At 44.3% G+C, this 72,089-nt stretch overlaps 2 protein-coding genes across 3 annotated transcripts in view; both read right to left on the bottom strand.

The window, feature by feature from the left end:
- Positions 1–22,452: 22,452 nt before the first annotated feature.
- Positions 22,453–57,429, bottom strand: LOC115026737 (adenylate cyclase type 5-like). Of its 2 annotated transcripts, XM_029459681.1 has the most exons (3): positions 55,391–57,429; positions 25,516–25,665; positions 22,453–25,281 (listed from the first exon to the last, which is right to left on the bottom strand). In XM_029459681.1, exons 1-3 carry the CDS (start codon positions 56,324–56,326, stop codon positions 25,156–25,158), a joined length of 1,212 nt encoding a protein of 403 aa, XP_029315541.1. In that variant the 5' UTR covers positions 56,327–57,429; the 3' UTR covers positions 22,453–25,155. The 2 variants fall into 2 exon arrangements, with proteins under 2 accessions (XP_029315541.1, XP_029315542.1); XM_029459682.1 differs by lacking the exons at positions 22,453–25,281; positions 25,516–25,665 and adding an exon at positions 53,500–53,916.
- Positions 57,430–63,763: 6,334 nt separating this feature from the next.
- The window catches only part of hacd2 (3-hydroxyacyl-CoA dehydratase 2), an 11,948-nt gene continuing 3,622 nt past the window's right edge, over positions 63,764–72,089 (bottom strand). Inside the window, exons 4-7 of the mRNA XM_029459469.1 lie at positions 70,642–70,730; positions 69,936–70,057; positions 68,347–68,525; positions 63,764–64,640 (exon numbers count right to left, since the gene is read on the bottom strand). Coding sequence (XP_029315329.1) covers positions 64,558–64,640; positions 68,347–68,525; positions 69,936–70,057; positions 70,642–70,730 — 473 coding nt within the window. The 3' untranslated portion in view covers positions 63,764–64,557. The remainder of the gene's footprint in view (positions 64,641–68,346; positions 68,526–69,935; positions 70,058–70,641; positions 70,731–72,089) is intronic.

Below are 72,089 nucleotides of genomic sequence, written 5' to 3' on the forward strand. Positions count from 1 at the left end.
AGAGAGAGAGAGGACAGAGAGAGAGCAGACAGACAGACAGACAGACAGACGAGAGAGAGAGAGAGATGAGAGAGAGAGGAGAGATGAGAGAGAGAGAGGAGACAGACAGAGAGAGAGACAGACAGAGAGAGGACAGAGAGAGAGAGAGAGAGAGAGAGAGAGAGAGAGAGAGAGAGAGAAGTTAGCATCAAACATGAAATAGGTGTCATCTTATAGGGGGATCTTATAGGGAATAGTGCTAAAATGATAAGTTAACAGAAAATGAATCAACAATTATGAAAATCAAATGTTTGATGGTTCCAATTTCTTAAATGTGAGAATCTTCTAGTTTCTAGTTGTGTTTTTGTTTCAGACAAAACAAGTAAAGATTTCACTCCAGCCCACCTGACGTGATTATTTATTATAATATTAGGCTTAGTTGCGGCTGTTGTGGTAAAAGGTGCAGTGCAGGAAGCTTCCCCTGCGCTGTGTTGGTGTCCCCTGCAGAGAGGCACAAAGTTGTCTGGGTCACATCAGGCGTGACATCCTGATCCAAGCTGACGTCGGGACACAGCTCTGTGTGCAGTACGAAGCTGAAACCTCGGCGCTGTGTGAAACCGGCCTTTACACATCAACGTCTCAAAGCAGCGGAGCAGAGGGGCAGAGGGGCCGCCTGGCGGGGCTTTTAATGCCACTTTCAAAGCTGCAGGAAAATAAGTATTTTCTCTTCAATCTGTGTGTGACCCCAAAGCGCGGACCTCTAAACGGATTTCACCACGTGGGAGGTTTATACTCAGCACAAAGGGATTTACCATATTCCCCGAGCAGTACACAGTGTCACAGCGGTTGGTGGGATTTCAGATTCCCTTAACCAATTTGAAAAGCTGTGTTACAAACAGTAGCTTTTAGCCGTTTCCACAAAGCTTTGAGAAATAACAAAGAAACGTCTGTGAAGTTATGAGTCCAATACTTTGCATGTCATTAAATGAATGTATGCAACATTGTGAAACCAAGAAATAAATGGTGGTCATGTGCAAAAACATTTGGCCACAGCTGATAACTGTATTCATTAGGGAAGCAGTCCTCACACATTTAAACCTGCCTTTTTTTTTAAACATTAAAGTAGGCTGTATACGGTGCAGGTTACGGCTGCGAGACGACATCAAAGTGTTGGACAAAGTCTGAGCGAACGGTAAAACAACTGTCCGACGTGCAGACATGGGGTGTCTCCAGGATTGACGGGCCCATATGGCTCTGTCATCTGCAAACATAACGATGTACGAGTGACAGAAGGCTGCAGCTACAGTACAGTATGGTGCTGCAGATTTAAGATACAACACACACACACACACACACACACACACACACACACACACACACACACACACACATATAGGAGGAAACTTGCATTACTGACATACAACTGAAAGACATACTGTAATTAAGGGTGCCAGTATTGACAGGAGACTTCAGTGAAATGAGAATTATCTGCCACCTGTTTGCTCCAGATGTTGAACATGAAGTGACACAAGGTTCTATAATTATGAATGAATCTTTAAAACCTGGTAAAAACAATAAATTAAAAATAATTAATTATTTATTTTATTTATTTATATATATATATATTATAGTATAGTATATTATAAAAGAAATAAAATAAATACTTAATTATATTTAATTTTGTTGTTTTTACAGGTTTTAAAGATTCATTCATTTAATTATAGAACCTGTGTCAAGTTAGTTTCAAATCTGGGAGCAAAAAGGTGGCAGTAATGTTCTCATTCACTGAAGTCTCCTGTTCAATATGGCACCCATTAATACAGTATGTCTGTCAGTGTATGTCCAGAATGCAAGTTTCTCTATAGGTGGGTGGGTGTGTGTGTGTGTGTGTGTGTTGTGTGTGTGTGTGTGTGTGTGTGTGTGTTGTATCTTAAATCTGCAGCACCATACTGTACTGTAGCTGCAGCCTTCTGTCACTCGTACATCGTTATGTTTGCAGATGACAGAGCCATATGGGCCCGTCAATCCTGGAGACACCCCATGTCTGCACGTCGGACAGTTGTTTTACCGTTCGCTCAGACTTTTGTCCAACACTTTGATGTCGTCTCGCAGCCGTAACCTGCACCGTATACAGCCTACTTTAATGTTTAAAAAAAAAGGCAGGTTTAAATGTGTGAGGACTGCTTCCCTAATGAATACAGTTATCAGCTGTGGCCAAATGTTTTTGCACATGACCACCATTTATTTCTTGGTTTCACAATGTTGCATACATTCATTTAATGACATGCAAAGTATTGGACTCATAACTTCACACAGACGTTCTTTGTTATTTCTCAAGATGTTGTGAAAAGGCTAAAAGCTATGTTGTAACACAGCTTTTCAAATTGGTTAAGGGAATGAAATCCCACCAAAACCGTCTTGTGACACTGTGTATGCTCGGGGAATAGGTAAATCCCTTCTGTGCTGTGAGTAAATAAACCTCCCACTGTAATGTGTGTGTGAATTGAAATCCGTTTAGAGGTCCGCGCTTTGGGGTCACACACAGATTGAAGAGAAAATACTTATTTTCCTGCAGCTTTGAAAGTGGCATTAAAAGCCCCGCCAGGCGGCCCCTCTGCCCCTCTGCTCCGCTGCTTTGAGACGTTGATGTGTAAAGGCCGGTTTCACACAGCGCCGAGGTTTCAGCTTCGTACTGCACACAGAGCTGTGTCCCGACGTCAGCTTGGATCAGGATGTCACGCCTGATGTGACCCAGACAACTTTGTGCCTCTCTGCAGGGGACACCAACACAGCGCAGGGGAAGCTTCCTGCACTGCACCTTTTACCACAACAGCCGCAACTAAGCCTAATATTATAATAAATAATCACGTCAGGTGGGCTGGAGTGAAAATCTTACGGTTTTGCTGAAACAAAAACCACAATAGAAATAGAAGATTCTCACATTTATAGAAATTGGAACCATACAAAACATGTGATTTTCATTAATTGTTGATTAATTTGTGCTTAACTTTCATTTTAGCAAGCATCCCTTAATCACCTCCTATAAGATGACACATAATTTCATGTTGTGATGATAAATTATATATACTATTACGAATAATCTCTATCGATCTCTGGATATATGAATGATGTATTCTTTAACCTATCTATAGATGCGATCTATCGATGTAGGATATTGTTCATGTATTTTTCTCTTTATTATATCGTATAGATAGGGATATATATGTTAGATATAGATGATCTTGATATGTATAATCTATATGATATGAAGCTAAGATATACTCTGCGATAATCGTGAGCTCTATTCTCTATGTGTTTCTGTCTCATGTCTTAGAGGAGGCGGAGAGATGAGGGAAGAGGTGTGGGGAGTGGAAGGAAAGAGAAGGAAGAGAGAGGAGAGGAGGGAGTAAGAGGGGGGAGGGAGAGAAGAGAGACGAGTGGAGAGAGAGAGAGAGGAGAGAGAGATAGCAGGAGTGAGAAACTGTATCCCTAGAGGAGAGGAGCGTAGAGGAGAGGGAGAGAGAGAGACGGTAGAGAGAGAGAAGAGAGAGAGAGAGAGGGAGAGAGAGTAGAGAGGGAGAGAGGAAGAGAGAGAGAGAGAGAGAGAGAGAGAGAGAGGGAAGGAGGACAGAGGGAAAGAGAGAGAAGAGAGAGCGAGGAGAGGAAGAGAGAGGAGAAGAGAGAGGAAGAGAGAGGGAAGAGAGAGGAAGAGAGAGAGAGAGGAAGAGAGAAGTAAAGAAGAGAGAAGAGGACGAGAAGTGAAGATCTCATAGTCTTCCTTCCCTCTCTTCCTATCTCTCTCTCTTCTCTTCTTATCTCTTCTCTCGCTTCTCTCTTCTCTCTCTCTCTTCTCTCTCTCTCTTCCTCTCTCCCTTCTCTCTCGTCTATCGTCCTATCTCTCTCTCTCTCTCTCGTCCTCTCTCGTCCTCTCTCGTCCTCTCTCGTCCTCTTCCTCTCTCTTCCTCGCTCGTCCTCTCAGCACTCAGTCCGTGGATTTCCTCTTTCTCCCGCCCAGGCGTGAGAGACTTCTCCCAGCTCACCCTTGACCTGACCAGGAATGAGCTTATTGTGGGTGCCAGGTAAGACGCAGTAAATCCACTCAGCTTTTCACCCCGCACCGCAAATTACTGAGAACGTGATACCCTTTCTGACTTACTCATGCACTGCGGTTTTCGGATAATGATGCTTCTTAAATGCTCAACTGAGGCCTTGCTGGACCAAGTCAAGCTCTGGATTTGCAGAAGGGATGAATTAGGAAGAAATACGTCATTCCACAGTGTGGGTGTGTGCGTGTAGGCTGACTTGAGTTCAACTTTTGCCTGATTTGACCTTGTTAAATATACACACATGCAGCCATAAGTTCATAAACTGAAAACAATGATTAAGGCTGATGGACAGTTACTGTATGTCCTTTAATCGGCTTTGCGATGAGTTGACAGCAGCTGGAATGGCGCGGTCTTTTCTCTGATACTTCATTTGCATTATTTAACACTTTTCTCTGGATAAAGTCTTGTCAGTTGTGCACACGCTCACAATCTCCTTTCCCTCTCTCATCAATCCAGAACTTCCTGTTCAGACTGGACCTCAGTAAACATGTCGCTGATACAGGTAGGAATGCTAAGATCTATTCTCTCTTTGTCTCTGTTGAGGATTCATGTTTTCTGGGGTTTGAAAGTTATTAAGTTTTGAGAATATGTCATTTCTGCATAATTAGATTTTAAACAAAAGTGAGAATACTTCATTGGAATAGGCCTACACTATATATAAATAAAAATAATAATAATAATAATAATAATAATAATAAAAATGATAATAGATTTTTAAATCATTTTAATTTGTGTAGAGTATATGCTTTAAAGATAGATGGCCATTTGTCCTAAGAAGTTACAGAATATTTCACTTATTTAATCTGCTTTCACAGCATTTCCTTTGGGGAAAATGGCGTCTAACAAGAGTACAATACACATGAGATGGGAACATTCAATAACAAATGAAAAACTATCAAATGAATGATGTGGTGCATCAGTTGAAGGTTTACACGTTGAGCACCCTGTTGTCTGTGATGCTTTACGGTCCGCTGTGCCGTGATGGTCATCTTCTATTTCTTCCAAACTGCTGTTAACTACGACTACAAATAAACAAAACACATTTCCACATCAATGATGGGGATATTATTTACAAGGTTTGACTTGCCTTCTGGAGAAAGAGAGTATATGCTGAGGAACAGAATCAACATAAATATTCTTTGTATTGTCTTCGTCGTTGCAGAGGATATAATAAAATGGAGTTGTGTGCACATCGACACTTGCATGAGTGTGTGTGTGGTGTGTGAAAGGCCTGTGGTGATGTGAGAGTTGTGCATTAAAGTAGCTGCGGCATTGCCGGGAGTGTTAGCTTTGGGGCGCAGGGTTGCTGTACAGTTGCATCAGGCATCACAAATGACAATCCCCGACTCGCTGTGGGACCCTGTAATCTAAAGCGGTGCATCACTGTCACCGAGTGAAGAAGAGCAGTCTCTATATCTCAGTACAGTTTCACTGCTTCAAATGACTGCAGGATATCTTCTCCTCAGTTTGCCAAAGTTTTCCACTGCTGCAAGGCAAATTTAATTATATTCTGCTAAAGTTATTCAATTTAATGTCATTTCTTTGAACTCTGTAAAGTATGTAAGTGAGCTGGAAAGGAATGTGAAGGATACTAACACAGTGCACACACTTTCAATACAGAAAGAAAGCTATGATGCATCTTTGGTCACTGAGTCCACTGCTGCTAAAGGAAGCTTGGACTTTAGAGCATGAGCTGCTGTAAAACATGAAAACTGTCATTTGAAACCAGAAGTCAGTCTGAAAGAATTACGGGAATTTAGTGCACTGAGAAAATGTGTCAGCCTAGAGTCAGCGTAGAGTCAGCGTAGAGTCAGCGTACAGTCAGCGTAGAGTCAGCGTAGAGTCAGCGTAGCGTCAGCGTACAGTCAGCGTAGAGTCAGCGTACAGTCAGCGTAGCGTCAGCGTAGCGTCAGCGTAGCGTCAGCCAGCGTAGCGTCAGCGTACGCAGTACGTCACGCAGTCAGCCTAGGTCAGCATAGAGTCAGGTACAGTCAGGTAGCGTCAGCGCAGCGTCAGTCGCAGTCAGAGTACAGTCAGCGTAGGTGCGTAGCGCAGCGTACAGTCAGCAGCGTCAGCCTAGCGCAGCGCACAGTCAGCGTAGCGTCAGCGTAGCGTCAGCCTAGGTCAGCGCACCGTCAGCGCAGGTAGCGTACCAGAGCGTAGCGGTCAGCGTAGAGTCAGCGTAGCGTCAGCGTACAGTCAGCGTAGCGTCAGCCTAGCGTCAGCCGTAGCGTAGCGTAGCGTCACGCAGTCTAGCTAGCTAGCGTCAGCAGCGTATAGCGTCAGCCGTCGCAGCGTCAGAGTACAGTCAGAGTAGCGTAGGTACAGTAAGCGTCGTAGCGGTCAGACGTACAGTCAGCCTAGCGTCAGCCTAGCGTCAGCAAGTCAGCGTACAGTCAGCGTACAGTCAGCGTAGCGTCAGCGCAGCGTCAGCGCAGCGTCAGCGTACAGTCAGCGTAGCGTCAGCCTAGCGTCAGCCTAGCGTCAGCGTAGCGTCAGCGTACAGTCAGCGTAGCGTCAGCGTACAGTCAGCGTAGCGTCAGCGCGCGAGGTCAGCGCAGCAGTCAGCGTACAGTAGTCGTAGCGTCAGCCTAGCGTCAGCCTAGCGTCAGCGTAGCGTCAGCGTACAGTCAGCGTAGCGTCAGCGTACAGTCAGCGTAGCGTCAGCCTAGCGTCAGCCTAGCGTCAGCCTAGCGTCAGCGTACAGTCAGCGTAGCGTCAGCGCAGCGTCACGCGCGAAGCCGTCAGAGTACAGTCAGCGAGCGTCAGCCGTAGCGTCAGCGTACAGTCAGCTAGCGTCAGGCTAGCGTCAGCGTTTACAGTCAGACGCCACAGGTCAGCGTTAGCGTCAGCCTAGCGTCAGCGTTACAGTCAGGTAGCGTCAGCGGCACCGTCCGCGCAGCGCAGCGTCAGTCAGCGTAGCAAACCGTCAGAGTACAGTAGCGTAGCGTCAAGGCCTAGCGTCAGCCGTACAGTCAGAGTAGGTCAGCGTAGCGTCAGCGTACAGTCAGTCTAGCGTCAGCCTAGCGTCAGCGTACAGTCAGCGTTAGCGTCAGCGTACAGTCAGCGTAGCGGTCAGCGCACCGTCAGCGCAAGCGTCAGCAGCACAGTCAGCGTAGCGTCAGCGTACAGTCAGCGTAGCGTCAGCCTAGCGTCAGCGTAGCGTCAGCGTACAGTCAGCGTAGCGTCAGCGTACAGTCAGCGTACAGTCAGCGTAGAGTCAGCGTAGCGTCAGCGTACAGTCAGCGTAGCGTCAGCGTACAGTCAGCGTAGCGTCAGCGTACAGTCAGCGTAGCGTCAGCGTAGCGTCAGCGTACAGTCAGCGTAGCGTCAGGTACTCGCGTAGAGTCAGCCAGCGTATAGCGTCAGCTGTACGTACGCGTAGACGTCAGCGTACAGTCAGCGACGTCAGCGTAGCGTCGATGCGTCAGCGTACGTCAGCGTAGCAGTCAGCGCAGCGTCAGCGCAAGCGTCAGCGTACAGTCAGCGTAGCGTCAGCGTAGCGTCAGCGTACAAGTCAGCATAGGCGTCAGCAGTACGGTCAGCGTTACAGTCAGCACCAGTCAGCGTAGCTACGTAGGTCAGCCTAGCGTTCACGCGTAGCCGGCGCGGTCAGCGCACGTCAGCGTACGTCACCGTAGCGTCAGCGTACAGTCAGCGTAGCAGGTCAGCGCTAGCGTCAGCGTCAGTCAGCGTAGCGTCAGCGTCGCGCAGCGTACAGTCAGCGAGACGTCAGCCAGCGTCAGCTAGCGTCAGCGTACAGTCAGCGTAGCGTCAGCGCAGCGTCAGCGTACAGTCAGCGTAGCGTCAGCGTAGCGTCAGCGTAGCGTCAGCGTACAGTCAGCGTAGCGTCAGCCTAGCGTCAGCCTAGCGTCAGCGTACAGTCAGCGTAGCGTCAGCGCAGCGTCAGCGCAGCGTCAGCGTACAGTCAGCGTACGTAGCCCAGCGTCAGCCTAGCGTCAGCGTAGCGTCAGCGTACAGTCAGCGTAGCGTCAGCGTACAGTCAGCGTAGCGTCAGCGTAGCGTCAGCGTAGCGTCAGCGTACAGTCAGCGTAGCGTCAGCGTAGCGTCAGCGTAGCGTCAGCGTACAGTCAGCGTAGCGTCAGCGTAGCGTCAGCGTACAGTCAGCGTAGCGTCAGCCTAGCGTCAGCGTACAGTCAGCGCACAGTCAGCGTAGCGTCAGCGTAGCGTCAGCGTACAGTAGCGTAGCGTCCAGACGCACACGTCAGCGCAGCGTAGCGTACAGTCAGCGTAGCTCAGCGTACAGTCAGCGTAGCGTCAGCTAGCAGTCAGCGTACAGTCAGGCGTAGCGTCAGCGTAGCGTCGGACGTACAGTCAGCGTGAGCTCAGCCTAAGCGTCAGCGTACAGGTCAGCCGTAGCGTCAGTCGTACAGTTCAGCGTAGCGTCAGCGCACCGTCAGCGCAGCGTCAGCGCACAGTCAGCGTAGCGTCAGCGTACAGTCAGCGTAGCGTCAGCCTAGCGTCAGCGTAGCAGTCAGCCTAGCGTCAGCGTAGCGTCAGCGTACAGTCAGCGTAGCGTCAGCGTACAGTCAGCGTACAGTCAGCGTGAGGAGTCAGCGTAGCGTCAGCGTTACAGTCCAGTCCGTAGGTCAGCGTACAGTCAGCGTAGCGTCAGCCTAGCGTCAGCCTAGCGTCAGCGTAGCGTCAGCGTACAGTCAGCGTAGCGTCAGCGTACAGTCAGCGTAGCGTCAGCGCAGCGTCAGCGCAGCGTCAGCGTACAGTCAGCGAGCGTTAGCGTACAGTCAGCGTAGCGTCAGCGCCAGGCAGCGTGCGTCAGCTAGCGTCAGCGTACAGTCAGCGTAGCGTCAGCGCAGCGTCAGCGTACAGTCAGCGTAGCGTCAGCGTACAGTCAGCGTAGCGTCAGCGCACAGTCAGCGTAGCGTCAGCGTACAGTCAGCGTAGCGTCAGCCTAGCGTCAGCGTACAGTCAGCGTAGCGTCAGCGCAGCGTCAGCGCAGCGTCAGCGTACAGTCAGCGTAGCGTCAGCGTAGCGTCAGCGTACAGTCAGCGTAGCGTCAGAGAGTCAGCCTAGCAGTCAGCCTAGCGTCAGCCGTAACAGTCAGCGTAGAGTCAGCGTAGCGTCAGCGTACAGTCAGCGTAGAGTCAGCGTAGCGTCAGCGTACAGTCAGCGTAGAGTCAGCGTAGCGTCGCTGTAAGTCAGCGTAGAGTCAGCGTAGTGCGTCAGCGTCAGTCAGCGTAGCGTCAGCGTACACGTTCAGCGTAGCGTCCAGCGTACAGCAGCGAGCGGGCCAGCGACACAGTCAGCGTAGCGTCAGCTACAGTCAGCGTAGCGTCAGCCTAGCGTCAGCGTCAAGTCAGGTACAGTCAGGTAGCGTCAGCGTACAGTTCAGCGTAGCGTGCAGCGTAGCCGTCAGCGTAGGTCAGCCTAGCGTCAGTAGGTAGCGTGCAGCGTAAGTCAGCGGAGCGTCAGCGTACTCAGTCAGGTACAGTCACGCAGTAGAGTCAGCGTACGTCAGCGTTACAGTCAGCCGTGAGACGTCAGCGTACAGGTCAGCGTAGCGTCAGCGTACAGTCAGCGTAGCGTCAGCGAGCGTCAGCGACAGTCAGCGTAGAGTCAGCGTCAGTGTTCAGGTACAGTCAGGCGTACGTCGCGTACAGTAGAGCGTCAGCGTCAGACGTAGCAGTCAGGTAGCGTCAGTAGGAGCGTGCGTACAGTCAGCGTAGCGTAAGCCGTAGCGTCCAGCGTTGTAGCGTCAGCGCACAGTCAGCGTAGCGTCAGCGCAGCGCCAGCGTAGCGTCAGCGTAGCGTCAGCGTACAGTCAGCGTAGCGTCAGCGTACAGTCAGCGTAGCGTCAGCCTAGCGTCAGCGTACAGTCAGCGTAGAGTCAGCGTAGCGTCAGCGTACAGTCAGCCTAGCGTCAGCGTAGCGTCAGCGTAGCGTCAGCGTACAGTCAGCGTAGCGTCAGCGTACAGTCAGCGTAGCGTCAGCGTACAGTCAGCGTAGCGTCAGCGTAGCGTCAGCCTAGCGTCAGCGTACAGTCAGCGTAGCGTCAGCGTAGCGTCAGCGTACAGTCAGCGTAGCGTCAGCGCACCGTCAGCGCAGCGTCAGCGCACAGTCAGCGTAGCGTCAGCGTACAGTCAGCGTAGCGTCAGCGCACAGTCAGCGTAGCGTCAGCGTACAGTCAGGTAGCGTGCAGCCCTAGCGTCAGCGTACAGTCAGCGTAGCGAGTCAGCGCAGCCGTCAGCGCAGCGCAGCGTACAGTCAGCGTAGCGTCAGCGGCACAGTCAGCGTAGCGTCAGCGCGCACAGTCAGGCTAGCGTCAGGTCGTAGGGCCAGCGTACAGTCAGCGTAGCGTAGCCAGCGTCAGCGTACGTCAGCGTACAGTCAGCGTAGCGTCAGCGTAGCGTCAGCGTCAGTCAGCGTAGCGTCAGCGTACCGTCAGCGTACAGTCAGCGTAGCGTCAGCGTACAGTAGCGAGAGCTAGCGTCAGCGTACAGTCAGCGTAGAGTCAGCGTACAGTCAGCGTAGCGTCAGCGTAGCGTCAGCGTACAGTCAGCGTAGCGTCAGCGTAGCGTCAGCGTAGCGTCAGCGTACAGTCAGCGTAGAGTCAGCGTAGCGTCAGCGTACAGTCAGCGTAGAGTCAGCGTAGCGTCAGCGTACAGTCAGCGTAGCGTCAGCGTACAGTCAGTGTAGCGTCAGCCTAGCGTCAGCGTACAGTCAGCGTAGCGTCAGCGCACAGTCAGCGTAGCGTCAGCGTACAGTCAGCGTAGCGTCAGCCTAGCGTCAGCGTAGCGTCAGCGTAGCGTCAGCGCAGCGTCAGCCTAGAGTCAGCGTAGCGTCAGTATAAATGCGTACCTTACCGGAGTGCAGATAAGTGGACTGTGCCCGGGTACAGTACGCAGTGTTCCACTTTGTGACTTGTGTACTTGCAAGTATCTTTAAATATTTACACTCGCAGCATTTTCAGCAAACTACAATCTTTGTAGCGTCGTGATGGAGCCTCATCACACGGTTGTGTAACATTGTTTTCTGTTTTCCAAATCTTTTTAAAGTAACCAAAAGTGGGTTAAGTATTAAATTTGCAGCATCGGTTACATTATTATTTCAAGGACAAAGACCTGCAGTATTATTTTTACACTACATTTCCCCTCGGAATGAGAGCACATCACCAGACTCGACTTTGTCTGACAAAGTCCTCTTTCACAGCCGCCACAGCTGAATGACACGATGTGTACAGCTGCCACCCGTGTGTCACTGCCGATATCAATGCACCCTTTGTCTGCGTGTCCTACTTGTCTACTTTTAGAGGAGAGAAGTTGACTTATGTGGGTTTTTATTTGTTTGCACCCTTGTCGTGTTGTTCTCTGCAGCTCTATGAAGCTGTTTTCTTTGTCCTGAAGAAGGCATCTGCCATCTTCACATCCATATGACGTGTAGGGAGCACACACACACACACACACACACACACACACTCAGACACAGACATACTACCTTCTCTAAATGTGTCTTTCTCCCTCATACACACACGCCTACACACACACACACCCTCAGCTTATTGTGAGCTATAGGGATAAATGAGGTAGTTCCTTTTCTCACTCTGGCCAGTGTGGAGGTGTCATCCATGATGCCAAGTTTGAAATCAATGAGCACATTATACAAACGTCCCAGTGAAGCAGGGAGGAGGGTCTGTGCCCCGGTGCTCATTTGCCAGTAAACGAAAGCTGTCCAAAGAGGACGGAGGAGGGCGGCATCTTAAAATACTCTCTTTCCTTTGTTGTATAACCGACTGGAAAACAAACCCAGTCCGAGCCTCTGATTCCACATCAAAGGCTCGTTTCTCTGATGCATTCGGTTCGGATATCAGTGGGATCACCTGGACATGAAACAAGTTCATAAAGACCGACGCTTCTCTGATACAAGCAAACTAATTTTGTTTTTTAAAGAAAGTTCTTCCAATAGAAGCTGAAACATGAATGCATCGATACTGTAAATCTGCAAGTAGTTTAACAACAACACAATTAAAGGAAAACAGAAGGAGCACTGTGTGAGCTGATGAAGTTTTACAGCCCAGAGGCAAAGTGCACGTCTGGGTTAGTTGTTTCTCTAACGGACAGTTCTCACATCATTAAAGCGTAATGAGTATAATAGTAAAGTCCTGCTTCTTATTGTTGTTCAGTCCGGTGCTTCACTGTAGGAGGAGGGACACACCTCCAGCATCTGTTACTGCGTCATGATTGTGGATGTAGAATTTATGGCTTCAGGCCAGGAATACATGCTGTAACATCAGACTAAGATGGCAGCTGTGTGTCATCAGTGAGTTCCAAATGATTCAGTGCTCTCGCTCATCCGAGGATTTGGTGTGATACAGCACTGAACACCTGGACTCCAAACTCTTTAGGAAAGAGAGCTATGTCGGCACCACATTGAGCATCACATACAATACTTCATGCTAAACGTAAAATACTGTGTGCTTTACTTCCAAAGTCAAAACACACAACTTTATTTAAAGAAGTTAACGGCCAGCAGCGACCGAAGGAGCCAAGTCGACCTGCAGAAAATGGACCCGCCTGTGGACGCAAAGCATGACTGGCTTTACCTTAAAATAAAGGTTTTGTCCATTGAGAGCGAGTGAAAGTCATACTGACGCGCTTTAGAAAGGACTCGCTGATGGATTGAAAAGCCCAAAACAGAGGGTGGCCACACATGGTCTGATCACAATGCTGGGCTCTCTGCACTCCCATTCATCCGGTGGACATGGTTGGCCTGGGCCTGCAACCACACACCGCTGTCCTTCAGTGTGAAGCTATTAGAGATTGTGTGTGTGTGGTGTGTGTATGTGGGGGGGGGGGGTTTGTGTCTTCCAATGGGCTATCCATGACAGCACCAAATTAGAGAGGCAGCCCAGACCAATCCGCTCTCACACTAAAGCCAAAACAAACATGTCTGGGTGCCATCAAAACAGATGAAGGGCTGTGAATTATATATATATATATATATACTATATATATATATATAATATATATATATATATATATATATATATCTAGGTATGGGTGTTTATGTGTGGATAGGCACGACTAGTTGTGAACATGCCAGCCTTTGCAGTCTTTCAGTTGGAGGGTTTGAGAGGCGGACCGTTGCCACAGGAGGGAGGGGCCAACCAAGGTGCTGATTCCAGAGCTTTTAATGGCCTTTCTGTTCAGGCACCTGGGAGAACACCTGCCACGGCCATTAGTGAGGCAGGCGAGCGGAAGAGGATTGACTGCGAAGGCAATCAGTGGGAGAAGTAGAGTGAGAAGGAGGAAGGAGAGGAAACAGAAAGGAGAGCTGGGGGATAAAGATAAAGGGTAGGCAGGAGCTCGGAGAACGAAAGATAAAAGGTACAAGGAAGCAGAGAGCAAGAGAAGCACACGTCAGATCACACATGCAGAGCTGAGAGGAGAGCATATGAGAGCCTTTTCCAACTACTCTAACCAGTACTTATGAATATAAATAGATAATCCTTCATGTATCTCTGACTTAAATGAAAAGATTGTTAATTGAATTGAGGAAACCTGACAGCACCAACCGGAAGTATGACAGCGCAGGAGGAAACAGCAGTCAGGATACAGACGGGCTGTGGTATTGTAAAGACCAGCTGAGGATTATGAGCCGTTTTACTGTCTGTAAACGTCCATCACAGTTACAGACGACCCGCTGGTTCAACTTTCACCTGCAGCCTGACTGTGACGTGGCGTTCTCCGTTGTTCCTTTTCAAAAAGGATTATTACGAATTCGGGGTGAAACTCACTTTGCTTTTATCTTCAAATTAAGTAATTTATCCGAGATTAATTGCTGTTTTGCGTTTTTTCCATTTCCTCAGATCTGATCTGTTGATGGACACAACCTTCAAAAAGCCAGCGTTGTAATCACAACAAGAATTATATATATAAGCACGACTACAATTAGACTGCAGTTATAATTAATGACAAAAATTAAGCGACGGGAGGATGGAAAGCAGCTCAGACTGTGAGAGCACTTTGATGAACGACAGTCGAGATACAAACACGGCAGCTCTCATAGCCTCTTCAACTATCAAATCAGGGAGAGATACCTGCGCTGACGGCACAGCTGTGTTACCATGGTTACAAATGTTGGTGCATGATTAGTTATACACATGGCTCACAAGGTGATCAATTATCGTCGACTTCCTGAACACGCTTTTACGGGGGGAATCAGCAGATTTATTCGTAGTTTGGCCTTAAAATGACCAAATCTGCTTCAGAATCCTGATAGAATCCTGTGTCCACTTGAAAAAGGACGGGACACACCTGTTCACAGCACCTGTTCACACCTGTTCACACTTGTTCACACTGGATTTTGAAATGGAATGCCTGGGGCGCTGGGTGGAGCACAGAGATACAAAGCAACGTAAATTGTTATTATATTGTCTATATACTAATATGTCTCTCTATATCGTCTCTCTATCGGTCTATCTCTCTATTGTTCTCATCTCTCTCTGTCTCTCTCTGTTCTCTCTCTGTCTATCTCTCTATGTCTCTATCTCTGTCTTTCTCTCGTCTGTCTCATTGGTCTAGTCTTCTGCTCCTCTCTCTCTTGTCTGTCTTCTGGTCTTGCTCTCTCTCTCTCTCTGTCTATATCTCTCGCTGTCTGTCTATCTCTCTCTATCTGTTGTCTTCTGTCTGTCTCTCTCTCTCTGTCTCTCTCTCTTCTCTGTTCGGTTGTTCTCTTGTCTCTCTCTCTCTCTTTCTGTCTGTCTCTCCTCTCTCTCTGTCTTCTCTCATCTCTCTCTCTATATCTGTATGATGTCTCTTCTCTCTATGTCTCTCTCTCTCTCTCTCTCTGTCTCTATCTGTTCTCTCTGTCTCTCTCTCTCGGAAGGAGACGAGGGGTCTTTGTATCCCAAACATCTGTCGTGCACCTCAACATTTAAAACAAGATTATAACACCTGGCTACTCCTTATTGTTAAGACCTGGATATACAGAGCAGAAGAGGCTTATCCTAGCAGAGATGTATACTGATAAAATATAGGAGATGAATGCGGCACAATCTCGTGTTATAAAACCAGATTCTGGACTTCAAAATGGCAGCGAGTCATCCCAATGGAAGTTGTTCCCCCAAAACCTTTGTTTACCATTTAAGACGTCTGTCAGCAGTCGTACCGTCGTCTTCTTACATCGCGGTGGTCTGTGGGGAGAAGGCAAAGCAAGCAGAATCTCTGCGCCGTATAAAGTACAGTGAGTCTACGTGCAAAGCGCCTTCCTGTGAGGCGCCGTGTTGTCCTATGAACGTAGACGGTAGCACAGGAAGAGAAGACGACTGTATTCAGAGAACTCAATCAGTAGTGTTCGGCGGCTGAAGAGGAAAAACCCTCGAGAGGACTGAACTTCATTTTATGGGAAGAATTGTGCTATTTATTTATTCGACTGTTATATAAACCATCTTAATAATCTTACTTGTCCAGAGGCAAAGGAGTGAGGCGGCGCAGAGGGCAGAACATTTCATACTCGCACAGATTTCAAGATCCAATAACATAACGTAGAATATTTCTTGCAGTGTAAAAGCTGGATTATGCTCTCTATTTTAGGACGATGCTATTTATAGTCAAATACAACATGTACAGATGGATTATAAATCCCCCGCTGACAGTGAAGCGGAGACCACTTCCCACAGCCTGACGTAACACCAGAGGTGGGTGATGAGAGAGGGGTATGAGAAAGAGACCCGGGGTCTTTAAGTCCCATTTAAATCGTGATGAGTCATTCGTCACGCAGCATTAAGTCCTGGAGATCTTTGCTTTGGTACAAGACAGCGACGGCAGAGGAAACCCTGAACTGAGAGGCTCAGGGGAGACGCTTTAGATGAACAGAGCTTGTTTGATGTCGTGTCTTTCTTTGAACCCACAAGAATTTTAAAAGGGAATCATTTTACCAACAGATAACAACACAGACGGGCTTTGAAATGAACATATGAGATTCATATTTCAGGTTAGAGGCAAAGTAATCTCTATAAAACAGGATTGCATATGAATGTGTAGACAGTGGGACGAGATGCTGGGAGTACTGATCATGTGTAAACAGGCCTCGGTTGGTAAACGGTCCACGCGAGCTGCACGTGTTAGAAGGTACGTCACTACAAACCCCTCAGCCGTGCAGTAACTCTGTGTGCAGGCGTATAATGTTCCTCTTTATCCTCACGTAGGCTTCATTGGCATTTTGCTATGCATGAAGCCATTATTGGGACACGACCACACAACCTATGCAACACATTTAACATAGAAAGTGTCCTCTGATGACAGGACACACACATGAAGGCATGAGTCTGTGGGGTGCAACATATAATATAGGGATTTAGATGCAACTAATGTACATTTGGTTTATATTAAGTTTATTTGATCCAAACTGGTCATTTACCATCTTATCAAGTTCTTTTACTGATTTCTTCTGTTGCAGCTGCTCATCTTACTCCTCCCTGCTCTCCTCCTCCCCTCCCTCTCTATCTGTATGCATTTATGTAAATGTATGTTACTAACTCATCATCTCCAGTTTCTGTGTCTCATGTGGCAGGTTGCCACTGATAAAGTTTACGTCAGGATCATGAATCGTGGCTGCGCCTGCTGCCCTGGTCCTTCTGGACACCGGGAAGCCTTTTTGACATTTTCCTGGATTCATCCAAACTTTCTATTTTTCAACACAACATCATTTCTGTCAAATGTTGTATTTGTACTATGTTGTTTATCCTGTACACACGACATCTATTGGTCGAAGTACAGAGGATCTAAGGACAGAGGGTCTAAGGACAGAGGGTCTAAGGACAGACGGTGTAAGTACAGAGGGTCTAAGGACAGAGGGTCTAAAGACAGAGGGTCTAAGGACAGAGGGTCTAAGGACAGAGGGAGTAAGGACAGAGGGTCTAAGGACAGAGGGTCTAAGGACAGAGGGTGTAAGGACAGAGAGTCTAAGGACAGAGGGTCTAAAGACAGAGGGTCTAAAAACAGAGGGATATAAGGATAGAGGGTCTAAAGACAGAGGGTCTAAGGACAGAGGGTCTAAGGACAGAGGGTGTAAGGACAGAGAGTCTAAGGACAGAGGGTCTAAAGACAGAGGGTCTAAAAACAGAGGGATATAAGGATAGAGGGTCTAAAGACAGAGGGTCTAAGGACAGAGGGTCTAAGGACAGAGGGTGTAAGGACAGAGAGTCTAAGGACAGAGGGTCTAAAGACAGAGGGTCTAAGGATAGAGGTCTAAGGACAGAGGGAGTAAGGACAGATGGTCTAAGGACAGAGGGTGTAAGGACAGAGGGTGTAAGGACAGAGGGTGTAAGGACAGAGGGTGTAAGGACAGAGGGTCTAAAGACAGAGGGTCTAAAGACAGAGGGTCTAAGGACAGAGGGTCTAAAGACAGAGGGTCTAAAGACAGAGGGTCTAAGGACAGAGGGTGTAAGGACAGAGGGTCTAAGGACAGAGGGTGTAAGGACAGAGGGTCTAAAGACAGAGGGTCTAAAGACAGAGGGTCTAAGGACAGAGGGTCTAAGGACAGAGAGTGTAAGGACAGAGGGTGTAAGGACAGAGGGTCTAAGGACAGAGGGTGTAAGGACAGAGGGTCTAAAGACAGAGGGTCTAAGGACAGAGGGAGTAAGGACAGAGGGTCTAAGGACAGAGGGTCTAAAGACAGAGGGTCTAAGGACAGAGGGTGTAAGGACAGAGGGTCTAAGGACAGAGGGTGTAAGGATAGAGGGTCTAAGGACAGAGAGAGTAAGGACAGAGGGTCTAAGGACAGAGGGTCTAAGGATAGAGGGTCTAAGGACAGAGGGGAGTAAGGACAGAGGGTCTAAGGACAGAGAGTCTAAGGACAGAGGGTCTAAAGACAGAGGGTCTAAAGACAGAGGGTCTAAGGACAGAGGGTCTAAGGACAGAGGGTCTAAGGACAGAGGGAGTAAGGACAGAGGGTCTAAGGACAGAGGGTCTAAGGACAGAGGGTGTAAGGACAGAGAGTCTAAGGACAGAGGGTCTAAAGACAGAGGGTCTAAAGACAGAGGGTCTAAGGATAGAGGGTCTAAAGACAGAGGGTCTAAGGACAGAGGGTCTAAGGACAGAGGGTGTAAGGACAGAGAGTCTAAGGACAGAGGGTCTAAAGACAGAGGGTCTAAGGATAGAGGGTCTAAGGACAGAGGGAGTAAGGACAGAGGGTCTAAGGACAGAGGGTCTAAAGACAGAGGGTCTAAGGACAGAGGGTCTAAGGACAGAGGGTGTAAGGACAGAGGGTCTAAGGACAGAGGGTCTAAAGACAGAGGGTCTAAAGACAGAGGGTCTAAGGACAGAGGGTCTAAAGACAGAGGGTCTAAAGACAGAGGGTCTAAGGACAGAGGGTCTAAGGACAGAGGGTCTAAGGACAGAGGGTCTAAAGACAGAGGGTCTAAAGACAGAGGGTCTAAGGACAGAGGGTCTAAGGACAGAGGGTCTAAAGACAGAGGGTCTAAGGACAGAGGGTGTAAGGACAGAGGGTCTAACGACAGAGGGTCTATATAAATACATTTGATTTGACTTGCAGACTTTTATTGTTTAAAGGGGATTTTCTGTTCACATTTTACGGCCCACTGATCCAGCCGCAGGGCGCTACAGCACTATGTAGAACCTTTATGGACTGCAAGTTATATAAAAAGTTACATAAACATGTAATATGTCGACAGACTAAACCTTTGTCTTTGGGGTCATTTTCTAAAAAGGGGCCGTTCTGTCATGAACATATTCTGGCAGAGACAACTACCTACCAAATATTTTATCAATTCATGAAAACTGTCAAAATTCTTATTATATAAATAAAGACATAATTACAAATTCATCGCAAGGGACTACTATAGTCTGTTTTAATTTAGGTGGACCATCGCAGAGTTAAAAGAGTTGGAAAATAGTTTAAATTAAATCTTTTAAACTGAAACTTATATTTGGTGGTGGTATTAAAAATTATGTGGAAGGGATTCATCCTCGCTCTCTAAATATTCAGGTAAACAGTATATACAAGTATATATATTTAGACTCTAGACTTTCTTTATTGGATATAGTTTGTGTTTAATATCATTTTTATGTCAAGAATCCTGTAACACAAAGTTGATCCAGCACATAGTTACAGGTAGTAACTACATAAACACAAAGCACGTCTTCATGAGAGGAAGACGAAGAGGGAAATCCCTTCTCCTGCTCAGAATCTGTTCTGGGTGACCCCCCGTGACCCCGAGAGTCTGTGTGTCTCACTCCATCAGCTCATATCACTTATCCTGTCCATCACTGTTCATTTCCTACTAAAGTACAACGCTTAACAGGCTAAATGTTCCTTTACTTAAACATCATAGTGGCAAACTGTGTGTTTCCGTCACCCCAGTGAGACGAGCGACCTCATCTTTAAACGCCAGCGTCATGTGATTAGTGAGTCGTATGTTTGCTGAATGCTCGTGTGTTCCCGTCTGCTCGCCAAGGACAGACTCTCAGGTCAAGCTTGGCTCCGACAGCATCAGCAGAACGGCCTTACGCAACACATAATTAACTGCATCGCACACTGAAACCATGTGTGTGTTTGTGTCCTTACTTCAATTAGAACACGAAGAACAAAGGTAAGGTCAGTTCCTCTGATTTATGCAATGTTCTTTCCATGTATTTCTCTTCAGGGTGCTGCTGGCCTACATAACAGCAGCAGCAGCTACAGTCACAGTGTTCTGTTGGAGAATATTTCCCAACCGCTCACAGGGCGACCCGGCAGCATCCAAACATCCGTCTCAAAGCCCTCTTGCATAATACCTTGGTCAGCACACGTTCTGGCCTCGTTGCTGAAGCCACAGGACATCATTTTACTCCAGAGGACAAACAAGAGTCTCAGGAAGACGTAGAGCAGAATTGTACTAGATGATGTTACTGGGCCAGAACCACGAGGAGATACATTAAGGGACAATGTGTTGAAAGTCGTACTGCCTTCACTGCTGCCCACTGGGCCCAAAACTACAATTATGTACAAAATCGCAATATTACTGCAAATATCGTGGTGCTGCTTACACATTATATTCTACACACCTAAGAGAACATCTTAGTTTTGTATAGATCCCCACAAACATCTCTATAAATCTTTTAATAAGAATAACGACGTTAAAATGATAATTCCCTTCGATATCGATCATAAATAATCACAATTAGATGTTTTTTCCAAATGGTTCAGCCCTGCATCGACTAACAATGGAGAATATTAAGAACTCTACACTGTAGTCCTCGTTGCTGCTAATTCCCATCATGCATTGTGAGGAGATGGAGACGATGGAGACGAGCTGCAGACTGAAATTAGGGTTTGAGACTCGAGTAGGACTTGACTGTCCGGAGACTCGACTTCCTCGACTCCCTGAAGACGACTAAAGACTTGAAAAGCAGAAACATTCAGAAACTACTTTATGTTTCATCAAAGGGTTTAATTAATGCGCCGTTTATGGGTCATCTGTGGAAAACTTCTCTCATGACTCCTGAGAAAAGAGGACAGATGGTGGAAACAGAGACTAATGCAGATCTACTGCAGCAACAACCTCCACCTCTCTCCCTCCCTCACCTCCCTCTCCACCTCCTTCCACCTCTCTCCACCTCCCTCCCTCTATCTACACCTCCCTCTCCCTCTACCTCCCTCTCCACCTCCCTCCCTCTCTCCCTCTCCCTCCACCTCCCTCTCTCTCCCATCCCTCTACCCCTCCACCTCCCTCTCCCCCCCCTCTCTCCCTCTCCCTCCACCTCCCTCTCTCCCATCCCTCTCCACCACCCACTCCACCTCCCCCCCTCTCTCCCTCTCCCTCCCTCCCTCCACCTCCCTCTCCACCTCCCCCTCCCATCCCTCTACCCCTCCACCTCCCTCCCTCTCCACCACACACTCCACCTCCCTCTCCCTCTCCACCTCCCCCTCCCTCTCCCTCTCCACCTCCCCCTCCCTCTCCCTCTCCACCTCCCTCTCCCTCTCCACCTCCCTCACCTCCACCTCCCTCTCCACCTCCCTCTCCCTCTCCACCTCCCTCTCCACCTCCCTCTCCCTCTCCCCCTCCCTCTGTTTCCGCTCCTCCTCTTTGGTTGTAGCAGTGGGAGCTGTCACTTCTCTTCCTGTTGTTACTCGGCCTCTGAGCAGAGCCCCAATTACCAAAAGCCACTGCCCGCTCCCCAGGCCCGGTCACACCTGGTTAGCTCCCCATTAACCACACATTTATGACCACAGACAGAATTCAGCCAAGCTTAGCAGATGTTGTTAATGTGCCGCCTTTGAGTCACAAAACAACCTGCAGCAGGAGCACAACATCACTTCACCTTCTGCTTTTATTTGCTCCAGTTGAGGGTAACGTCTTCACAGGTAAGAATGAGTAACAGGTTGCTGAAGTCATGACAACATCCACTGTGAACTAACCTGACCTGATTGGTGTTTGCCTCCTAATTGCAAAGAACATCCGAACGTCCGTGTGTGCACGCTCATTCATAAGTGCTCATGTGGCTCGCTGCACATTGGTTACGGGAAGAGTAACTTCTGTCACATGCCCTGGAAATTTCCAAATTTGTTCACCCTGACCAACACTGCAAAAACAAGCAGCACTCTTCAATGATAATTATCACATTAATAGTGATGAAAAGAGCTCTGTGTACAAGAGCCCCAAGTGTGTGACCTGATGTTCGAACCCCCGAGGGTTCAAAGGGACACATCAAAGAGATGAAGGGCTTCAATAGCACCTATTATGTGTCACGGTTCGGACTTCCACCTGACTGAGACAGCTACAGGCCAGAACACTCTCACTGCAGTTTGATATGTGGGCTGCTGCTCCACAGACACAGACACAGACAGAGAGACAGACACAGACAGAGAGACAGAGACACACAGACAGAGAGACAGAGATACAGACACAGAGATACAGACACAGACAGAGAGACACAGAGATAGAGACACAGACAGAGACACAGAGATACAGACACAGACAGACAGACACAGACAGAGACACAGAGATACAGACACAGACAGAGAGACAGAGACACACAGACATAGAGACAGAGACAGAGACACAGAGATAGAGATACAGACACAGACACAGAGATACAGACACAGACAGAGAGACAGAGACAGAGATACAGACACAGACACAGAGATACAGACACAGACAGAGAGACACAGACACAGAGATAGAGACACAGATAGAGACACAGACAGAGACACAGAGATACAGACACAGACAGAGACACAGAGATACAGACACAGACAGAGAGACAGAGACACACAGACAGAGACACAGACACAGAGATAGAGATACAGACACAGACACAGAGATACAGACACAGACAGACAGAGACACAGACACAGACAGAGACACACACAGACAGAGACAGAGAGACACACACACAGAGACAGAGAGACACACACACAGAGACACAGAGACACACACACAGAGACAGAGAGACACACACAGACAGAGAGACAAACAGACACAGACACACAGAGACACACGTCTGTTTCTCACCGTCACCCTGGTGCAGTGCTATGTTTCTCCACAGGGCGGTGCCATACCAAACCACAGCTGTTCAGTTATTACAGCAAAGCCACATCATGCACATCAAAGTATGTTAAACCAGTGCTACACCACCGTGTCACTGAAACTGTAAGGACCCTAAACAAAAGACAAGCACTGAATGAAACCCACTACACCTGCCGTCTCTGAGCATCAGCCTCAAAACTGTTCAAAGTCTCGATTAGAAAGACGTCAAAGTCATCAATCAGGAGCCAAAGACCATCTTTAAGCAGAGACGGGGAGCATGATGATCTCCTCCCCTTTATGACCTTCTGTTATCACAAGATGGACATTTCATACATACTGGGAATCACATCAGAACATCTGTGCGTCCATTCGTTCGACCTCCATCCCCGCCCCCCTGTATGAGAGGACGGCAGTCAGACCGGAAGCACCAGGCTGAGAAACGTACTTACTGAACAAAAATAGTTTTCATGCAGGTTTTTTTTAAGGAGTATATGGAAAACTACATTGATTTTATAAATACCTCCGTAATGTTTTCGGTTTCATTGTGTGTCTGTTTACAGAAAACTACAGGGTGTAACACGGACCAATGAAGATTAAACATTTTTTATTTAATTGTTATTATTTATTTATTGTATTTTTATTTATTTATTATTTTTATTTATTTATTTATTTATTATTATTGTATTGTATTTTATTATTTATTTAAAATCGGTACACTAATTATTTTCCACTTTTGTTAACATTGCCAGAGAGGGCATGGCCTGGCGGAGGTCTGCCAGAAAAGGAGGCCCGTCTACTTTATACATAATAATTGTTTCTCCATAGTAAAACCAGACACCACATAACAAATCTTGATAATTTTAGATACTGCAAATAAGTGAACATATAAACAGTAAACAGTTTGGATTTGCCCTTTAAACACCATGTGACACCAAGTGAACCATCTCCCTGACAACTGAGCAAACTCCACTAATGAAGGCCACGTGAGGCGGCTCTCGCTAATGGCATCTGCAAGATCAATAACGAACCTTCACTTACTCGATGCTGGAGAAGATATCGGCTGCATTGTAGGAGTGAAGTTACTACAAACAATGACATGTTTTACGTTTCAAGCTTTTACCTTCGGTCCCTGAAACTATCACCAGGAGGAGCTGAAAACAGCTGATCAGCAGCATCTAATGCATGACGCAGTGCTGGTTTGTAAAGGTCAACACTTATCGATGGGTGTTAACTGCTTCGGTTTTCTGAAAATGTTAAAGTGATAGTTCCTATTCTTCTGAAGTGGGGTTGTATGAGGTACATATCCACAGTCGGTGTCAGTGTTTGTGTTAGCCTTAACACTGAGACTTTGTAGCTTTAGATTCTTTTTGTATTGCCGCCGTCCACAGCGGTACATTACTCCTGTCTGCTTCTCCAAACTGGGGGCCATCTACTGTAGTAATACACCGACTGTGTATAAATACCTCATACAACTATCCCTTTAAGTACTTATGTCTCACAAATCACCAATGTTTAACCAACGCTAGCAACAGCTGGCACACATGAAGAAGAGCTTTCATACACATCCACCATCTCCTGATGATTTTAAAGTAAAGGTGAAATATATAAACATCTGTCGTGTGGGTAACTTTTTTTATTTTATTTTTATATCAACAAAATCTGTCTTTTTAGGGCGTAATAGGCTTTAAAGACATAAATCCATTGTTCACATTATTGTAATATTAATATATTTTTCTTTAAAAAGATACAATTTTATAATTTCATTAAAAATAAATTATTTATATATTGGGTTGTTTGAGTTTTGGTGTTTATTCTCATTTTTAATTGACAATATTTTCATTTAAATTACATTTCAGATGATGTTACACTCTTTGTGGTGACTTCTACTGTACGTAGAGACGGAGGGAAATCACCATGCAGTTGATTGTCATGGCAGCGCCTGCACTCCCCCCCCTCCTCTCGGTGCTTGTGGGCGGCTGCACCATTCAGGATTAACCTGAACTGAATCATAGTTAGTTCAATCTAATGCAAGCTGTGCTGTGAACCTTCAGTGCCTGGATGAGAAGAAATCAGTGTTTAATAATTTAAACTTGAGTTAAATATCAGTTTAAATCACCTTAGAATATGATCCAGACCATGTAATGAAAAACCATCTGTGTGTACATGCCTCACACTTTGCACATTTCTGCCTTTTATTTAAGAAACTCTGTTACACCGTCACTGACTGTGGACTCCTCCCTCTTCTTCACCGGCCGGTTTGGGTCGCAACCGCAACGGATTTTAATCCTGTTTCCGATCGGGATCAGGATTCTGTCCTGCAGGTAAACCCGGTAGTATTGCTAATCTATTTTTCCATCAGCGCTGATTCATTTTCTGGGGAGGACTAGTTTTGCCTCCTGAGCAAAAGCGCAGTAGTGTGTGTATATTGGTGTGTGTGTGTGTGTGTGTGTGTGTTGTTTTGAGAGGTAACACATGTGCTATTTATAGCAGCTTCAATCTGTTTCCCCACATCATTCCTCCTCCTCCTCCTCCTCCTCCTCCTCCTCGTGTGTGCTCCTGGTGTTACCTGACGTTGTCGTGCTTCTGGATGTAGATCTTGTGAAACATCATGTCCTCCTGCTTGGTGTTTATGTCAGCTTTCATCTCCATGGCAACGTGGCGGGGAAGCACTGAGAGCAGAAGACGTTCCTGCAGGAAAGCGTGGGCATAGAGTAAGTTCCATCGCCCGATGTCACACAGAACTCGCTACACAGCGTTTACATCTTCAGTCAGGTGGAGGGGGCGGATTCAAAAAGGTCTGGCCCGAGGCAGTAAGGTCAACGCACATTAAGAAGTGCAAGGTAAGTGAACGGGGGGGGGGGGGGGTAGTGATTATACATAGTGATTATGTTTTTATATGCATTAGCGTGCGCTCTGGCTCACCTGCTGCTGGTTCTCTCTCTGGGAGTGGAGGCGAGCCTGGATGCACTCCCTGGTCTCCTGAAAGGCCTGCCTCTGGGAGCCCTCAGCGGGGTAATGAGTGCAGACTCCCACGATGTTGGTGCAGGAGAAGATCAGCACGTTGGACACAATCTGTGGAAGAGGGTGAGACAGAAAACACACATGAACTACAGCTGGTGTTTTACATCCAGCGGAGAGATTTAGAAGCGGGGACACGGGGAGTTAAGGTGCTGCTGTCTGTATATGAACATATCAAACACATGTTCGTTTTGCATGAACACCAGTTCATTAGGCTTCTCACGTTTACAGTTCCTAACATCTGGGGCTAATGTACACACTAAAGTCTTACTATAACACTATAACAAAAGGTTTCTGCACGTTTCCCGGAGCGTTTAATGATCATGTGTCATGTGTGTGTTAGCAGTCTCAATATTTACAGACTTAATGTGTGTACTGCACGTTTTAAAAGTAAACAGATTTACGTATTGTAACACGAAGCAATACGAGAATAAAACGCAGAGACTTTGACCTACTTCTGGTTCTTGGTGATTTATAACACTGAACAATATGTTTGCGCATGTTTATGAATCTGGTGCAAGAATGTGAACATAGATTTGAGATTTTAGTGAATCTACACCTGGCCCCTCAGGTATAAGAAAAGGTTTTGCTGTGACAGCAGAAGAGTGGGAGGAAGGGGAAGACGTTCTGTAGCAGTGCATGCTCATATTGAAAATCCACTCAAAGTTGTACTGAAACTGACACAAATGTACAAATGTTGTATTTGTACTATGTTGTTTATCCTGTACACACGACATCTATTGCACGTCTGTCCGTCCTGGGAGAGGGATCCCTCCTCAGTCTCTCCCTGAGGTTTATAACATGTTCCTCCTTTAATTATGGGGTTTCTTTTAGGAAGTTTTTCCTTGTGCGATGAGAGGGTCTAAGGACAGAGGGTCTAAGGACAGAGGGTGTAAGGACAGAGGGTGTAAGGACAGAGGGTCTAAGGACAGAGGGTCTGAGGACAGAGGGTCTAAGGACAGAGGGTCTAAAGACAGAGGGTCTAAGGACAGAGGGTCTAAGGACAGAGGGTCTGAGGACAGAGGGTCTGAGGACAGAGGGTCTAAAGACAGAGGGTGTAAGGACAGAGGGTCTAAGGACAGAGGGTCTAAAGACAGAGGGTCTAAGGACAGAGGGTCTAAGGACAGAGGGTCTGAGGACAGAGGGTCTAAGGACAGAGGGTCTAAAGACAGAGGGTGTAAGGACAGAGGGTCTAAGGACAGAGGGTCTAAGGACAGAGGGTCTAAGGACAGAGGGTCTAAGGATCTAAGGACAGAGGGTCTAAGGACAGAGGGTCTAAGGATCTAAGGACAGAGGGTCTAAGGACAGAGGGTCTAAGGACAGAGAGTGTCGTATCCTGTACAGTCTGTAAACACTGAGACAAATGTATAATTTGTGATATTGGGCTCTATAAATACATTTGACTTGATTTGACACAAGGCCTCTAGAAAAAGTCATTACACCATTAAAGGTGGTCCAAAGAAGCGTTTCACCTCTACATCTGGGTCCATACAATCTTAGGCCTTTAGTTTACATACATCTTTGAGTTCACTGTGCCCACTACGGGCTGACCCAGTACGTGTACGTGTTGATGGTTGGTTTTCTCCGAAGTGGAAGAGACAAGAAGGCGTCCTCCCTGCCGCAGAGAGGCGGCTCCAGGTACGGGCCTGCAGTTGGCGACTGTAGCGACTTGGATTCAGGCGGCACAAACCCCATCGCCGGGAGTTACGGCGGGCTGCAGGAGAGCTGGGTCTGACGCGTCTAACGACAGCAACAGAAAGTTTGCTGAGCCGCCGGGAGCCGGGATCACACTGGTGATTGTTCACTCGCTGGGTTCCTGTTGGGCATTTTCTGCGACTTTGGATTGAATCCAATAAACAAACTATCAAAAACGCACTTTGTTCCCTCAATGTGACGGACAAGCCATCGAGGCTGCTTCACTTCCTCGTCCTCCCATGTTGGACTGAGGCCAGGGTCAGGTTGTTCCCTGAATAACCCAAATCCTCTGAGCAACACTGTTTGTGTGTGCATTTAAAAACGTACTTCTTGAGTTACAGAAGCTAGTGGAACAAAAGGAGAGGGGGACATCTGTGGGAAACCCTCTGTTGGTGCACACGTCCATGTGTGTGTGCCCCACTAAAACTTGAATTTCTTTATTTGCAGCAACAATCAGTACGCTCAGGTTTCATAGATCCTGTCCAAGTTTCCACCTATCAAACAGCCTGCAAGCTGTCATGTGTCCAAGGCACCAGAGCTAAGAAGGCATTGTTTCCATTCAGTGCCAGGCATACAGTGGGCCCTGGGGCTGGCAGCTAGCAGCAAGCCAGCAGCCCATTCTTTTCATAGAGCCATTTAATGGGCTGAGTCAGCCAGCTGAATCACATTCACACCACAGGCCTCTCTGTTGCCGGAACAAACTGAACAAACACAGCACGTCTTTATCAAGTCAAAAACCCCTCAGCAGGTCTCCGTGCTAAAAAACCAAGCACACTCAGAGGGAGGAGTGACTGCAGGAAGACTGAGGAAGTGAGGCACGACCAAGGAAAATAAAGAAATGAGGTGTGAGACAGAGAGGGGTGGTGAATTTAGAAAAGGTTACTCTGTGCCTTTCTTATCTAACTGAAACGCTGCTAAGCTGAGCTCTTCCTGAGTGTATACAAACAGAGGGTTATATTCTGATTGTGGCCGCTTCAATACATACTCGTCAGTACTATTCTTACCTATGAGAATTTCAGTCAGACACTTTTGTGAAGGAACTGAACATTTATTGCAAATGGTGGAAAAGGCTATTTTCTCTGAGGAGGTCTGAAAGCCACGTTCAAGTCTGCTGTTCACCAGTTAAAGCAAGTATCAATGAGCCACTGATGCTGATCAGCTGACAGAACAAAAGCATCTAAGGTCAGATTTACAACTTCCCCAAAAGAAAATTACAACAAAAACTATCAAAGATGTACAATTAACAATATTTCATGTGAATACAACGATGACAACATGCAGCTCATGTGAACACGTTTACATGTCGTGTTCAGTGCAGTCAGACAAATCAAGGAGAACGTTTTCTCTGCAGTTTCCTCATTTAAATTACAGGATTGTAATTCATTAATCTAATGTAGTTTTGCACATCCTCAGCACAGGACGTATTTGCTCCGTGCAGAGTTGTTCCCACTGCTACAGTGTAAAGCTCTGTGTATTCCCGTAACGACAATGAAAATTAATGTGGGAAACACAGACTCCTGCTCGAAACTGTCCAAATTTGACATTTAAAATATAAAAAGGTGGGTTCCTGCTACCTACAGCGGAGGTAGCCAGCCAGCTGCAGCTGCACAGGGAGCTCCACCGCGGCCTCGAAGCATCCCGCCCCCACACTGCCATGGAAACGGCATGCATCAGAAAAAGTCTTTCAACAGGTCAATACAAATATTCCCCAGCAGCAGTCTTAGTCTATTAATACAACCGGTGCTCACACAGGCCTTATTTGGAAACCTATGGGCTTGTTCTCACCACAGGGGGAGAGTTAGAGCACGGCTGCCATGTTTAACACAGATCATCCCCGGTGTATGAACGTGTGGGCTCCGATTATTGGCGCTAATGGATGTGAATCAAACTGAATATACATAAACAGGGATGATCATTTTTCAGCAATTCCCCTCGGTGATTCATGCATATTGTTTTTGCTCGACACGCCGACTCATTTTAATGCTTTTAAAAAGAAAAACCTGCTGAATCAAAACAGATTAAGAGCACTCAGGTGTGACGCCCTGCTCCTTAGGTTGTGTCGTTCATTCAACGTGTAAAAAGGGTTTGAACACAAGTAGCCTACACGCAGCTGCAAGCGAAGGATGCTGCGAGCAAGCTGCTGCAGAAGATGATGCGCAAACAGCTGGAGAGAAAATGTGATGCAACAAAAGAAAGTTTGTCGGCTGGCACTCCCAAAAGGTATTCACGCTCGACTCTTATAAGTATCAGTGATGCAGATGTCTTTGGGTTAGTGGAGGCCACCATCAAGTAAAATTAACTTTGTACCGTTTCAAAATAACACAGACAAATAGCATTAACCCAAATATTTATCCAAACCAGGAAGTGAAACGACTGCACTGAGGGTGCAACAAGTCTCCACATGTACCTCATCACCTCCTGCGGAGAAAACAAGACTCCATTAACTTCAGCCCGTTAAAAAGAAGGCTGGAGCTCCGGGTGTCTAATGTGTCCTGCGTGTTTGTTTATTATAGAAGCCTCACTGGATCTGACCAGAGGCGAGTGCAGTATTAATAACTCAGACATCACTCTGGAGGTGAAAGGTTTTTATTTCACATCCAGAGAAACAACTACACAAGCGTCTGCTAATTAAAGAACAATGAGAGTAACCATGGAAGGTGCCAGTCCAGCTCGTCCGTGTGTGTGTGTGTGTGTGTGTGTGCGTGATTAATAATTGCCAGCAGAGGCCATAAAACAACAGAGCAAGACATCATAGGTGTCAATATTTACCCAGCAGTCTGAGTTTTTACCCTCCTACATCTCACCCACAGCTTTCTTTTTCAGTGTTCCTCACATCCTCCCCGAGGTGTTGGGTTTCTTCTCTACTGCGGAGCTCTTGCCACACTTCCAACAGACTTCTCATTTATACTCGTGTATCTTTCAGAGATGCCCAACATGATGTCTGTGGAGGACTGGCGGCCAACATCCAGCCCACACAAGTGATGACAGCAACCAAACCAAACCGTCCACACTGTGGCAACACGAGAGTCTGGATTTCTAATAACATACGGTACACGTGAAAAGATCTGATACCTTCTCAGCCACCTGCGCTGGAGGCTTCACCAACTCAACCACTGCTGAGGCGCCCTTGGAAAAAAAGCACATATCCAACAAAACAAAACGGGAAAGTAAAGCACGCGGAAGAGTAACACATACACTCACTAAACTTACTCCCTAAAACATATAATCGCAGCTATAGGGACCTGCGACCTTCAAAATAAAAGTCAAACAGGATTCAGGAATCTTCAAGGCCTCAAACATTCAAAGAACACTTTGCAAATGTTTTAAGAAAGTATAAAAGGCATTCATTCATACATGTTGTTGGACTCTACCGTTCTAGGACATGTTGTTGTAATTGCTGTGGGTTAAAGTGAATTTGATTGCATGGTGGACATTCCTGTGATAGTCGTCAGTAGACAGGAAGTTGATGCTCTAAAAGGGCATTTTGTCCTGAATCGAACTTGAAGTATTTACTCCCACACGAGAACTGCCCCCATGTAGCTTCATGCAGCTTCATGCAGCTTCATGCAGCTTCATGCAGCTTCATGCAGCTTCATGCAGCTTCATGTAGCTTCATGCAGCTTCATGCAGCTTCATGCAGCTTCATGCAGCTTCATGTAGCTTCATGTAGCTTCATGTAGCTTCATGCAGCTTCATGTAGCTTCATGCAGCTTCATGCAGCTTCATGCAGCTTCATGTAGCTTCATGCAGCTTCATGCAGCTTCATGTAGCTTCATGCAGCTTCATGTAGCTTCATGTAGCTTCATGCAGCTTCATGCAGCTTCATGCAGCTTCATGTAGCTTCATGCAGCTTCATGTAGCTTCATGCAGCTTCATGTAGCTTCATGTAGCTTCATGCAGCTTCATGCAGCTTCATGCAGCTTCATGTAGCTTCATGCAGCTTCATGTAGCTTCATGCATCACATGAACTGAACTGTTTTAATTCAATGGGGCTTTATTGGCATGAAAGTCTCAAGAAACAATGTTGTCAAAGCATCAAAATACAAAAGTTCCCAATAATGTTAATATTATTGATGGTTAAGTTTGTGTGTAAAGGTTAGATGTGGTGTGTGGTGTATATAACAGGCCTCGGTTAACATTGTTCTTACCCTTCGTATAAAGCCTGTCATTGGCAGCATCATTAATGACCTCGACTGCGGCGGCCCGCCATATTCATATACACACTTTCACTTCTGATTATATTACAGGTGTACACCCCCTTAGAAAGCACACTGAGGCACATTGTGTGCTTTAAGGATAAACGCAGGTCATGTGCTGTGAGCACTGCCAGCCTCACTCTGCAGGGCGATGTACAACAAGTCTCTCACGTGAGCACGTAACCTAACGTAACGCAACCTGAGGATCAAATGACATCAACCAAAGGCAGGTTCTGTTGCACAAGTTCTGTGTATGAAATATATTTAAAATCACACGACGATCCTATTCTTTTTATACTCCTGTATCATTTCTGCTTCGGGAAGCCAAAGAGTACTACTGTACGTTAAATTAAAAGGTATCTGATGGAAGCTGAAAGCTTTACATTAGAGCGTGCAGTAACATGTACTAATATGCTGATTCCAACAGGGGGGTGTGAATATGCATGTAAAGTGCATCGTCAGAGTGTTGCTTTTATAAATGTGCCTCACAAATACATATATATTCAAATAAAAACAAAGCAAATGGAGTAAACCTACAGATACTCACACGTGTCATTAATAAATGTTGTCATGTTGTGTTGAACATCATCTAATGTGTAAATTGTAGATAAATGCTACAATTACATCCACAACATGCAACGATCGGCTACATGCGAGCACTTTATTACTTCCTTCATGGCGTGCACACGTCAGTTTTTCCGTTTATGTAATAATCTCCTCCAGGAACTCTTTTAGGACATTTTCAGCTCGAGCCACGAGAAGCATTTTTTTCCAGAGCTGAGAGTTTGGTACGTTTGGTGAAGTGTGAAAACTCATTTCAAACTTGGGTCCACCACAAAACTGTGGTCGAGGGTTTAGGTGAAGCTAGCTCTACAGAGGTCATTAACAATCATTAGTGCATTTGTAAGATGGAGAATACAGAAACTCCTCATCATCTGATCCTTCACCACGTGTGATGATGCTCTGACCTCCAGCGTCACATCTCAAGAGCATCACGGACAGATCAAAATCTACTGCTCAGGAAGGAAACGTGAAAAGAAAGCATGGAATTGGAACATGTCTGCAGTCCTACTTCAACACAGGGACACAGCAATGCTTTCAAACAGCAGCCCTGATGCCTCACAGGAGACGCTGAACTCATGGGAACTCAAAGATCATTCTATGAGTCATGCCTTTGAAGAAGAAAGACAAGCCCACAGACAAACAGGAGAGGGGGGGGGGGAAGCACGTTTAATTTTTCATATCATGCCTCAAAAGAGAAGAGACAGAGAGGGGACACTGACGAACTGCAGATTCTTCCAAATATAGATCCTGCTTTTCAAAACGGGCCGTACGGAAGACACATCTCTGATGCCAACACCTAGCACTCAAATCTATTTTCCTCCAGGGCTTTGAAAACTCTGACGGGAAACAAATCCATATTTTAATAGCCAGGTAGGTTGGTGCACCAAGTGTACCGCTATCCCCCCGTGAAAGGTGACAACTTCACAACTGCACAAATTCAGCCTCCATCTTTTACCCGAGGCCCGTAGCACCGACGCAGCCTCGTGAAATCGTCTAAGACAATGCTACAAATATCCTGTGACACGCTCGCCGTGTTACCGGAGAAGCCCAGAGCTTATGGAGAGAAAAGAAGCGGACTGAGACGGCGTCCCTTAGTCTGCCTGAGTGACGCAACACGATGAGAAACACTAATGCGTCTCCTGGGACAATCCGTCCTGTGAAAGTACTCGTCGTGCATTTCCCCCCGGCTGGAGCCACCTGGAATGTTTTCAAACAAACAACTCGACGAGTTTGGTGGGAATTTGGCAGGACAACAAATAAAGAATAAAACAATAATTAGAAACACCGTTTGTCCCAGAAATACATATTTATGGCAACAAAAGCAACGTGGAGCTCAGCCCACTGGACACTTTTAATACTTATCATTGTACTGGTGACATTCCTGCTTAGCGTTGCGTGATCGGAGCTCAATGTGACGTCCGATTCTTGTAGATTGATACGACTCTTAAGCTAATCACGAAGGTGCAGCAGGCAGTTAACTTAGTTTTTAGCATTCAGACTGGAAAACAGCTTTGATAGCGCCGTGCAAAGCTCAAAGAAATCAGCCAACCAGCACCTCTGAAGCTAATGAATACGCTGCACCTTCGTCAGCCGTGGGGAGACAACAGATTGTGGTGGATTTACTGCAGGTTAACGAAGACTCATCAGTAAAGAGAAGCGAGAGGAGTGGTGGTGGGTGGTGGTGGAGGACGACTGGGGATGGAGGTCATTATTATGGGATTGTGATTAAGAGTTCACTGAACTGTAGCACAAACCCTCAGCTCGGTCTTCAGAAGGTATTAACAATACACATTCTAGTTTTACAACCGTAAGTTGTTTAGTCTATGAAATATGGATTTCCATCACGAGCCTTAAAACCCACACGTGAAGGATTAAACTTGTTGACATTTAAAAGTTCAATGTGCAGCACGACAACAGAACAGTAGGAAGCCATAACGGTGAGATTAGAGACAAATCGTCGGAGCGGTTTGTGCGCCCGTTAGTGTCTGCGTTTCATAATGAATTAATTTATAAACACTGCAAACTCATGACAGAGGCCAGAGGCCGGTTGTTCTTCTTTTACTGGCGTAGAGTATTTGTTCCTCTCGGTTCCACAAATAGCTGTAGTCAAGACAAACAATAATCATCATTTCAAATAAAGACTTCATTTCTATACTTCGGCTGAAATATGAGCGATTCTATCAAACTGAACCCGTACATGGACAGAGGACAGAGCAAACACAAACTTCTCATCGCCATGTTTCAAGACTCCAGAGGTTGAGCGTTAAAGCAGAAAATAAAGATTATACAACACGTTTAGTTGCCTTAACTAATTGCTAATCTCACTAGCAGCAGCATTCAAGAGCAGTCGGATGTAAAGTTGGCTGCACACTGAGAACTGTTGTTTTATATCTAGTGCTCCCATGGAGTGAGCAGTGTGTGTGTGTCCATCATCTCAGGTGTACATCCTTCAGAATTACACCAACTGCGACTGAATAAGCAGAAAAACAACTTTCTCCTTTTTCTCAGAGGAAAACGACGCGTTCATAAAAGTGACGATGCAACAAATCACAAGACGTGAGAGGAATGGAGCTCAATGTGAGCTTCCTGTTAGCGGGAACTAATAAAAAGAGGTAGAGATCCCCTGAGAACAGTAGTGCTCCACATATTAAGTTATGTCCAGTTAAAGTCTTTTCTAAATAAACCTCGTACACGATCAAAGGATGCTCAAGTGCTTCATGTTACTGCAAAGCAAACAGTAGAACAGTGCGTGAGGGGATCACGCTCGTCTCAGGAGTGACGGCTGGAAGAACCAATAATTCATGTTTAGGGAAAATAAACAGTGAATGTTTGAGAGAGAGAAACAGAAAGTGTGTGTGTGTGTGTGTGTGTGTGTGTGTGTGTGTGTGTGTGTGTGTGTGTGTGTGTGTGTGTGTGTGTGTGTGTGTGTGAGAGAGAAAGCTTAGCAAGCCTCCAACATACCAAGCATACCATCTCTGACCCAGCAGGGGTAAATAGTAATGCTCAGCTTCAGTATACGTGCAGCTCGACACCGTTATGCAGGAATAAAAGACCATGTAAAGTCTAAAGGGGGATTGTGAGGCTCCACAAACTGTATGCAAGATGACTGATGATTACTTTTAGGGACCAGTATTGAGCTTGCACGCTGCACTTGATACTTAGCAACTGTAAACCTGAATTAAGATTATTTTAAAACAATGTCTGCAAGTTTGAAGAGGGAGTGGATTAATTGGCGTCAAAGTATTCAAAATGTACAGAAATGACAAACTGAGACACATCGAGTTGCAGTTTAATACATTTATTTACTATGAAAAGTCAGATTAATATTGTGCAATCAATTAATGTGAATTCTGCTGATTATAATGTTGATGTCAACATTTGCATTTCTTGCATCCGTTGTGAATGAGCACTGAAGTCGCGCTCACATTAGCTGATTGGGATCAACCGTTTACTCATGCTTCATATCTGATCGTAGCCTTTTCACGGCTACGATCAGATGACAAAAAACGTTTAAATCATATTCATGCAGATGTAAAGTGTCGACGCCGTCTACTACAACAACCTCCTCCCAGCGTGCGGAGGATTTGATGCTTTAACTAACATTTAATGTCGACGTACGTGTTTATTAACGAGGAGAGAATCCTCAGATCCTTCACAAAGAGCAGAAACTTTCCCGCCGACTCGAACCGTCTCCGACTTGAATGTTCTGTCGTCTGATGACAAATCAAACATGTGCGTGAGTCGGATTAATTTGTGTTTTAAAACGTAACAAACTTGCTCCGATGCTAGCAAGGCTGCACGACTTCAGGGTTGCAAGATGGACTCTGTGAGGAAAACAAAAAAGGCGTTGGAAGCGAGCTTTACCAAGAACGTTTGGGAACCACTGTGACGGCAGCAGAGGAACCCACCAACAAAAACAGTCACTTGGGAACATGTGGCGTCAGGGGTCCAAGACGAACAAAGAAGAAGGAGCAGAAAAAGAAAGCGGTGATAAACTAAAGTTCCAGCTACGTTTGGTCCAGCAGCTTGGACATAAGCGTGTCGGTTAGACGTCCCTATCTCCCCTGCACTGACTCCACTTGTTCCACACGGCCCTTGTGATGTTCTCCGTCTGTTGTGTTTGGGTGTCGGGGAGCCGTCCGGCGGCCATGACAGTTCTGTATGAGTGATCAAACACACCCACGCTGTGATTTCCACAACACTGAGCCAAAACAGACTGGAGGCCCTCGGAGGCTGTTGGACCGAGTCTCAGTTACAACTGGCCTGTTCAGTGACAGTTTACACTATAACACCTTTTAAAATATGCCAACTGCACTGCGGCGCCTGCCAAAAACACTTCAGACTGTTGTGCGGTAGTGTCAATATTTCCGAAAAACATATCGGTGCATATCTACAAGCTGTGTCTGTGGAGCAGAAGAGCTTCTGTATAGTGACCTGTTGGTGCTTCTAAGTAGGGATGCACGATGCTGCGAAAAACCTACAGTCTAGGTACTTCAGTCTACAGCCTGAGTACCTGTTCTGATTAGTCATGGAAAATGTTTTTATATTAAGCAGCAAATAAGTTTCAGCATGACATGTTCATTTGCCTCACTTGACATTGCACATCCTGCGATAGGACTACTGCACATGCGCACAATACAGTCCACCTAACAAGTGTGTTATTGTTCAACTCTCTGGTACACGTCGCAGGGAATAAAGTCGAGATCTGTCGATGTATGCTGAATATAAATTGTACTGTTGTACCCTGTAAAGTTTCCGTATGATAATATGTATTTTTGCCCACAGTCACACTTCCCTGCACATATTTACAAGTCCTCGGTGGCTAGACGTTGCTCTTTTAAGAGTGGAAATCTGGCACAGGAAATTATGCTTAATATATCAGTGAGTATTAAGGTTAGTCAGCCTGTTTTGCACTGGTGGACGCTTGTTTAATTACCTCTCATGTAGTTGTTGCGAGGGGAAAATATATACATATATTCAGCCAATCCGGAGGACGGTGGAGTTTGAGTGAGCGGTTTTTGGATGACAAAGACCCTCCCAATAAAAATATAGAAATAAAGAAATATTAAAGAAATATATATATCTATATAGATATATATCTATATCTATATATCTATATATCTATATATCTCTAGATCTATCTCTATATATCTCTAGATCTATCTATATATCTATAGATTTTTCTATATATATATATATATATATCTAGATCTATCTATCTATATCTAGATCTATATCTAGATCTATCTATATATATCTATAGATTTTTCTATATATATATCTAGATCTATCTATCTATATCTAGATCTATATCTATATCTATCTATCTATATCTAGATCTATCTATCTAGATCTATCTCTATATATCTCTAGATCTATCTATATATATCTATAGATTTTTCTATATATATATATCTAGATCTATCTATCTATATCTAGATCTATATCTAGATCTATCTATCTAGATCTATCTATATATATCTAGATCTATATATATATATATCTAGATCTATCTATATATATCTAGATCTATCTATATATATCTAGATCTATCTATATATATCTAGATCTATCTATCTATATCTATCTATCTAGATCTATCTATATATATCTATATCTATCTATCTATATCTAGATCTATCTATATATATTTATATCTATATCTATCTATCTATATCTATATATCTATATATCTATATATCTATATATAGACAGGAAGAGCCACATGTGATCACTACACTTATTAATAAATAAACCTACAAATAATAATCAGATTATAATATCATAAGGCAAAATGGCCGATTCAGCGGACTGATTTGATAAAATAGAGTTTGATCTTTACTGATTATTTTTGCCAGATTTAATTTAGATCACTTGATTTTCTACATCAAACTGCCACTGTTGCCCTCAATGAGAGACCTATAATTATCTGAACATTTTGATTGAAAGATCAGAATTGCGTGTGCTGTGCAGAGTGTGTGCACCGCTGTTGAATGAAACACTGTACAGACCGTGTTTATAATTATCAGACTGGGCGCTGAACCTCAAACCTGAGCAGCAGACACCTCCCCTGAGACGCTGCCTGCAGTTCTGCTTCTGTTGCTACAGTCACTGAATGTGATTTTACGAGCAGAGACGTGGATCAAGGGGAGGCCCCATGAGGACAACAGCTCCGACTAATCCTTGACCCCGCCGCTCGTGAGCAGAAGCATCCGAGATTCAAACTCCGTCCATATAAGGTCAGGTGTGGAAGACACCGAGCCTTATCACACCCCGCGTTACTCCACTTCTCCTCCTCGCTGTCATAACACATGTGGGAAGCGTCGCTGGAGAGGGATCTGACGACGTAGACTTTTCCTTGACAACCAGACCACAGAATAATGATAACCTCAGAGCTCTTCCCGCCCGATATGGACCATCTGTAATTTCCGAGCCAGTTTTAGCTCAATCTAACCAGCCCTTTCTAAATATAACAAGAATAAACAGATGTGAGACACACTTCTCTCCCTCCAGTGAGAATAAATACACTCAGACAAACAGTTTGTTGAAACCATTCCCCTCTTGTATAACATTAGGATGCTACAGTTTGAGTCACAGCACTTGAATGCGTCTACACCGCGTGCGTTACATAAAACAACATGATTCCCCACAGCGAGAATATACACGTCAGCCATTAGCATATGAATAATGCTGACGGTTGCATTTGTGCAATCATTAAAAAACAGTCTATTTTTAGAACTCTGTTCACTATTTGAAGACCGACTGTTTACAACAATCTGATAATCAATTCATTCATTAAGTGCTTCAACATTCTTTGGCGCCAGCGTCTCACATATAAGATATTGCTGCTTTATACGAGTGGAAATTAAATCTTTGGACTGTTGATGGACCAATCAATCAACTGCTCATAAAACAACAAATAAAACCGTCTAATCATTAATGAAAATAATCATTAGTTGCAGCCCTAAATCTCCGCCTGTTTCACGTCTGCTGCTCAGATGGGACATGTGTGCCCCTAATGGTTCTGCTCCCCATGCAGGAGGGGTAATTGCCGATGGGCATGTTGCCCCATATCCATCCTCTGTCGTGCACTCTCCCTCCAGAGCACGCTGCTTTTATGTCTCTCTCACAATGGTGCCTCTATAAAACCATGAAGGGGTCTGTGGGAGCTGGAGTGAGGTTTGATGCCAAGTAGACCAAATCTGTGAGCCCGGTACAACCAGTAAGTGCAGCCACGAGATATACGTGTGTGTGTGTGTGTGTGTGTGTGTGTGTGTGTGTACACATCAACATTTCTCAGTACAGATCTGTAAATAGGCTGCATGATCAGCTCAGTAATTATCATATCAAGGACCATTTCTCACACGATCATTTTAATGGTGAGTCATCTGTAAATGTGCGAGTGAACGCCCCCCCCCCCTCGCCACCTCCACCCATCAACGACATCCAGGACAATGGATTTGCATTCATTACGGATGATAATGGAATTACTTGCGACAATTAGCATAATGGCACATAATGGGCTCAATGAACTCTTCGTGCCACCTTGACAAAGGCAGCCTGAGAGTCGCGCTATGTAACTGTGCATGCAAGCACACTTTGTTCACCGCATGCATGCTTTAAATCACTTTAAGGGCTCTTTTACAAACACTACCTGAAGAGAGACATAGTAGCAAAATGGTTTGGTATTAGAACACTTTGTGTATTATTACAAAAACAAAACGACACGACTCAGAGTCGAGCAGAAGAGACGAGTCCCTTAATGCTAAGAAGCCACAGGTTCATCCTGTATGTTTAAAGTAAGCTTAATGCAGGCAGGAGAAATACTGAGAAGACACAGACGGCAAAGACGTGGAGTGACATGAAAACTATTAGAATTCCCTGCAAGTGACAGAAATTAAAGTTGACCACAGTGCACCAAAAGGGGAGAATTTAGCAGAAGATATTTTGAGTTGATGAAGACAGAAACCGTGAAAAAGAGAGCAAATATTACACAAACACGACTCCAAGGGAATGATGATGTCGCTTCCTAGATGTTGCATGTGTAAACAGGCAACTTTATGAGGTGAATTTATGCAAATATTGTGTTTACAGCTCGTTCTGCTGCCCCCAATAAGCCGGAAAACTATTAATTCTGCTTCACAGGATCTATTTTTATGTCACTTAGCATTGTTCCAAACATGCAAGTGCACCTGATACGGCCAAATACTGCAGAGCAAACACTTTCACAAGACATAAAGTCAAACATTGATTCACTTTATGACAGTGACACGCCATAAATAATCTCCAAACTAACCACAAATGTGAGTGTTTAAAGAATAACTCCCGTCTCCGGCTGTATTGGGAGACATATGGCCAGGTGGAAGGTGAACAACACAGTAAATCAAGCCAGGAAACAGGAACTAACCGCTTCCCTGGATATCATGGACTGGTTTTACACATGAAGCCGGCGACACACACACACACACACACACACACACACACACACACACACATCAGAAAACAAGTACTAAAGAACTAATTCCTGTTCCAGCTGCAGCGACGACCGACGTCTCACTTCATCGATTATGTAGGTGAGCCTGCGAGACGGGAGAGGAAAACATCCCCGATGCAGCCGGCAGGAAGGGGGCTCGCCTAATACAAATGTATGTGGCACAACACACACAGAACAACAATACATCATGTCCTTATTTCAGGCTGGGTTACATTAAAACGCATTACTTAGTCGATGCTATTTACATAACAACTGTCCTTGTGCTGCTCAAATAGTTACACATATTTAGCTATTTGGTTGCACAGCGACAAGACAACAACACAAAAGTATATATTTAAACAATGTTTCAGGGAGTCTTATCCTCATAAGAGGTGGGGGGATTTATACCTGCAAACGACACCCAAAGTAAATTATAAGCTGCTCTTCAACCATTTGCACCAGCTGCATGATTTTGGTCTCATTCAAAAGAGAACTCTCTTATTGTTCTTGCAAAACAGTGAAGTATCACTCCAAGTGCTTCTTCACTGAGTAATAGTGGTCTGAATATACTGAATGTGAAGAAAATACACTCCGTCTGAAGTTTGTTGTTGCCTGAAGATGGTATAGCTGGTAGGTATGGACTGGAAAACACAATAAAAACATAGCACCAAGTGTTACCAAGTTCAGTCAGATAAAAGGGATAAAGACTTAAACATATTACACAGGTTTTTCTAAGAGGCGTACACATGCTGTGCATTTGGAGATATATTGATTGATAAAAAGGCCATAAATAATTATTATATACACAATTATCCCTGTCAGTAGTAATGACACAAAGTAAGTGAAGTATATTTTGTAATTATTTTGTATTTTGATTATAATAAATACAATTGTTAAACAATAAATAACATTTGTAAAACTACTATGAAAGCTAAACAGCATCTGAAGTCCCGTGTGCGGCCGCTGAACTGCGCATCTCTCGTCTCAAGGTCCGACTCTCTAAAGTTATCCAGCCAATGACATTACAGAGCAAACTTGCATATCAACTGTCGCAGTTTCTTCTCGTCCGATTGCAAGTATGCATGTGGCAAAGTAGAAATGCGCTCGAGGCAAATGTGTGGTTTGTGAGGGGAGAGCGTCGGGGAGGAAAGGGTCAAATGTAAGCCCAGGATTTGGGAAGGAATGTGGAGGGAAGAAATAATTAGTTTATTAGGTTATACAGTAATCTTGTTTTTCATTTTCACAGCTGACGTAGGAGAGCTTCAGTCATTTACTGTCATTGCATCACAGAATAAAGGAGTTTGAGCGGACGCTCTTTATGAATGAGCTTCAGTTACCAGCGTCTCTCTGAAGACGCTAATAATTCCCCTGCGTGAGGCTATTAGCGCTGATCTTTGTGACTGAGCTGGCTTTTACAAAGAGGCTCATTTGCATAGAAATGGGCCAATTTGCACCGAATATATCCATATTATCTCATTCAAATACGTGTAATGAATGCATTTCTCTTATTTGCGCAGGTTCGGCGGCCACAAAAGCAGCGCAATCCCTAAGGGCATCGAGAGAGAAATAATCAGTGTGCTCGTTCATGGCTCTGTTATATAAATATATATCCGTTTCATATTAAATCACATTTATAGGGTGCATTTTTAGAGGACGCAGTTCTTATCCGATGGTCTTCCTGCAAAGAGCTGTCAACAGCAGGCAATACAGCGCAGAGGACTGACCACATGACCATTAGGCCCCTGACAGTCACTCACTGCAGCAAATAAACAGCGTCAATACGGAGGTCATGAGGCTGTGCTGTTACACAAAGCTTAAAAACGTGTTGTCGCTATTAGAACATCTATTTTACGTAAATTTCAGCACTTGCTTTTAGCTTTGAAAGGAGCTTTATAAATACAATGTATTATTATTATTATTATTATTATTATTATTGTTAGTATGAGCGAGCCGTAACGCACGTTGTGATTGGAGGACATGTTGGTGCATCATCACACTTATACCATGTCTGTGAAAAAACACTATTCTATTAACAACCTGTCTAATGTTCTCCAGGGTCGAAGTGATGAAATATGAGTGCAAGAGACTGCACTGAATAGCAATATCATTAATAAATGATATGCTACTGCAAATTATATTCTGAACACACCAGTAGAAACTCTCCACCTGCTATCTGTTCCAGAGCCGCAGTGAGACACTGGTTGTTCTGCAAACAACTGCAAGTGTGTGTCTACGAGACGACTCCACAGGGCACAGGGCGGTCTTCATAGTCACCGCTTCCCTCTGAAAACACAGTGTTCACAAGCCTTTCGTTCCTCATGAAACATTTGCAAAAGCTGTATTTTCTCAGAAGTTTAAAACAACGTTAGTTTCTCAGGGTGTAGATCAGTGGAACAGTGTGGAACGTCGCCCGTGTGGGTGCATGTGCGTCCAGGTGCGAGAGAACAGACAAAACAAGGAATCACTTGTGAAAACATTGCTCCATGGCGCGACATACTCCTTTCTGTACTTGTCACAGTCATGTGAATGTGGTAGTTTAGTCCATACTGGAGTGCTGCAGAGACGGCACAGCTACACGAGTCAGGAAGTGCGTTTTTATGTCATTTTTCAACGCGGTACAAAATGATCTGGAATTGTGATTCTGCAGCACCTCATTAATGATAATGGGTCTCCTCTCCTGGAGCACATCAAAGAACTGGTGGAGCTTTGTTAACGTCACACAATGAACCAACTGCAGTGTCACTACCCCAAATACAAGGCCGAGCACATGACTAGGCTGAGGAGCAGTTTCTAAAAAGGTGGTGACTGCATGAAACTAAACACAGTACAGACATATGAAACAGAAAAGCTTAAAACGACACAAGCATGAAGCTTTTGTAACGCTCGTGCTGGGCACTCAGACATGATAATCTGTGTTCAACACATTACTGAGGGGAAAGACATAGACAATGATCAATAACATACGGACAGTCAGTGATTCATAGACATCGACATTTAGAGTATAGACAAGTTTCTGAGAGATGTGCACGCTCTCGAGATGTACAAAACTGGGTTTGAGTAAATATGATATAAATGTCACGGTCCCATCTGTATCCCTAGTGTTTTCCTGTCCATGTTTTCCCTGTCTCTTTTTGTGTGTGTGTGTGTGTGTGTGTGTGTGTGTGTGTGTGTGTCACGGCCAAAGACTTCAGCAGCTGATCTCATTCAACCCATCAACTCCAATCTGCTCACCTGACTACAATCAACTCATCCCAGCACAGTTTATCTACCCTGGTCTTCCAGCCACTCATCACCAGATTGTTGTTTCTACTACCCCGGATCACTGCATAACTTGTCGCTCAACTCCTGTTTGACCGTCTGTCTACCTGTCTGCCTACCTGCCTACCTACTGTACCATTATTCTCTCACCATCTGCCTACTAGCATCCTCTGGACGTACCCATAACAGAACAATCTGGCCAACATGAACCCAGCAGACACAGACTCGCTCCGTGAGGCTCTCGCTAACCAGGGTGTTCTCGTGGGTCGCCTTGACCAAGCACTTCGTGAGGTAATGAACAATATTCAATCACTATCTACCAAGATGGCACAGCTGGGACATCAGCTGAGCCTGGTTTCTACTCACCTCACGCCTTCTGCTCCGACCAACCCTCTGGAGCCTTTACCCTCTCCAGTCCGGCCTCATCCCCCAGCACGTGAGCCTAACATTCCCACTGCCAATCGCTATTCAGGAGACTTGGGGACATGTAGGTTTTTTTTGTTAGTGTTCGCTAGTCTTTGAGCAGCAGCCCGCTACATATGTTTGTGACAGGGCCAAGATAAATTACATTATTGGGCTACTCACCGATAGCGCTCTAGCCTGGGGTTCAGCTATATGGGAGGGTCAGGGTCCTCTTTGTTTTTCACTCCCAGAGTTTTTATTGGTCAGCGGTAGGGAGGCGTCACAACGTCTTCTTGCCTTACGACAAGGGTCCCATAGTTGAGTTGAGTTTTGTACACTAGCAGCTGAGGCCGGTTGGAACTCCTCTCCAGGGAGTTTTTCGTACAGGGTTAGAGGATGCTGTTAAGGATGCGTTAGCGATGAGGGACGACTCTGCCAACTTTGTGTCTTTAGCCATAAGATTGGACAACCGTCTTAGGGAACGACGCAGGGAAAGGGCTAGTCTGTCCTCAGGGTTGTCTTCTTCTCAGGTAGTTCCTCCTTCTCCAGCTAGACTCGGTGCAGATCTTATTGTTTACCCTAATACCAACCAGGTAGCCTCCTCTTCCCACCTACCTTCTGTGGAGCCAATGCAACTAGGCAGAGCCTGAATCACTCCAGAGGAACTTCTCAGGAGACTCAAGGAGAGACTCTGTATGTAATGCACTCACTCCGGCCATTTCCTGGCCTCCTGTCCCCAGCGACTAAAAGAGGGAGCTCGTCAGTAACGATGGGGATTCTGGCGAGCAAGACCACTTCTTCTGCCCCACAAGACCGAAGACCCCTGCAGGCCATATTGTTGGTGAACCAACAAGCTCTCTCCCTGCCAGCCCTGGTTGATTCTGGAGCACATGAGAGTTTCCTGGACGCCCAAGTAGTGGTCTCGGCCGGTATCACTACTCAACCTCTGTCAACGCCCCTATCTGCTAGAGGGTTGAATGGAAGGTTCCTGGCCCAGGTCACTCAGATCACTAAACCACTTCATCTCATCCTGTCAGGCAACCACCATGAAGAGATAAGGTTTCATGTTATGCCTTCTCCCCACACACCCCTAGTACTAGGCCAGCCCTGGTTGAAATTGCACAACCTCCACATAGACTGGTTAACTGGTCAAGAGCTGGAGCTCTTTTTGTCACTCCTCCTGCCTGCAGTCTGCACTTTCCCCAGCGGGTTGCACCAGACCCACATCCAAACCCGAGTCAGTTGACTTGTCTGCAGTTCCTGCTGTTTATCATAACCTGGGAGAGGTCTTTAGTAAACAGCGGGCCCTGTTTCTGCCTCCTCATCGACCTTACGACTGTGCCATTGACACTCTTTCCGGCACTCCTCTACCTTCAAGCCGCCTATCCAACCTGTCCCGACCTGAGTGAGAGGCCATGGAGGTCTACATCCGGGACTCTCTCGCGGCTGGTCTCATAAGATCATCTTCATCCCCTGTGGGAGCGGGCTTCTTTTTTTGTGGCTAAGAAGGACAAATCGCTTCGGCCATGTATTGATTATCGGGGTCTGAACGACATTACAATTAAGAACAAGTATCCCCTGCCCCTCATCAATTCAGCCTTGGAGCCATTACATGGAGCTACCATCTTCTCCAAGCTCGACCTCAGGAACTCTTACCATTTGGTCGGCATACGGCAGGGGGATGAGTGGAAGACGGCATTCAACACCCCCCTTGGTCATTTTGAATACCTGGTGATGCCATTTGGACTCACCAATGCACCCGCCGTTTTCCAGGCTCTAGTGAACGATGTCCTCCGAGACCTGCTGAATCGTTCTGCATTTGTTTATCTGGACGACATCCTGATTTTTTTTTTCGCACTTTGGAGGAATATGTACAACACGTGCAACAAGTTCTTCAAAGTATGCCCACAATTCGCTCTCCTACACCGCCACGGGTATGTCTCCATTTGAGTGTTCTTTGGGATATCAACCACCTTTGTTTCCAGTCCAGGAGGTCGAGATTGCGGTGCCCTCAGTCCAAGCTCATCTGCAGGAAGATTTGGAAGGGTGCTCGCTCAGCTCTGCTGAGGACCACTGAGCGTAACCAACACATCGCCAACAGTCACCGGACCCCCGCACCAGAATGGCAAATAGGTCAGAGAGTTTGGCTAACTTCTAAAGACATTCCTTTACAAGCGGAATCCAAGAAGTTAAAGATTTGTTTCATTGATCCATTTAAGGTGGAGAGGGTAATTAACCCATCCGTGGTCAGACTGAAATTACCATCATCCCTGAAGATTCATCCCACCTTTCATGTATCTCAGTTGAAACCAGCTTCCTCTAGTCCTTTGTGCCCTCCTACCGTCGCCCCTCCACCTACCCGAAGCATCGACAAACCACCCGGCCTACACGGTCCGACGACTGTTGGACATCCGCCGACGGGGCCATGGGTACCAGTACCTGGTGGATTGGGTGGGATACGGTCCAGAGGAGAGAATGTGGTTGTCCCGCAGGCTCATACTGGACCACTCTCTCATTCGTGTGTGTGTGTGTGTGTGTGTGTGTGTGTGTGTGTGTCATGGGCGCGGCCAAAGACTTCAGCAGCTGATCTCATTCAGCCCATCAACTCCAATCTGCTCACCTGTCTACAATCAACTCATCCCAGCACAGTTTATCTACCCCGGTCTTCCAGCCACTCATCGCCAGATTGTTGTTTCTACTACCCCGGATCACTGCATAACTTGTCGCTCAACTCCTGCCTGCCTGTTTGCCTGCCTGCCTGCCTGCTGTACCATCATTCTCTCACCATCTGCCTACTAGCGAGTATTGCTTTAATAAACTAATAAACTTACTCCGTTTCCAGAGTGTAGTGTTCTGCGCCTGGGTCTCCTCTGGACGTACCCATAACAATAAACTGCATGAGTCGCAAAAGTAATGTGTGGAAAATGTAAATATCCCACGAAGAAGACTTCCCTTTCAGCTCAGAGGTTCAGAGTCTTGGATTTTTATAAGGTGATGGATAGTTTTGCACAGAATTTGACGAGGAAGTGAAGCTCGTTTAAAAAGGGAAAACCGGTCACAATGTTCCTCCGTCCGTCTGAAGGTGACATTCTTTCAGAGGATGCCGTGTTTCACAGTTCCACTCAAAGCGGCATGCTCTGTCGCCAGACTGATCCGTGTGAAGAGAGAACCTAAGTGTTCAAGTCTTCTTGTGTGCTAACTTTCAACACTGAAAACTATGCATTACATTTAAATGCATTTATTTTTCCAACTTCTTGACTTGTTTGTTTACACAAATGTGATGCAAGTCTTCTTTGAATGCTTTGTTTTTGTGAACGTGCTCCAAAAATAAAGTGAATTAATAGTAAAAGAATGTGTGTGTGTGGGCGAGAACGGTTTACTTCCTGGGTAAATTATTTACAGCCTCATCTTGCATCTCAGTGGTTTAGTCAGTTCTCAGATGCAGTATTAAGAAAAGGACAATGTTTTTCTCTGAGGGTTACATCATAACTTTAAGCATCATCAGTAACGTTAACACCGCAGAGTACGAGGCATGAAATAACACTCCCATCGCCGACGGTGATTCAATACGCAGGATTCAAATGCAACATGAAATGGGTCAGATCTTGATACCATCTGAATCCCATTGTGATCCTCAAAATCCATTAAAAAAAAACTGCTCATGGCAGACGTGTGCCTTCAGAAAAGTGATGGGGAGCGTGGTCACAATCTGAACGATCACTTCAAATCATAGCGTCGCAGCTGGAGAGATTCAAGGTCAAACGCACAACAACAATCATCCAACATACGGGTAACAGGTGCAGAATTGTTGGTACCTGCAAATGCAATATTTTAATTTATTCAGCCTCTCATCTCTTTTTACCTACATGCTCCCCCAAACCTCACATCCCTACAGAAAAATAAATACATTTAAAAAAAGGAGGGTATGACGTCTAAAAGCAAAAGTGTTCCAACCACACTTGGAGGTGTGTCATTATCCCCTCCTCCTGGCTGCATCACACTCAACCCAATGATTTGTGCACGTGGGTACAACAACTCACACCTAAAGTCTCTCCTGAAAGGCATTAACAGATCTGCACGAGGTTGTACAAGCAAACCGTGGCAGAACTCGTTGTGTGACTATCACTGCAGTTATTTAAATGTGTCATCACGAGATTGTGACGCAGACGGGCAGCTCTCACATTACAAAGTCATCTACCGGGAATGTGTGCCTCTGTGCACGTTTTGGTCAATAAAGCGATCGTGCAGCAAAAGTACTAACCCTGCATGTTTCAATCACTGTGTACTTAACTTTTTCTTTTCAATAAAGGCTTTAAAATGGGGATTTACAGTCGGGTTTAGCATGAGGATAAAAGGGAAACTCACCTTAGAATAAATGTAATCTTACTACTAAAATAAAAAGTAATGTCAGGGGGACATAAATTCAAGAACTCTGAGCCCAGTTGCAAATCGGGAATACATTTACCCCAGTGAGCCGGTGCATTAAAACAGCGGTGAGTAAGGCCGAGTGCCAGAATGTTCTTTAAAACACTCCATTTTTTGTTGTAAACTCATCAAAATTGGTTCATCACTAACTGCACACTGTTGACAAACCTCCAAATATTCAGCACGGCCCTGAACATGCAGACACACGCCATTAAAAGGACGGTATCATCATCATAATCATCATAGTCACTCGACCCCCTGCCTCCTGGAGAATAACCCGCAGCCAAGATCTACTTTACCTCCTGCATTCAGGTCAGGATGTCATCCTAAGTGCTGGAGGGTCTCTCTCACACACACACACACACACACACACACGCACACACAGTAAAGACCTGAGAAGTTCCCAGTATGAATCTCCGATACCAAATAGAAAACAACCACCAGGAAGCCATCGTCAGACTGAATAATGAAGTGGTAACAAGATGGCAGTTCAGTGTGGATATCAGTCTGGAGACTTTGCTTTTGCTCATGAAGATTAATAGCATTATTTACCAACATAAAACCATAGCAAGCAATAACAATAACCATCACATGTGCTGGTCAGCAAGAAGCACGTTATTACAACACAAGCTCTCACATGAATTACCTCGCTGGACTAATAACTCCATATTAGAGATGTGCAGCATAATTATTTATAATTCCCCCGCAAATAATAGCACCATGAGTCTGAATTCCTACATAGCAAACAAACTAATTAAAGTTAATGAATGTCAGATGAGCAGAATGAAGCAACGAAGCCCAACAGCCAAGTGTTGCTCAGCTCACCACAGTGGAGACACAGCAAAGTGGAAACTGTTCATCAGTTTTCAATTTCACTGTCAATTTGATGGTAATTACAGCAACATGCAGACATCACAGAAGAGACGTATTGTCTTTATTACGCATGCAAAACATTGTTTGACTGAAAGATCTGCACTCCACATCCACTTTTCCAAAGCTTTCAACCACATTTCCCAGCCGTTCACCGGAGAGTCTGCTCAGTAACAAGAAGCGTGTTAACGCTGAGGTGTGCAACTCTGCAGCGCAGAATAAACTAACTCGATAGCCGTCTTCGAGCAGCTCCTATACTTCATTTATTTTCCTCTACTGGCACAAAGTAACATGGGATCAGTGAGGTTATTCTTGATGCTAAGGCCCTTAACTTCCCAGTGCAAATGTTTAAATGATCAGGTCCTAAAAGTTGCAAATGGCCAAATCTACCTTCTGCGAGCGGCTCGGAGGCGTGGTTAAAGGAAACGCTAGTGCGCATGCTTTAGGGAAATGTTATTTTGTTGTTTTTTGGTTTCATGCGCCACCGAACCACTTTCATAGGAATGAACGGGAGCCGGCCTCCAACGCTGTATCCAGTTCTCTTCATACATCCATGCTTGATGCACGCTACTACTTGACACAATGATTGAAAGAAATAAGCAGCTTATACCCGCAGCCTAATGAAGAAGCAGTAAAACCTCTTGTGTTGCGACTTTCATTGTGGTCTCAGATTGAATTCATCCATACAAATGCAATATCAAGGATTTGACCATTTTTGACTTTATAAAAAGGCTTCGAAACCTTTTTCTTCAGATTGGTTCAATGCTCTCTTTTCGTCACAACGGTGCAGTAAAGCGACTGTTCCCTCGCTCCATTGTCTCCTCGCTCGCGACCCGACCCCCAGATAAGTGTTAGACGATGGATGCTTCAGAAAGCTTCATCTCCCTCATCACAACATGGGATATGAGGGGAGTGGGAGTGTCCATTAATAAGGTTGGGTAACACTTTCCATGACGCTCATGTCAATAACGCATTATAAAACATACTTATAATGCGTTATGATCTGCTTGTAGCACTGTATATAATATTCATAATGCTTTATAATCAATACTCATCACACATTATAAAGCATTGCATAATGATTTTAAAAAGGTCAACACTTCATAAATGCTGGTCACTGTGAAATGGTTTGCAAGCATGATGTAATTTAACATGGTGCTTGTTTGGAAGAGTGAAGGTTGCATCACTACTGCGTTATTTTTATCATAAACACTGACAAAAGAGGAGAAACAGTTCCATCTATTTATATCTAAATGATCAGAGCAGCTGCTTCCAGATGGACTCCTGTATGTTTCAAGTATCTGTGGCCATAAATACATCTCTGCTTTTATAAAAAGCACACAGATCCTGTACACGGAACATAAAAACAAGGATTCTACAGAGGTCCACACACACACACACACACACACACACACACACACACAAAAATTGTGTGTGTGTAATAGAATCTGTTGCTAAGTTACAGGAGTACTGAGCACAGTTCTTCTGGACTCACAGGGGACTGTTGTCAGCTGTGGTTTCTGAAAAGGACTCTGGTTTGCCCTGCATCCATGTTTGGTTCAAATATGATCTGCAAAACAGCAACGTCCTCTGTCCCTCTCCTCTACTACTGGATGTGTTTCCACTCGGCCTTGGGGACAGGGAGGAAACGATGAACACAGCGATGGGAAATCCGCCGTTTAGATTCTGATTGGACAGTTTTTTTTCCAGAGGGGCATCACTCTGTTTGTCCTGCAGGGGAGGACCGTGGGTAACAGTCCGTCCACAGGGGAATTAAAAGCGTATCTTGAAGCAGCACCAGTAAGAAAGATGATGTGGACATCTGTTTTGAATTTACACACATTACGAGCAAATGGGCAATTCAATTAGACGGGCAGAAAACCCCATTACCACTGGAATCCTGCCAACGGCCACCGGTCTGCACACAAACAGGAGAAAGCCCCTCTTCCATTCTTCTCTGCCCTCTCTACGTTCACTGAAGAGGGCAGAGAAGAGCGGAAGCAGCGCTTTCTCCTGTTTCCAGATGTCGACAATTGATACGATTAGGCAAGTTAACCAGCAACCGATCAAATTGGAAATCATTTTCTGTAAGTAATTGTGTTATTCCTCCTACATTTCTGCTGTAATGGATGTTGGGAAGCATTTCCTCGCATGGCTGCCATTTGTATTGCTCTTGATCTTTTTATCCTGATTGTGAGTCCGTTACATAACTTTCATTTAGACGGGTAACTCCACTGATTCTGCAGATCTAAGTCTGTCGGCGATCAAGTTTCATTGTGGGTAATGCAAGCAGCAGGTTTTCACAAGGAAGAAGAATGCGTGGAATATAAAAGACGACATTTTTGTTGTTCTGCCATCGTGAGTCTTCTGGGAGTGCAATGCTTAAACGTTTGAATAATCTTTTAAATGTCAACATTATAAAGTTCCCCTACCGATTCCTAACACTGAGCACTGTGCAAACTCCAACTTGATAGTTCCTAGACTGTCCTATCAAATGTTTTTAGGAGGCAGGAACCAAATCTGGAAGTAGAAACTCGCAGGTCGAGGCCAAAGAAGTTGCTTTTAAATGTTTGAACATGTTTAATTACCATTTTTACATAATATCAATTCAAAAAGGCAGTCCTACACAACCTGGAATTTTAGTTTTAGCCTTAGCTTGTGTGAACTTTGACTTTTGTGAAAAGGCTTCCTGGGTTCCTGTAAAAGTTCCTACGGTCAAACTAAGCCACAGGAGCACAAGAGTTCTGTCCTGCATCATCCGTCTCCCTCTGCTCATAAAACAACGCTGCCAAGGTTCCTCAGACTTCAGGAACCACAGCCAAGTGAGTTTGAATAGCATTGACTGACCAAACAAACAAACCACACCACACTAATCTTTGTGTGAACACGCCCTCAAATTAAATCTTTACTTCATATCACCTGTTTAAGAGACCATGACTCTACAGTGTATTGTGGACATTGTCATCACTGGGATTTGAGTAAAGATGAGGATCCTACAGCTGGAAGTCTCCTCCCTCAAAGGCCTCCAACATGAAATGCAATATGAAGTGTTGCCAATCACACGACTACTAATGGTGACAGGAAATGCTTCGGGGCCACAAAAAGAAAGAAGTGGCGATGAACAGATTTAAAACTTCAAATGTACTGCAAACTTCTACTAGTTTAAACTATTGGAGAGTTCTCCCTGTGACCGCTCAGCGTTGCAGCACAACACCTGTATGGAAGTTGAAAGTGAAATCCTAGTTCTGCACGCTGGTGATTTCCGGTACAACTCCTCAGGCTAAAAACGAACGAAGGATCACAAGGTTCACTGCCTTTCCAAAGACCCTGGGGCGGAAACTCAGCATGTTCCTGGGAGCACACGTGTAAGATATCTCGGGATCTCACATAAACAGCAGCGGTCTAACGGAGCTCCTATATAAACACGGGAGAACAGATCTGCTAAAAAACAACAGCATGGCGAGGAAAGAACAACAAATACAGCAGCTCGTTCCCACACATCAAATGACAATGAGGCTTTCGCAGAAAATACAAATAGATGCAGTCACATGCCCTTCACACAGGAAGACTAAACTATCCGCCCGTTGGTTCTTCTACGACCAAACTATATAATCCAAGAAGGATGCAAATTGCACATTGATGCAAAGTAGTCGTGCAACTTAATGTTCTCCTTCCACAGCTGGATACACGACTGATGGCCCGGATACAGTGAGGGACGTTTGTTTCTCTGGAGCACACAGCTCATGTACGAGCCCCTTTAAGACTTGAACAGTGAAGTTCAGGAAGGACTTTAGAAGCAAAAGACATTAACGTCGCGTGAATGTCTCCATATTCATTCTGTCGTCTTTATACTCGAGAACCACGCTAGAGAAAATGTTTACGACCAGCACACACACACACACACACACACACACACACACACACACACACACACACACACACACACACACACACACACACACACAAAGTGTACCTTTAAATAATGGTGGAAAATTCAAATGGGTAAGCACCTTTATTACACACAAAGTCCAGCAGCCCTGGAGAAATGTTTTGAAAGTAATATTGAGGTTGTAAAAAGTAGCACCAGAGGCATTTGGAGTTAATGAGGAACATGTAGGTTCAGCAGCACGTTAACACAGAATCCCCTGAAACCATCGACTGGAAGCTTATTACAAGCTCAGATGAAGTCAATGAAGTCAGTGCTTCCAAAGCTAAAACTAAAAACACACAATGCCTCCTTAAAACAACCTAAAGTTCAGCCATTGTGCCTTTACTTCACAATAAAATAATCACTCGTATATACGAGTCAGGTCGATGGTTGGAAACGTGCTTTAAGGCCAACATTAAGGAGGTTGAGAGAGGGACGTATATCCCAGATGTCCGATCCTCTGCGTTCTGATGTGCTCTCTTCTGTGGACGAGTCTGGAACAGGGAATACTATAATACACAAACACAATCCATCCCTACAGGAAACCAATGTGCAACAATTACTAGTCACCCTTAATGAACGGGGAGCGGACATGTGTGGCTTCACTGAACCACACGTGTCGTGATGCGTTCTGACACACACTCGGACCGTGTGCAGAAAGAAATGTAATGTGATGGATTGAATATACGAGATAAAACATTGTGACAATACATTTCTTTCTAACTTGCAATATACAAAAGCCTCTAAAAGTTCCAACATAAGACAGTCAACCGCCTGTAATCACTTTTTATTCTGATCATGAGTCTAATATGTCAAAGGGACACAGCAGAGGATAACCCGACTGTAGTTTGTGTAGATGCACTCGTGTACTCAAATCTATATTTGTCTGCAAGCCTGAGGAGCAACAAGCCAGCTGACAATGTGTCAGTGGCAACCAGCAGCTTTATATCCCATAGTAAAGTCTTTGTCTACCAATCACTAGCACTATGTCAATTAAGTTATTTCATGTTTGTTGAAGAGTCTGCATGAAAAACAGTCACTTATTAGGTTGTTTTTGTGCTTTCTTTGGTGCCTGATTGTCTCTTTTTCTAAACCTTTACTGGAGGAGTCGTTGAGAACAGCTGGGCTCTGACCAGCATTAATTCCTGCACTAATATCCTTCAAATGCTGCTCCGCTCTGCACAGTTAACCCTCTCTGATCGGCCAAAGTGCACCTCTGGTGGGCCTGAACGCACAAAGCTAGAGTTTCATTCAAGTACATGTCTGCAAAGTCATCATCTGTCACCACAGGAGGTGTCCCGGCTGTCATCCAGTCTTTGGCACAATGAAAGTATTGCAATATTTATACATTTACAGTATTACAAACCGTCTGTGGAGACATTCCCGGGAAAGAAATGCTGTACTGTACAAAAATAGAACTATGTAAATCTGAAAACTTGAAGCTTGTGCATCAACAAGACTCCAGAAGTCTAAGCACAATTCTATTGTGACTGAAATCTTAAGGATCGCCACTTTAAAGAAAGGCCTCAGTGGGGTTCAAATAATCTAGGTCAAGGCCACAATTGAAAGCATAAATGTTTCTACTAGTCTTGAATGGCCGCACTCCAAACAAGTGGCAAAAAGCTTCCCTCCCAGCCTCCCAGAACTCTTTTGTGCATCTTTGTAGTTTGGACATGATGAACTGTAGACGTGCAGACAGTCTCTCCTCGAGAGCATGCGTTGCTTTGCACTTGTACAACAGAAAAATACATGAGGTGGTGGTGATCCTTTTTTACTCCTAAAGAGTCTGTGCCTGCCACTGCTGTAAAGATACTTTATTTGTTCAGGCTCTTTATTAACATACTAGTTGTCACAGCTGCTATTTGGCAGATAGAGCCAGTCAGAAGCAGGAGGCTGTGCGTTGTTTGCACACGCGCAGTGCAGTATATTGTGCAGATCAATATAAAACTTTAAATGCACTTTACATACCTGTCTCCAGAGAAAGCTGTCCATGCCGTTTAACATCCAAGAAACAGCCACGTGGATTGCAGAAAGAATAACTCCAGTGATGACTGCGGCGCGCATCCTGACGGGCAGCAGAGTGTAGATGACATGGGTGAAGAACACGGTCCACCAGATCCCCTCTGAGGCACTTCTGGGCTGCACGAGCAGCACTCCGATCACCTGGATCACCATCACCAGCAGGATGACCACATAGCACACGATCCACATATGGTCCTGGTGAAACGCGTTCCTGTTGCACACCACCATAAGAACTAGTGTTAGTAAGATGGCCACGGAAAACACCACCACGTAAGTTACGTTGGGCTTCTCTGGCCCCCCGGAGCAGTGGAAGCCCAGCATGACCGTAAAGACCAGCACCAGCACTGCCATCAGCATAGTCAAACTGCTCTGGTTGAGACGGAAGAAGTAGCGCTGGTAGAGCCGCTCCAACTTTTCCGACTGGAATTTCTTGGATTTTAAAATGTGCATCACGCCGGTGCAGCACGCCACTACAGAAAAGTTCACTTCGGGCATAACCTCCTCCTCGTCGGTCCTCGGCTTGGCTCTCCGCTCATCCAGACCTAGCTCCACAGACTTGGGTCTCACCTCGCCGTCTGGACGTTTCGGGGACGCACGGTTTTTGTCACGGCTCTCCTCGCCATGGTCCTGCCAAGCCGACCTGGACCTGAAGCTGACCCGGCTGACGGTCGTGGTGGCTCGCCCGGGCTGCCGGTGCTCCAGATCATCCTCTTCCCTCCACCGACTGTTGGTCCGGGTGAGCTTCTTGCGCGGGGATCTGGCTGAGTATGGGCACCCATTGGCCACGGACTCAGACTCTCCCCAAGCTGATCTGTGCTCGGTCCCTCCCCTCAACCCGGGGGCACAGACTCCGGGTGGGCTGACACTGTTAGATCTAGACATAGTGGAGAACAGCAGGCAACGACAGAAATGTGCCTCTACAAATACACACTGAGGGAAACGTTTTGTTTCGCTTAAAAATTACGTCAGGAAACTATTTAGTCCCAAAAGATGAGACGCATTACAAGTCTGTCATAAGTGGAATGTCCCATAGTCACTGCTGAATCAGCCTGGACGCTGGTTTAATCTCAAGCATTCATCTAAAACACATTTCTAAACTAGAGGAGATTATCCAACGCAATAGTGGTGAAAAACTCTGGGAATTAAAAAAAAAACAATTGAACATGCGCAGAAGTCACAGGGGAGCCACGAGAGGAGGGAACGTTGGATCCAGGTGGATTTGGCTCTACATCATTGGGCCCAATTAGCCACCATCCATGGAGAGGTTGCACGGCAGCGCGCGCTGTAGCCTAGATGAAATAAAACCATTGCACAACTCGGATAGTCCCCAGAGATCATAGCGCAACACCATCAATTACTCCGTGAACCCGTTATATCTGCGCACATGTTTCCCGTATCCGTACAAACGCTGTGTGGACAGAAAAGACGGAGATGGAGGCAAATGAAAAGGTGAATCCCATGTTGGCCGCTCTTATTCGGTCCCGTCAAGTCTGGATGCACCTGCACTGACCCAACATTGCAGCATGGACGGCGCTGAGAGCCTCACGTTTGGCCATAAAGCATCATCACGATCCTCGCACACTTGCGCTGATGGCAGCGCAGGAGAAAAGTCAGCCACCCCTCCTCCTCCTCAGGCAGCCACAGAAAACAGCTCCTTGGTCCATTGTGTCGCCTGTGTTACCGCACGGTCAATTTATCGTCAACTCTGCCCCGAATCAATGTCCCAACAGCTGTCCATCACTGCTCAAATCCCCAGAGAGCGACTCCTGATTTGATTTGCAGCCAGTCTCCGCAGCGCACAGCGGATCCGCAGCCGTGCAGCGGCAGCACTTCACAAAGTGTCTACCCGGTGCCAAAGTGTACTCCCGCAGCCTCGGACAATCCGCTCGGTGTGTGTTTGGAGAGTGGCATCATCACACATTTACCGCTGATTGCTGCTTTAATGGACATTCAACCAAGTGTGCTTTCTGCAGTCCGCCTCTCCACCAAGATTCCATTGGGAAAGCTTTATGGTGAGTCACGATTTGACGCACTTTCATTGGACGACAGGCCGGTCAATCAAAATCAAAGAAGCTGTGCGACCCCCGGTCGCTTTCGATGAATGGGCGGGCCTGTTCTCACAGCTGGATGGCCCTGACACACGCACGCATGCACGCACGCACGCACACACACACACACACACACTGGGGGGTTTAATCTCTCAGTGAACCCCACTTCTCCACTGGTTTGGTCAGGACTCCGGGTCTTGTGGTCTCTTTGCACCTTCACCTTTTTGTTTTCCCGTGTTTGTTTATTAACATTTAGTTGTAATCTTAATATGAACATAAAAGTCAGTTGTAGAACATGTTTACATTTGTTCTTGTCACTATCCTGCATGTTTTAATCTTCAAGGGGTGACACTGTGAAGATCAATTCATGTATTCATTCATTTATCAGTTAGAAACGAGAAGCGGTGCATGACTTCTTAAGAGTGAAGGTGTGATGCTTTTATCAGCTTCTTACCAAAGAAAATGAATATTGTTATTGATTTACTGGTTATGGACTGAAGATGTCATCAGATGTTGTGTCCTGGGCGACAGTCGTTTCCATACGTGAAGAGAAGGTTTGTCTCGTTTAACTTCACATTGTGTGTTAATGAATGTAAATTGGAGGCACGTGACGAGAAGCCTCGCATGTTTAATTCCCTTTAGGATTTCATCCAGGGTGAAACTCTGAAGGGAGAGAACAGGAGCAGATATAAATCAGATACAAAGTTATCTTGATTCAACTTGTGCATTTTATTTGCTCTGCTCGTCTTATGACTGCTTGTTTGCTTCTTCTCTTTTACTCTTTGTATTCGATGTCTCTCACACAACTAACGCAAGTTGTTGTTGAATAAGACGAGGAAATAAGAGATCTAACCACATTATACTCACCGAAAAACAGCAGATCTCACCCTCCCAGAAGAGTATTCAGTGTTGGAAAGTAACTGAGTACTAACAAAGTACTTTAGTTGAGTGTGTTGTTTAATCTTAAAGCACACACGTGTTGTGGGTTATTTGTATCAGGGTAAAATGATTATGTTCCTGCTGATTTGAACACGACTGCCATCACACACACACACACACACACACACACACACACTTGCAGATGTTTTGAGTTTCCTGCCGTTGGGACGATAACATTTAAATAATTTCAATAAATTAGAAAAAAAAAAAAAAAGTTAAAGCAGAATGGCATATTTCAGTATATTATAGTATTAAATTATAATTATTGATGCATTCTTGTGTTCATCACTTTAATGTTGCAGCTGGTAAAGGTGGAGCTCATTTGAAGTACTTTATATACTGCTGGGTGGTGTAAACTATACTAATATATTATAACCCATTTGCAAATATAGACTTGATATGGAATATAAATAAATAACTTGTATCTAAAGCTTTGTCGTGCAGTAAAAAGTACAACATTTGTGTACAGTACTCAGTTACATTACAGCTCTGGGAATAAATGAGAGAAGTTTAAATGAAGGCGAGAAATGTCAGAATCGTTGCACCGACGGTGCAACATGAGGAACAGAAGAAACACAAGTTGCAATTCATTGGCCACAGATGTAACCGAGAGACGCACAATACAGTGCTTCATCCACGTCCTTTCATAGCAACTACTACAAGGAGAAGATCTGTCATCTGTAAGAAAGATGTGTGTGCTGACTTCGATGTCCTTGCGTGACTCCACCTGTGGGTGCGAGAGGCGAATCAGACTTCAGAGAATACTGCAGATGAAGAAATCGTCTCCAACAAAGCTGCCATAGTGTCTTCGCCGTAGAATACGAGTTTATTCAAACCTCTGATGAGCTCATGTAGCCATGAAGCTTCTGATGTTTGATTCTCCTGCTGCAACAGAAGACTGTGTGGATGTGGAAGAGTTCAACAAACCTGCAGCGTGTCTACTTAGCTCTACAAGGATCTTACTGGTGGACTCAACAGACTCTGTGGGAGTATCTGAAACCTGTGGTGAAGATACAAGTTCAGAGGATGTAGCGGAAGACAAATAAAAGAAGGAGGAATGCATTATTGCTTTTATATTTTGAAAGAAATATAAATAATATAAAGACTGCTTTAGTGGTAGCTGCAGTAGTCACACACACACACACACACACACACACACACACACACACAATCTTGCCCAAGGACACTTCGACATGCTGACTGCAGGACTGGGGATCGAACCACCAGCCTCCTGAGCCACAGCCGCCCACAATCCTCCCCAAAGGCACAGACGAAAGTATTCCACATGGGATTCAAACATCACAGATAAATGATACACACCACGGCACGATCATCTCATGACTCATGAAGGACTGAATGAGGTTGAAGGATCTTAACATCAGGCTGCAGCTCAGACTGGAGCATCCAATTAAAGACAAGCTCTGTTTGCAGCCATCTGAGGCGTGAATATTACAAACATCCTACACAAATAAACCTTTTCAGTGTTCGATTGTATTGTTTATCATGACTCATAAGTGTTGGCAATGCCTTGTGAGCGTAACAACAAGCACATGAACTATTTAGGGACATCTAAAACAACCAGGGGTTCCAGATATTGTAGCGACTGAATTAAAGCAAACAAGCAGAATTGTGTTGGAGATGAAAGCGATGAGAATAATGCATCCTGAGGAAAATGAATCCCGTTCCCACAACAGCCTTTAGAGCCATGATGTGGGACACGGGGGGAAGATTCAACATATCAGTGCAGTTTTATTCTCTCTTTCATAAAAAAGGGAGAAAATGAGGAGCGCTGCAGTGCTGTGAGTCATCGCGGTGGAGAGCGACCTTTTCAGTCACTCTGGGGATTGTGCAATCAAAACACACACACACACACACACACGCACGTATAATCTGCTATTGTGCACGATGTATAAGTGCAACTCACACACAGCCGACAACGTACTTTAGATATTTTGTTTGAATTTGCTAAAAATAGCCCTAGTTTGACAGAACCATTGGTTGTTTTAGTAACTGGACTGTCGGTAACTGAGTCCAGAGCAGAGTAACGGAATGTGTAACGGTGTTTACGTTTTCTTTCATCAGACAGATTCTGATTTCAAGACTTTTTGAATCAGGTGAAGGTGTCGTACAACAACTGGCACAAAACATTGTTATAGGATTATGTTGCTTTGGGATGAATGTTTTCCAGATTATTAATGTTGAGACAAAACCCTTAAATCACACGTTATACGCACACTAGAGTCATTAACAATATAATACAGTGTGTGGACACAATCAAGTTGCATCATGGGAAACATAGAAGTCAGGATGTTCTCTGCTGCTTCGATTTTGACCTTTCTTTCTAAGTGCAACACTGCAGGGAATTCCACTTTAACAGAAGCCTTCTGGATTATTGTAATGCTCTATGGTCATACGGTGGACAGTAACTAAGTACATTTACTCAAGTACTTTCCAAAAATTCAACTTTGAGGTACTTGTACTACTTTATACTTCAATTCCACTACAATTCAGAGACAAATATTTATTTGTGATGGGCTTTTATGATGAGCATCAATAATTATAATTCAATAATATAATATATATGTTTATGAAATGGACCTAAGTGAGACTTTGAAGGCAGGACGTTTACTTGTAACAGAATATTTCTATTTATTACTTATATAATATTACTTTTACTGACTGAATACTTCGTCCACCTCTGGGAAAAGTGACATTATGTTTTACACATGCAGGATTGTTCGTGTGCTCATCTTTCATCACAAGCACTTACTTTTTAATTTTCTTAGGATTTATATTTAACTAATTCTAATTTCTTTTGCTTTATCTATGTTTCCCACAATGAACGCACCAAATGGCAACGTTGTCCCTTAGAAAAACATCACATTAACAATAATATTTGAGTATAGTTTGTGGATTTTTAGTTTAGTTTATATACAGTATATTACAGTACGGTTCATACACATGTTTGCATGTGAGACTCCATCATTTGAAGTGGCTGCAGATGACAGAAGGAGTTGCTGTCGTGTTGTCAGCTGATTGGGTCTTCAGCTGCTCCTGAATGCACATGAGCCTGCTAAGTATTTGCACTCTGGAGATTGTGTAGATCAAAAGCCAGTGACACTGTCTGAACAGCAGCGTGCAGATGAAAGGCACGGCTGTTGAGAGTCGTGCACAACCTGCTACATGCATAAAATCCATTTTCATTAGAGTCCCAATGCATAGCAGTGTGGCTCAGAAGATGGTGAAGACATACAATGTTCCCACCTACATGGTGCACAGGTGCATGAGTCACCGGTACATCTACATTTAATACACACAATAAAACCTTCTTTATTATCATTAGTGCACTTTAACTCCATTAAACATGTACCAGTGCATGTAATGTATAATGACACATAGTGAATATGCTTCCCATATTATAGATTTATTGTAAATATATACTCATTATTCATACCTGTACAAAGTCTGCTGGCCCCATGCAAAACAATTGTATCAAAACTTTATTAAGTAGAACCAGTTCTGGAGTAACATATGCCATGCTTTTGCTTTTTAAAGTTATAACACACACACATCGTTTCAGGCATCAAGAGTTCCTCTTCCATGCAGTTCTACACTGAGCTGCACTTCTGCTCCTGCAAGACATTTCCAACAAGTATCCCAAATCATGCTCAACCATTAATGGGGGGTAAACCACAAAGGCTTGATTCGACATTACAGCCACTAGCTGCTCACTTTGCTACAGATTAAAGGAGTAAGACTGGTTTATGTTCATGACGGCAAGCAGGAGTTCAGCAACGTAACACGTGTGTGTTGGAGGGAATTGCTCAAAAGAGGCACATCGATCGGAGAGCGGCTGGGATGGAAACATTAAATGTTTTGGCAGTGATTTCCTTTTTCTGAGATTTCTGCCTCCAGCCAAATATAAACCATGTGAACGGAAGGTTTTTGGCACGCAAAACATTACAAAATTCAATTTAAAATATTGTGACATCTTTTTTTGTAGAAGCCAGCATTCCAGTAACTCTGGATAATCCTCAGACCTCACAGGGCCACTGCACATGGAACTACTCAAAGCTATTAGAAGCTTATTAGGTGGACGATGCAGAGCAGCGCTTCTGGAACTGGGGACGAGACCCCTGCAGGAATACAGAGCCTCTGGGGGGGATACAGAGACCCTGCAGGGATACAGAGTCTCTGGGGGGGATACAGAGACCCTGCAGGGATACAGAGACCCTGCAGGGATACAGAGTCTCTGGGGGGATACAGAGACCCTGCAGGGAAGGGCACACTGGGTTAGGGCGAAACCACAGATGAAGTATTTCACATGACTTATCAACCACAGTTGTAACTAATTACATTACGCACTGCATGACGAGTGACTTCTTTCGGCTTCAAAAAGGGAGTCTGGCAACGTCTGAAAACAGGGACTGACTAGACATCAATGTTGCTGTTAAACTTCTTCTACGTTATGTTTCATTTACCTTCCAATCTACTGGCCTGCAGGCAGACATCTCAGATGAGTGTGCATCTCAAATACAACCAAAACTATCTGCATCCCCAGATATCTGGAGGTCTGTGACAAGATGCTCCTTGTAATGAACAGAGCATTTAAAGAGTAATTTAAAGTGAAAAGCTTGTTTCTGCTGACCTCCAGTGGCTGAAGCTCTCGCTTTGCTGCAGTGAAACAAACTCAGAAGGGAAGCGGAGTTAAAGTTTCAACTAAAAGAGGTCAGTAAAGGAATATTTACTCTCTGCAACTGAGACACAAAATAAATATCAAGCATTCAGGATTACAACTCCAAAATGTCACAAATGTAAACATTATGAAATGTGCATCAAATATATGACGAGTACAACAACAATAAAAAGTATGATTCAGTTTGTACTGTACGTTATTAGATTCCCCTCATTGAAAAGGAATGACTACAAGCTCACTAATTGAATTCAGATCCCAGTTTGCTACCTTCTCGAGCACTATTTATTCCCTCTTGTGCCACTTTGAGGAGTATTTCAGCTGAAATAACTGTAAATTAATGACCACCACTTTTATGTATAGCAATATCATTCTGTATTTCAAAATAAAGGTCCATAAAGTTGAACATCCAACATATATTTGGGCTACGATGCAGTTTGTTACATATAAAAGCTCATCAGAAAACACTGTTGCTACTTTATGTTCTGCTGTTTCTTTTACTAAATGTACTTAAGTAACTTAAGTCATGAGGTCTTAATTGTTATTTTGTATTAACATCCCGTTTATAAAACACACTGACCTCTTTACTAATTAAAGATGGAGTGAAGGCTAATAAAGCTTGAATGAAAGTGTATAAAGTATAAAGTTTCACTTTATTAGAGTTTAAAATACTAAAATGTAAAAGGAAAATGCAACGGCATGAAGAGAAGAGGGAAGGATGTGTGACGCAAACACACACACCGGCTACAGCGCATTAATGTATAAAACACCTGAACATCAAACAATGAGGAAATCAAAAGACATCTCTGTCAACACATCCAATGTGACAGAAGTCAGAACCACATCCAAGCAAACACAAGAGAACTGATGGAGAACCATGCAAGCACAGAATGGAAAAAGGTTTATTGAACTTAATTAGAAATGTCAGAGTGAAATGAATGAGAGAAGACCAGTTTGCACCGACAAACACTGTATATGCAAAACCTACAAGCTAGTTTTAGTCTTCACGTTATTCTTTCTATGTCCTAGTAAAGCAAAACTGCTTCTCTAAAGAGAGCGAAGGGGAGAAATCTATAAAGGGATTTTCTATAGTGACTTTTAAAAAGGAGGTTATCGATTCTATTGGTGCGTCACTCAGCTGCACCGCGCTCAGACAGCAGCTCATCTGTATCCAGGGTACAGTTTCTTCACAGCTGCAGGCTCCCCGACTAAACACAAAGTAACCTACGTTTGTTCATAAATAAAAACGACAACGAAAAATACAAAAGAACCGGCAGTTCGTTCATGATCAGCTGGGGAAAGAAATTAAGTTGCTTGATAATTTGAGCTCCTGCAAGGCTCACGCTTCTTTAAGCAGACATGATTTTGTTCCTCTTCTGTTGGTTGTTTTGGTTTCTCTTCCCTTCATCACACGTGTCTGAATGCTGCTTGGCTCACTCCACTTTGCTGTAGTCTTCCACGTGGCCCAGCACCTTCTTCCTCTGTCGTATCATGTGGAAGTAAAGCTGGGGGAAGACTGGAGGGGGGGGGGGGAGGTAGAAATATAGCTCAAATCAGACAATTTATAAATCAAAAGGACGCTGAAAAACTGATCCATGCTTTTATCTCAGGCTGACTCGATTACTGTAATGCACTCTTTACCGGCCGCCCAAACAAAACACTGGAGAGACTTCAGCTCATCCAAAACGCTGCAGCGAGGCTGCTGACGAGAACCAAGAGTAGAGACCACATCAGTCCAGTGTTAGCCGCTCTACACTGGCTTCCACTAACTTTTAGAATTGATTTTAAGGTCCTCCTTCTTGTATACAAAGCCCTAAATGGAACCGCACCAAGTTACACTGCCAACTCTCTAATAAACTATGTGCCCCCAAGAACATTACGATCATCCACTACTGGTTTATTAAATGTTCCCAGAAACATCCAAAAGAAAATTGGGGATGCAGCCTTTTGCCATTATGCACCAAAGCTCTGGAACACTTTACCTGCAGACATTAGGGAGGCAAGCTCACTCAATATCTTCACAAGTAAACTGAAGACATATCTCTTTACTTTAGCCTTTTAATAGTGATATTTTATATCTCTTTACTTTAGTCTTTTAATAGTGATATTTTATATCTCTTTACTTTACCCTTTTAATAGTGATATTTTATATCTCTTTACTTTAGTCTTTTAATCGTGATATTTTATATCTCTTTACTTTAGCCTTTTAATAGTGATATTTTATATCTCTTTACTTTAGTCTTTTAATAGTGATATTTTATATCTCTTTACTTTACCCTTTTAATAGTGATATTTTATATCTCTTTACTTTAGCCTTTTAATAGTGATATTTTATATCTCTTTACTTTACCCTTTTAATAGTGATATTTTATATCTCTTTACTTTAGTCTTTTAATCGTGATATTTTATATCTCTTTACTTTAGCCTTTTAATAGTGATATTTTATATCTCTTTACTTTAGTCTTTTAATAGTGATATTTTATATCTCTTTACTTTACCCTTTTAATAGTGATATTTTATATCTCTTTACTTTAGTCTTTTAATAGTGATATTTTATATCTCTTTACTTTACCCTTTTAATAGTGATATTTTATATCTCTTTACTTTAGCCTTTTAATAGTGATATTTTATATCTCTTTACTTTACCCTTTTAATAGTGATATTTTATATCTCTTTACTTTAGCCTTTTAATGGTGATATTTTATATCTCTTTACTTTACCCTTTTAATAGTGATATTTTATATCTCTTTACTTTAGCCTTTTAACCCTTTAACACCGAATGTGTCGTCGACGACACATTTTGCAAGCAAAACTTTGGATTACCGTAACTATGTCAAAGTTTGCGCAATCGAAAGAATTTCAACGGTTTCTGAAAGCTGAGACTCTGCGCTTTACGGCATATATCGACTCATTACGGTAACTTCACTTACGGCCCTCCGGAAGCCCGCGAAACAGCGCCTTCGTTGTGAGCGAATACACACAGAGCGCTGGAGAGACACAAACAACACAGCGGAGAAATAGAGCCGGAAAACAGCGGATTGAATTCAAATGGAAGCAAGATGGTATGTAAATCAACACTTGTATAGCGTTGTGCCTTGTTTAGAACAGTGTACCAAGTCTGTAAGATTGTACTAGGTGTGTAATTGTACTTTATATGCGTAAATGTGCGCGTCTTCTTCAAGTAGCCTGCGTCCTAGCCGAGGCTGTGTACAAGCTTTAGCTGGAGAGGAGGAGGTGTTACCAGAGATCACGAGGTGTTACCAGAGATCACAAGGTGTCACCAGAGATCACATTCAGGCCTGTAGATGGAGCTGTAGGGATGCTGGATGATCTGGTGACGCTGTCAGACACAGAAGCCCCTCACCACATCACACCACAAGATGGCAGACTGAGGCAGAGCCCGATGATGGAGTCCCTCAACCACCCCAGGCGCCCAACCCCCTCTCGATATGGGAAACCCAGCACCAGGTGACATTTATTCCCACTTTGATGCTGCAGTTTTCAAACTCCTCTCTGAATACACAAACAAGAATGCAGCCAAAAGCCTGGAGAGAGGGAGACAGTTCATCTGGACTGAAATAACTCCAGAAGAAATGAAGAAGTCCACAGGCATGTTGCTGTACATTTCATTTTTGGACCTGCACAAAGATGAGCAACTTTTGGTGTAAGCAAACCATTTTCCATGTGTCATTCCCTGCCACTGTCATGTCTCCAGACTGTTCATGGCCATTTGATCTAATCTTCATATGTGACCCAGAGAAAACAGGAGCAACAGGAACATTCACTGGCAGTACCACCAAGACCTCTGCATGTGAAGGGACACTCAGAGAGGAGAGAATTACCCTGTGTGGGGAAAAACGCCTGGACATATTTTCCATTTTATGGCCTGTTTTTGCAGATGTAAGAGTAAAAGACTCAAAACTTTTACTGGATATAGTTGTATACATCTCAAACTTCAAATGTAACATGTTAAATCTCTTATTCATGTACATTTGCTGTGTTTTTTGTTCACTAAACCACTAAACTCAAATTCCGCTTTTGTATTTCTCTTCATTTTAAACTGTTATTACACTCTCATAACATGCAATAAATTGTAAATGACTGCCAGATATGGAAAGTTCCAGTTATTGTTGGAAAATGGGCAAAAGCACTTACTCACAGGACATTTCCTAACCTTTTTTATAGTCAAAATAAGCAAAAAAGTCCATACGAAAATGTTGAGGCTTTTTTGGCTTAGGTGTTAAAGGGTTAATACTGATATTTTATATATCTTTACTTTAGCTTTTTAATGGTGATATTTTATATCTCTTTACTTTAGCCTTTTAATAGTGATATTTTATATCTCTTTACTTTAGCCTTTTAATGGTGATATTTTATATTTCTTTACTTTAGCCTTTTAATGGTGATATTTTATATCTCTTTACTTTAGCCTTTTAATGGTGATATTTTATATCTCTTTACTTTAGCCTTTTAATGGTGATATTTTATATCTCTTTACTTTAGCCTTTTAATGGTGATATTTTATATCTCTTCACTTTAGCCTTTTAATAGTGATATTTTATATCTCTTTACTTTAGCCTTTTAATAGTGATATTTTATATTTCTTTACTTTAGCCTTTTAATGGTGATATTTTATATTTCTTTACTTTAGCCTTTTAATGGTGATATTTTATATCTCTTTACTTTAGCCTTTTAATGGTGATATTTTATATCTCTTTACTTTAGCCTTTTAATGGTGATATTTTATATCTCTTCACTTTAGCCTTTTAATAGTGATATTTTATATCTCTTTACTTTAGCCTTTTAATAGTGATATTTTATATCTCTTTACTTTAGCCTTTTAATAGTGATATTTTATATTTCTTTACTTTAGCCTTTTAATGGTGATATTTTATATCTCTTTACTTTAGCCTTTTAATGGTGATATATCATCTTTAATGCTGCTATTTTATGACACTTTAAACTCATTGTTGCTATTTTATACTATTTGTAATGCTATGTCACACTCATTCACATCAACACTGTGATTATTGTACTGTAAATGCTCTTATTCTGTCTAATTTAGTACTATGCATGTTGTATGAAAGGTGCTATACAAATAAAGATTATTATTACTAGGAAAGGAAAATGTCTTCAATTGGTCTTTTCTTCAAATGCAATGAACTTCTGCATATTTGTGATTTAAAGCACAATATCATCTCAAAGTCTGCTCGTTGACTTACGGGGAATGTAGGAGATCATGATGAGGATGAGGAAGCTGTGGTAGTCGAAAGAGAAGTTGTACTTGTTGGGCAGCGTGACGGAGTACAGGCCCGTCTTCTGCACGTACGGCAGCGCCGCGTAGATGGTCAGCAGTTCCCCCGTCACTCCCATGGGATACAGCGCAAAGAAGAAGGTGTACCTGCAGCAGACGGGTTTGTGAAAGAGGAAGCAGAGGAGATAAATGATCAATCACATTCATCGATTCGGAAACATGAGAGGAGGCCGGCACCGCTGATGTAACGAGCACTGAGGGAGATGTGCATCATATGGATTTGGCTGTTATACTTTTTGAAACTTGGTGCATGTTAAGAACACAGGGGAAGAAGGAAATATAAATAGTTGCCAGAGGCAGCAACACAAGAAACATTTTTCTTGAGGAATGTTTGAGAACGAGCTCAGGCTCCGAAACAAGTAGAGCAAGTAAACCAGAAACTAAAACACTGACCAATGGCTGTCCTTAAAAAAAGCCGTGCGTGGAAGGACATGTAACTCTAGAACTATGTATTTAAGTAACAACTGTTGACAGAGATACTACGCAGTCGTTAAAAGGCTGCATTCACAGTTTTAAATCCCAAAGTTGTTGCAGCTGTTGTGAGAAAGTGGAGCAAACAGCCGACACAAATCATAAACCAATCAGGCAATCAATGTGCTGCTAATAGAGAGGAAGTAGCACCGCCTCGGCATGCTTCTAAATGTTTAATCATACACCTGTTGGAGCGTCGGGTCTTTTGAGGAGAGAGAAGAAGAAGCTGGCGTGTACAGATGATAGAACTGAACTCCTTTTCAAAAGTTCCTTAACTAGCACTTCAAACCCAGCGACGGTCTTCTCTGATCCCTCACTCGACTCTCCAATTGTTCTGCCTCTAAGTGTGCGACTCAATCCGACTGTCGAACACCAGTATAGCGACGGTCTCATTCGCTACCTAGCAACAAAGACCGCGGGGAGGGAGGCACTCAACAACGGTTGCCTTGTTGAAGATGCAGAAAGAGACGAACGGGAGATTCTTATGGTGATTTTCTGTTTTTCTTAGATAAATATTCGAGTTTAAAAGTGATAAAAAATTATCTTTGTGAGAGAAACACTTTTCAAAACAACCTCCTGAACCTTTTTATGAGTATAGTCACACATCTGCTGTAAGGTTCAGATGAGGTAATGTGAACAGCAGCGTAACAAGTTATCTTTCGCAAAAACTTAATAATAGATTAATTAAATATTTTTCAGAAAATAAAACTTTTCGTCCTACTTCTTTCTCATTTTACAAACTAAACGCTTAATGGACAAATGATTCAATAATGAAAATCATCATCCGCCCCAATGGAGTAAAATAGGATAAAATCATGACTTTAAATAAAGAAATGTTTCAGATAGAAGTTAACAAAACATTACACATTCTCAAGTGCAAACCTCAAACTGGCAGAATTAATTTATTCGTTCAGTATCAAGTATTGAGGCTCTTATGAAACCAAGTTTTGCACCGATTGTTCATCGTCAGCAGGTGAAGTTAAATACAAATGTCTCCTGCTCTGACTCTCAGGTTGACTTTCCTACCTTGCCCATTTGATGAGGTATGGCAGGTGATTGAGGAGGCTGAAGGTGTAGAAGGAGTAGCGGATGATCTCTGTGATGGTCCAGGCCGTGACAAACAGCAGCACGCTGTCCTCACTCTGCACCTGCGGAGTGAACACACACACACGATGACGGGGAGGAGGACAGAGGGACAGGCGGGCTTGCATCATGCTGCTGCGTTCTAATCTACACTTCTTATTGCAGAAGCATGCTGTTTGTTTCAGACGCTCACAGATCAGATCACACTGCAGGCAGATGGTCGCCACCCTCAGATATTAGGTTCAAACCAACGCAAATATGATGTTAACTTCTTATCACACACTCAGTCTAAATACAGTTTCAACACACACGCACACGCACACACACACGCACACACTGGCATAAGAGGGAAAGAGCTTGAGAAGAATGTCAGTGCAGCATCATACAATAACACACACAAAGAAATCATGAGACATTATTCACAACATTAAAAGTCAGCAGATTCATTCCTGCAACCCGACAGCAAGACCGTCTGACGTTACTTACACATGTACTCGTCTCCGATCTATCGACAGGGCAAACAGCACATCAACGGGTCACTTTTGAACATGAATCTTTTACATTGCTTTGTCATACCAAAGTCCATTATGTGCTACGCAACTAAGACTGATGTGCATACGTTAGAAAAACAGAGATTAGCTCATCGCACCTCTCTGACGCTGTGTGTGACGGCCCACGTGAGGAAGACCCGGGACATGACCTGGAATCCAGTCAGGACCACAGACGACGGTACGATTCCTGGGAAATGAGACAAAATACAAAGACTTGTAAGGATGCAGGAGTGCTGGTAGACGGTACACGTGTGAGTTAGGATAACGCTGAATTTATCAGGACATGTTCAACAAAAAGCATTTTAATTATGAACGTCATCTATTTGGGAGGTGATGTGTTTGGCTCAGTTTGTCAGCAGGATTACGGGGAAAAAATACGAGCGCGATTTTCATGAAACCTGGTGGAAGGGTGAAGGGTGGAGCGTGGGTCACAAACCCATGAAGGTTTGGACTGGATTCGAACCACAGAGCGGACACGCACAATATGTTTCACTTTCATTAATATTGCGAAATACGGTATTTGTGCTGCATGTGGTGTCAGAATAATCTGACAAATAAATTCCTAACTGGGAATATTAAATGTGCCACACGACTAAATACACCGGACAACATGTTGGTAGAAAATGTTTCATTAGAGACTTTGAGTTCTGAATGTTGATGCAGTGTCTTCATCTGGCCAGTAGAGAGGAACATAGAGCTGCGTGTGTGTGTGTGTGTGTGTGTGTGTGTGTGTGTGTGTGTGTGTGTGTGTGTGTGTTTGCTCTGCAGCAGCTACAGGGAGCCTCGATAATCTTTCTTTAAGCCGAGGTAATGAAGAGAACGGACTGTGAGTCGCTCTCTCCTCACACATTAACACCACGAAACAAACAGCTTCTCTGCTCTCTTTGGCAAACACTTCAAATATGAAAAGCTTCTGTTTGTCTGTACACATTTACATGTGAGATACAAATGCAATCTGGTGAGTCATTATTACAACGTGACCAGTGGGAATCATAATTTAAAAAGATACAAGCCGGTGCTAAGCACACTGGTCACAATGAGTTGAGATATGGAGCTCTAGGATTCTGTTTAGAAGAGTCCAAATGATAGTTTCAGATCCTGACAGTCGATGATGCACGGTGATGCGCGGTGATGCACGATGATGCACGATGATGCACGATGATGCGCGGTGATGCGCGGTGATGCGCGGTGATGTGATGCGCGGTGATGCACGGTGATGCACGGTGATGCACGGTGATGCGCGGTGATGCACGGTGATGCTCGGTGATGCACGGTGATGCACGGTGATGCACGGTGATGCACAAATTTGATTTGTCAAATTAAAACTCGTTGGAAGCTTCACAAATATGTTAATAGTTTAAATATTAAAGGAAAAACCAAGAGCCTGCTCTGTATTCAAGTGTCTGCCCGTACGCACCTCTACTTTAAATATAGTTAGTCGAATAATAACTTTAATTCAGACTTCACTTAAAATTGTGAAATTTTGAATTTGAGTTGTGAACTCATATTTAAAATCTAAACTTTAGATTAGTGGTTTCATATAACC

Source organism: Cottoperca gobio, chromosome 21 (genome assembly GCF_900634415.1).
Source record: "Cottoperca gobio chromosome 21, fCotGob3.1, whole genome shotgun sequence".
Lineage (NCBI taxonomy): Eukaryota > Metazoa > Chordata > Actinopteri > Perciformes > Bovichtidae > Cottoperca > Cottoperca gobio.

Bases quoted from the DNA above. Each gene is read 5' to 3' on its own strand.
- LOC115026737 (XM_029459681.1), bottom strand. From the start codon at position 56,326: ATGTCTAGATCTAACAGTGTCAGCCCACCCGGAGTCTGTGCCCCCGGG. The intron at 25,666-55,390 runs GTATGTAAAGTG...CCTCTTCCACAG, and splicing joins ACAGCTTTCTCTGGAGACAG to ATTGTGTCCAACGTGCTGAT. The intron at 25,282-25,515 runs GTGAGCCAGAGC...GCTTTCCTGCAG, and splicing joins AGAGAGAGAACCAGCAGCAG to GAACGTCTTCTGCTCTCAGT.